Genomic DNA, 71735 nt, shown 5'->3' on the forward strand with positions numbered 1-71735 from the left:
TCGTTTTTACCGAAAATACAGGTAAATATCGTCCTACATCAGAAATAGATCCTCTTTAGTTGATTCACCAATTGATCAATTCAACTGGAGAAGAACCGGTCCCTTTATTTAGAAGGGTAGAATTGTCATTTTATAATTTTTTTGATAATTTTGCCCATCATTTAGAAAGGATCGGCTCCTCTCCAGTTAAATTCAACTAGAGAGGATCCTTCTCCATTTTGTTATTTTTGTATGTGGTATAGGGCAACTTTTGAACTGCATAATATATATACATATAGGTTTTTAATTTGTAATAACGATATAAGTTTGTATTTATATAGATGTGTTTTCAATAGCAACTATAATGTATCGTCCTCATTTAAGTGAGTTTGCGGTTTTTAAAATAAAAATAAAATTTTTATAAACTCTGTAATTTTCACTATGTGGGCTTTATAGGTAGTAGCATCATGTAAAAATTAAATATTTTCCATTTACAACTTATATTGAAAGTTGGGGTGTTACAATGGCAAGCATTATATGCCTAATATTTGTCATGCGGTAGAATTAATAATTAAATATTAGTCTAATCTTAGGAGGACACATTGGTAAGCGGGAAAACAAATATTTAAATATTTGCAAAGCACTAAAAATATGGGTTTATGTTTTTAATTGGGTTATCTAGAAATTGTAGGATAAATAGATATATGTAGGTTAAGAGATACAGATGACATAAAATCAACTAGCAAGTATGTGTTCTTATCCCTCCAGAGCCCTGTGAAACCCTAAGCCCTCCCCTCCAGAGCGCCGCCGCCTCAGGGGAGGAGGGATGCCCGTTGCCTGCATCCCTCCTCCCCTCGACCTCTCCGCTCCGGGTGCTAGTATTTTACTTGATATCCCTAGTCCCGGTGCCCCCTCTCTTCCCCCTCCCCACCTTTCCTTTCCCCCTCTGCTTTTTCTCTGTTTTTTGCCTATGGTCTTGCCATTCCCCTGGCCACTTTCTTCCCCGCCATCTCCATCTACAGAGTTCCCTGCTTGGGTTGAAACGGGTTGGGTGCTGGATCGGCTTGCCTTCGACAGATCCTCCGTCCTCCACCTTGCTTCCCCCGACGCCTGCCCACCTCCTTACTTCCCAGTTCTGCCGTGCCCGTCTCACCTTTTGCAAGGGTTCCGTCGATCCAGCTAGGTTTGTTTTCGTTTCTCCCTAATTGTGCTTCTTTGCTTTCGTTCTTTGATTTTGCTTATTTGCTTCTCGGTTTTTGTTTTTAGGCTTGTTTTTGTCTTTGGTGTTTTTTGTTCTGTTGTTCTTGTGTTCTTTCTCGGTAGGTATTGCTTTTAGGGGTTTTCACTCAAACTCTCCCCCTCCCTGTTTGTTTGTGTATGTCGCCGATCTCCTCCACGCACGCTTCGCCGCTCACCGCTCGTTGTCAGGTCTTTTCACGCACCCTTCCCGCACCAAGCTTTTTGTGCCACCTTCTGCAGCAGTTTCCGGCCAGCTCGCGATCGGCCTCCTCCTGCTGCCATGACCTGCTTGTGTGTTTTTCGCATTTATTTCCCTGTATTTTTGTTTTTCTGTAATTTCTTTTCCTACATTTGTTTTACTGCTCCCTTTATTTCCCTGTATGGTTCTTTCTTTTTGCTTGTAATAAGGCTCTCTCCTCCTGCTTTGTTGCACCCGGTTGTTGCTCGTTATTACTGGTCCAAACCCTTGGGTTGTGGATGTGAACTTTATCTTGACCTTCGGGTGGAGGAAGATGAGTATCGGTTTGGGGGTTTTGTTCTCAAGGCCGAGGAATAAGTATCGGTTTGAGGGTTTTGCTCTCAAGGCTGAGGAATAAGCGCTACCTATGCATTAGATGGTGCCTGTTTGATGCAAATCTGATTTTTAAACCTGATGATTAGTCATAGGTTAGCAGATGCTGTGTTATGGTTGATTTGGTCTGTTGTTGATGACTGTATCTTTAGCTTTGGCTATGATTTACTTCAGAGCTCTCTTTGTAAGAGCTTTAGGCTCGCGACTTTTATTAATGAATGAGTATGGTATGTTTCAAAAAAAAAAAAAGTATGTGTTCTTGTTTGGTGGACAAACTGTTTAATTCCTTACATTAAGATTAGGATTAATGACACCCTAATTATTGCCTAAGTGTGTTGATAGTGTTGTATTAGTCTTAAATCCCAAAAAGGAAAGAAAATAGGATTTTTGGACAATTAGTGTAATTTATGCGTAGACCATTCAAAGAGTAACTAAAAGTGAAATAGGAAAATAACTGTAACACTCCGCTTAAATAGTGAAAATTATTTTAAAATAAACATCGATTCACAAATTACAAGAACTTTTTAAATATATTAAAACATTTAAGTGTATTTCTTTTTTTTTTTTTTTTTTGTGACATGTTCACACAAGGGGAGGAGAGGAGGGATTCGAACTAATGACCTCCGATTCATGAGGCATGGTCCACAGCCGATTGAGCTACCCCTTAGGGAGAAGTGTATTTCTTTTTAAATATATATACTATAACACATTAACAATCATGTACAAGTGTACCACAAAAGATGTCGAAAAGATTTTTAAAATTTTAGGTTCAGCTACCATTGATTGTTCGATGTTACCATTGAACCATTGATACATCGTACACATGGCAAATCTAACAATCAACTTAAAGGTAAAATGACCGATGCCCTCACGTAAAGTTTTGAAATAAAAGTTTAGAACCATATAGCGGGGGAGAAAGAGAGGGCCAAGATTAAACCATGGGTCCTATTTTTGGCCCATTTTAGACACCCAAACCCTAGAGAGAGAAAGAGAGGGCTTTCTTGGAAGTTTTCCTCCTCAAAGCTTACAAAGCTTCTACCTTGTGGTAATATATAAGCTTAACCAAATTTCTAACCCTTAGAGTCAAATCAGATCCCTGAGATGGAATGGATATTTTTATGAAATAGTCATTATTTTGTTTGGTAATGATCTATTCTTAAAAATAGTTATTCTCGTGGGAATCATTAATTCCTTACACACAGGAATAGCTATTCATTTAAAAACAATGAGAGGATTAGCTATTTCTAACGGAAATGACAACGTTTTTCCTCAAAAAAAAAAAAACCAATTTTTTTCTTTTTTTCTCTAAAACTTTTTTTCTTTCAAAAATGTGGGTGGTGCCACCCCCAGAGGGCCATGGCGAGGTCCTTTGGGGGTGGCACTGCCACCCCTAGTGCATGCTGTGGGTGGCCGGCCATCCATTGGGGTGGTCGGCCACCACACGTTCAACCCTTTTTCTTTTTATTTTTTTAATTTGAGTTTTGGAAAAATTAAAAATCAATTGAGCGTTTTAGTAATTTTAGTTCAATTCCAATTATAAAATATGTGTTGCTACCAATCTAAAGAATTAGAATAATTATTTTATTTCAACCTCTTCTATTCCATTAATACAAATTTCTTTTCTTAATGGAATATCTATTCTGCAAACTAAACAGTGCCTTAGTTTGTATGCATATTTTTACTGTATATTCTTGTATCTAAACATGCTTAACTATGTTTTAATGTTTTAGGTTAAGTTGATATTTTATTTTAAGAAGTTTGATTATCTTGTATGAAATATATGAGCTTTAAATAGTATATTTCATTTTTAAGTCAAAAGTCAAAACAATAACTAGATATCCATATTTCAGTATTTCAAAGCACTCTTATATGATTGAACAATGAATTTTCAAATTAGCTTGATAAACCCATATATTTTTAACTTACAAAACTCATCATTACAAGGGAAAAATTTATTGAATTTTCACTCGTTTCAAATAACTCCACAAAGTTTAAAAACTCTAATTTAGAGTATCAAAATTTTCAATTTTTTGCAAATGTCCCCCATCCGTTTAGATTTTCGGTTAAATCTTTTCAAAATTTTCAAAATACCTTTTTTTTATATATATATAAAATATTACAAAGATTCCGGCTTAGGTATTCTTATAAATTTCATTAAATCATAACCAATGTCTGAATATTTGTTATTTTTTTATAATTAAAAAGCGGGAATTTTGAAAAAATTTACATGATAATCGAAAATCCTAACCAAGGGGGACATTCTAAAATATTAAAAAATTGAGAGTCTTTGAACTTTAAGGGAATATTTCAAAACCCGTGGAAGTTCATGAAGGGTTTTGTGAAGTTTCTCTTTATTACAACAATAGACACACATTTTGTTTTCTTGTTTTCTTTTTAATTTTTTTTTTTAAGTTACAATATAATTATCTTTTTTAAATATATTGGAAAGATATATTGAAAAGAGAGAGAGCGGAAGCATATAATGGACTATATTGTAAAAAGAGTATATTGAGAATATACAATATGAAGTATTACAAAGACCTTTATTTATAGAGAGGCTATGAATAATTGACAAGTGACCTAGTAGACCAAAGAAATGTAAACCTTTTTTTTTTTTTTTTTTTTTTTTTTGAGAAGAAGGAAAAAATAAACCTATTAGACTATAGAAACCCTAAAGTAGGTGAGGGAGAGTAAATAACCATAGAATAATATCTAATATATTCTTAACGATCTTAACCGAAAAAGCAGGCCATGCGCACAACGAGCAAATTGATCTTACGACGGAGATTCTTCTTCCTCCACCGGAGAACTCTGCAAGGCAACAGAGCAAGAACTATTAGAGAGGCAATATATACCTAGTGACTATATATGATTCTAAATCAGCTATACATATATTTTGATTATTATTGTGCAGTACTAAGTGGATGAGCCACTTTCTGCTTGATTAATGATATATATGGTCGATTTATATCAACAAAAAAAAAAAAAAATGTGGATTTCTCACCAGAGGAATCCCCTTGGCAGATCTTTGAGCCAAGTAGGCACAAGGCTTGAAGAAATCTCCGTACGTCTCTGACCATTCCTCCAATCTGGAACAAATGTAGTTGGCACCAAGCGAATCGGCCCAGTACATAATACCTCCTCTGATCAAATGTACAAGAAATATTAATTGCATGGAGTGGTTGAGGAGCTTTACAAACAAAAGTAATGAGATCGAGCTGCAAACCTGTAAGGTGGGAAACCCATGGCTATAACAGCAGCAATGTCAAGGTCTGCTGCTTTCACTGCAATACCTTCATCTAGCACTCGGCAAGCCTCATTCACCACAGGAAAGAATATCATTTCCACAATTTCCTTTTCTGGTAACTTCACGAGCTGCGTTCAAGTTCATTTTCAAAAAGATTAGGGGATGGACAGAGGAGAGACTTCAGAACAGAGATCAGAAATCACACAGAGAGAGACCTTAGGGTCAATGGTTACACCAGAAATGGTCCTTGACTTGTCAATATATTTTTCTACTTCGGGATCCGGGCTGGCTTCGATTTTCTCATCATACACATAGAACCCTTTCAGAGTAGTCTCACCTGAAACAGAGTAAGTGCATGGTAAACCATGAAATACTTGAAGATCCTTACTAAATTTGACTTAAAATTTTTGGGATAAATAATTATTTAACTTTGTCATTTATTTCTCGTTAATTAAATATTTTATATGTTGGGTCTCACTTATTGAGGGGGAGTGTTAGAATATAATTTAAATGATTAAGTTTACCATTTTTATTAGCTTAAATTTTTGGGATAAATAGTAATTTAACATGGTATAAGAACAAAAATCCTGAGCCCAAACATTGTCTCAATTATTTACCTTTTATTTCAATTAAATATTTCATGTATAAAGCCTCAATTATTAAGGGAGAGTTTTCTACCAGCTTAAACTTTTGAGATAAATAATGATTTAACATGATATCAGAACAAATATCATGAATTCAAACATTGTCTCGATTATTCACATTTTATTTCGATTATATATTTCGCGTGAACCCTTAATTATTAAGAAAGAATTTTTTATCGGCTTAAACTTTTGGAATAGAGTGCATCTCACTTTTACCAACAAACTTATACCTGCTCTCTTTTCCTCCTGCATTAGTTGGACAAGCACTGATTTATAACTTCTCTCAGGAAAGTTGCGAACAAATTGCGTGCCAGTTGCGATTGCAACATCAAAACCAACCATGTCAGCCAATCTGCATGGACAAATGCAAGAAGTTCGATCATATTATAAGAAGCAACAATGAGATACAGATGAGATCGATGAGCATGGGTTAATATAATTCTCCTCAACCTGAATGGGCCCATTGGCATTCCAAATTCAGTAATGGCCCTATCAATCTGATACAGATCTGCACCACGCTCCACGAGCAAAGTAGCAGCTTGTGCATACGGGAAGAACATTCTGTTGACGGCAAAGCCTGTGCAATCTCCAACCACCACTTGAGTTTTCTTTATCTTTTCCACAACATCTAGCAAGTCAACAACCACCTGGGGAGACGTCTGCCTGGTTCGAACAATTTCCAAAAGTGGCTGAGCCGGGCTGCAGGGAAGCATAATGTTAAGAGTATATTTGAATGACCCTAAAGTTAGGGATTTGATGAAGATTAGATTAGTCTAATTTAGAGATTTGATTATGATTTGATTACCATAAATTAAGAGATTTGATTAAGATTACATTTATGTGTAAGCTCTATAAATAAAGCATTCTGTATTGTAAATAATTCGTTAAATAAAAGCATAATGTAACTCTTAGAGCTTTATCTGTAGACATAGGTCATTGATCGAACCACGTAAAATCTTTTGTATCTCTTTTATTTTAATTTTACTATTATTTTATTTTTCCATTTGATTATGAATTTCTTCACATAATTGCGGACAGAAAAACAGAAGGGAAAATATTCATCTGGTACTACCTGAAGAAATGAGCTCCAACAATCCGATCCAGGGATTTTGTCCTCTCTCCAATCAGATTCAAGTCAATTGTGGAGGTGTTACTTGCAAGTATGCAATGTGGTGGGCAGTACTTTTCAAGATCAGCAAAAACTTGTTGCTTCAAAGAAACATTCTCAGTAGCATCCTGTTCCAAGCATCAACATCAACATCAACAACAACAACAAAGGTAAACTAAAATCAACATGCATTGTGAACTACCTCAATCACCATGTCCATATCTTTAAAGCTTTCGAAGTCAACGACACCCTTGAGAGGTGATATGGTCTTCTCCAAGTCCTTCTCAGACATTTTCCCTGCTTTGCAGATTAGCTGAAAAAAAAAAAAAAAAAAAAAAAAAAAAAAAAAAAAAAAAAAAAGGGATTAAAAAGAAAAACCAATTTGACTTCTGTCTCTATTAGAGTAGAAACTTTAATAGCTTAATTGTTTATCCCAAAAGCTTAAGTTGAAAGGAAGAGGTAAATTTAATTACTTAATCAATACTGTAATACTCCGCTTCACGTGTGGGTTCACACTCCCTTTTAATAGGTGAGGTCCAACACGTGGAATATTTAATTTAATGGGGGATGATTTGACGGAGTCAAAGTTCGATTCTAGGACATTTGGCTCTGATACTATGTTAAATCATCAATTGTCTCAAAAGCTTAAGCTGAAAGAAAGGGACCAGGATCCCCTCAAATTAGTTTAAAATTTGAGGGCCTCGAATTCTCGAATCTTGGCCGTTGAATCCATCTAACGGTTCAAACTAAGTTAAATCACTAATTCTCGAATCTTGGCTCTGATACTATGTTAAATCACTAATTCTTTTCCAAAACCCACTTAATTTTTCCTCGAAAAACAAATCAAACTTCTACATATATTTTGAGTAACCCCTTGGAAACTGCAAAATTCTCGCGCCAATAACGATTTTAGAAGGCATTGTTGAAGCAAAATTATTGGCATCGACTTCTTCTTCCTCTGTCTCACGTCTGGAAAAAAATATTAGCTTTCGACTTTTATTGAGATGAAAAAACTGACAAGATAGGTCTTTGTTTAATTAGGTGTGATTTATGGACATTAGAATTTAGACGAGCTCAAACTCTTACTAATTTGATCTACTTTTCTTTTTATTTTTTGTTGAAGAAATTTGAAACCACAAGATTGAGATGAAAAAACTGACCAGATAGGTCTTTGTTTAATCAGGTGTGATTTCTGGGCATTAGACGACCTCAAACTCTTACTAATTTGATCCACTTTTCTTTTTATTTTTTGTTGAAGAAATTTTATTTGCTTGGCTATGGGTTCTTCGGATGCCAATAATTTTGCTAAAATAGTTTTGGACTCCAAGATTGCAGTTTCCTAGGGGTTACTAGGAATATGTGCATACGTTTGATTTGTTTTTAGAGGGAATTTATCGGTATTCTAAAACTGATAGTGGGTTTTGGAAAAGAATTAGAGGGAAATCAATGTTTATTCACGAAACTTAGTTTGAACCGTTAGATGGATTCAACGGCCAGGATTCGAGAATTCGAGGCCCTCAAATTTTAAACTAATTTGAGGGGATCCCGGTCCAAAAGAAAGAGGTAAATTTAATCACTTAATCAATACTTTAATACTAACCTCTGACTTTACCAATCACATCCTGCAAGAACTTGTCATTTTCTTCTTTCAAGGTAACTTGATAATTACTAAGAATCAATGCCGTTGCTATTTCGGGGCTCATTATTCCTCCACCAATGATACCAACCTTATTCACCCGTCTTGGCACTAAATCAATATCAGTAACCCCAGGTACCTGTTCAAAGTTATGATCAAAAGCAACCTTCTCAAAAAGTTCAAAAGTTGAAGATATATATAAAGATGAATCAACAATTTTAATTTCAAACCTTAGAGGTTCCACGTTGAGCAAAGAGGAGGTGGACCAGACTCTTGGAAGTGACAGAATACAGAACTTCTTGAAAAGCTTCAGCCTCCTGCACCCAAATGATTTAATTTTCGTCTTCCTATTAGCTTAAATTTTTAAGAATAAATGTGATTTAGCATAATATCAGAGCAAATGATAAAAGAATAAAGAGAGAGATGGACCTTCCAGAGTCCGGCTCGGGGACCGGAAACAATACCCTCTTCGATAACATCAAGGCAAATCTGTGGGTATTTGACATTGGGAGCTTGTTTATTGGTCTGAGCTCTTGCAAACTTGAGTATTTTCTTTGCTTCCCAAAGGGGATCTATCTTGTCGGTCTTGTGAAGACTAACAACCCATGGTCTTCTACTGTGGAAGATATCCAGTGCCCATTGACGTGCAGTGTTTACCAACTCATCAGCTGAAACGATGGCATCCACAAGACCCAAATTATAAGCTGCCTCCCCTTTGACTGGCTCTGACTTCTGTTTAAGCACACCCCAAGAGGAGTTAGAGAGAGATTATTGAAATTTATGGGGCTAGAATTAAATTAGAGAAAAGAGTAATTAATTAATTAATCACAGCATATATACCAGCATCATATCAAGTGCCTTTGGGAGACCAACAAGACGAGGAAGCCGCTGTGTACCTGAGAGCCATGCCAGGAGCCATGTTATCATCATACGTGCATCAAAATCCAATTGAGAATTTCACATCATTCGTCATTAATTACCTCCAAATCCAGGAATGATTCCAATGGAGAGTTCAGGCAAGGCTATTTGTGCAGTGGCAGTAGATATTCTAGCATGGCATGCCTGATATAGCAAAACGGTCAGAAAATTAATTAAGAAGATATAACAGTATTTAAAAAGAGAGAAGAAAATCAAAATTAAAGAACTATGGGAACAAATTAATACCATTGCAATCTCTAATCCTCCCCCCATAGTAAGGCCATCAATGGCAGCAACTGAAGGCTTTTTCGCAGCTGAAATACAAAGCAAGCACTCAAATACACAACATATTTATCGAGTCATTGAAGAAATGTAGTGGACTCTATATATATGTACCTTCGAAAATGTCAGTAATAACCTCTACAGCGAGAGAGCCAGGCCTTTCTTCTTTCTCGACTGCAAATAAATTACTGAAACTTCACTTCAGGAAACAAGGGAGTGCTACTACTACTACTATACTAGTACAATTATGGCGGAGAGACCAAATGTTTTGGAGAGGATTAGGTTGTTAACTTGTTTTTATTATTAGGGAAAATTACAGTTTACCCCTAAAGTTGACAGCGTTTTTCAATTCGAACATCAAAGTTTCAATTTTTGCAATCCACCCCCACAAAGTTTCAATTTTTTTCAATTCGACCAATATGATCCCAAAATTTCCATATTGCCCCTGGTTTTTTTTCAATTTTTTTATGTTTTATGAAAAAAAAAAATCCAGCAATATGAAAAGTTTTGGATACAATTGGTTAAATTACAAAAATTGAAACTTTGGTGTTCGAATTGAAAAACGCTGTCAACTTTAGGGAGGTAAACTATAATTTTTCTTTATTATTATTATTTAGGTCAATTTCTTTAAACCTCTGAATTACCAAGTGAGCTAAAAGTGAGACAATGACATTTATACATCTGACTTTTTTTATAAAATTTCAAATTTACCCTTAATTCTAAATTAAAAAATAAAGTTAAAAAAATTAAGGATATTTTGGTCTTTTTAGGGTAAATCAAGGAAGTTAACTGCTAAATTTGACTGAAGTGTTCAAATTAACTGCAATTGAAAATTCAGGGGTCCAAATTGAGAGATTTTGAAGTTTGGGGAAGGCTTCTCAAATCGCATGGTAATTCAGAGGTCTAAAGTAATATTACCCCTTATTATTTTTATTATCTTATTGTGGTTAACTAGAGTATTATAGAAAGTCTATTTAAAATTTAACTAAAACACCCACCTTTTTTTCTTTTTTTATTTTTTATTCTAGTTACTTAATTTTCAAAAATACATATATTCTATTTGTATATATATTTTTTATTTTAACAAATTTTTCATTTTCTATCTCACTTTCACAACAAAGGGCTCTTTGAAGCTCACTGCTTGTCTCTCATAGTGCAAAGGTAGGAGAGAGACTCAACCAGAAAACCTACTCACATTAGATTTCTTATATTTAACTAATCCTCAATTGTTGTTACAGTGTTTCTCAACATATAGGAAACCAAAAGTGTGGTTCCTTATACATTATTTTAATATAAACATTTCTCTTTACTCTTTTATCTTTCATCTCTTTGTCTTTCATTGAGTATTGTGTTAGAATTTTATAAAAAATATAAGGGTAGGTAGAAGACTTATATTTTGTAAAGAAATAATATTTTAATGGTATAAAGAATGGTAATAAAAGTTATTGTAAACTATATTTTCATAAATAAGCAAAAAATAGTTTTGGTCCCTAAGCTTAAAAAAAATCAAAGAAAAGCTGCTACTAGTACTCTAAGACAGAAAAACAAATCAAAAAGGGACAAGCATACTCTTTCCGGCTTGAATTCCCTGAAGAGCAGCAACATCAAAGCCACCAGAAAAATTGCCCTTTGCACCTGCTCCTCCAATTTACATAAATAAGATATAGTTAGCTTCATATATATATATATATCAGTCAACTCCAATGCAAAAGAACACCTGTAATCACGATTGCCTTCACATCATCTCTTCGTAAGGCGTTCTCAAAGTTGTCTTTTAAGCTGCCTACCACTGAGATACACAGACAGAAGTTAATTACCTTATTTCTCCTCACACTAATTATTAAATAAGACCCGAAAGAACACATGAATTGCTCCAAATGTGACTTCCATGATCTTATTCAAAAGTCCAAAACCATAATTAATTAATGATAACACCAATATACTTATTCTTGTTGTGACTAAGTAGTATTTTAAAAGGAATCAAAATAAATTATATGTATATTTTGTTTTATAAATGTAATTGGTTCGGTAAAGTAGTTATTAAAAGACAAGCACAAACTAGACACCAACTTTGAAAAGAAGAAGAATTCACACACACAAAAACAGTAATGCTTTGAGACGTGTGTTTCACGTACAGATCTTTGCGCTGATGCAATATAGTATTTGAAACAGCATAACGTACGTGAGAATTAAATATATTTGTTATTTTATTTAATAGTAATTAATTTTAACTATCACCTTAAAAATATCAGTAGCATTCTTTAAAAAATTTCTCTACCAATGTATATATCGTGCGACCATAATTAATCACATACAAGAGGATATCAACGGCCATAGATCTATCTCATCTCATCAATTAGAGATGTGTTATACATGTTTCTCTCATTTTTTTGCACTTTTTAAAATTATTATTAGAATTTACACATAGCCCTCCAAATTTAATAATAATTTTAATAAATAAAAGAATAAGAGAAGAAACATTGTCCACTCAAGAACGATGGCAACTACCATTGTGGGTTTGAGAATGGAACAAGCTCACTCAACTATTTGGTGAGGGTGTCAGGTCATCATCGACTCATAAAGTCAGCTGCCATGTACCGCTACCTAAGATTATATTTATGATTGTGTTTGAGAAATAGAACTTTTAAATCATAAAATATTTTTTGACAAAATCATTATTTTTAAGCTTTTGCCAAAAGTACGTTTTGGTCATTTTCAAACTTTATAAACCCTTAAAAGAGGTTTAATGTTTTTTACTAAACATATATTTTGTTCTTCAAATAGACTTTTTGAATGTTAAACACACTTTTAAACCCCTCAAATGCATACCCAGACAAACTCAGATAAGGCACCATTGATCCTAGGCCACGAACCAAGTTCTAAAATAACCAACCTAGCTACAATCAATATTACTACTCCAAACACCTGGGGGCATTTTGGTAATTATGTATTTTTGCCTTTATAGCTAGGGGAAACTTCACTTTAAACTCTTAAATTATCACCCGTTTTGACATCTCCAAAACTTCAAAACCTCTCAATTTGGACCCCTAAACTTTTAATTGCAGTCAATTTGAACTCCTCCATCAATTTTTGCCATTAAAACCCTTAAAAGACAAAATTACACTTCAATTTTCTTTTTATTAAAAAAAATTGAAAAAAAAATGGTCACAAGGTAGCCTAACCGTTGGTCACCTTGTGATATATATATATATATATATATATAATTTTTAATTTGAAATTAAAGTTAAATTTGGAATTTTATAAAAAAAAAAAAAAATAAATAAAAAATCATGGGTATAAAGGTCATTTTCCAACTTTTAACGTTTAAAATCTGACAGAGTGATTCAAATTGACTGCAATTGAAAATTCAGGAGTTCAAATTGATAAGTTTTGAAGTTTTGGGAAAACATGTCAAAATGAGTAGTAATTCAGGAGTCCAAAGTGAAGTTTCTCCTCATATTTATTATTATTGTCATACCCACGCCAAACCACAAAGATTTTTACAGGAACATTCTTTTTCTTCCAAACTCCAAAAGTTCCTCCGATCAAATTTATAAAATTGAGTGAAAAGTGTTATTTACTAAAAAGGTGACAAGAAAGGGGTTAAATTAATACAATTTTAAAATTTACAATTTCTCTTCATATATTTCTCTAGATGATAATCCATAGATTGTTATGACATTGTGAAACAAAATCATGATTAATCATCCGCTGGAGATCTGCACAAAAAGTTATCATAATTAACTATCTAGTTTTAAATGTCTCCCCTTGAAGAAAACACCCTGGAAACAATCACAATCAAATAATGTTTGTGGTAAAACAAAAACAAAAGACAAAAAACATATTCACGGATAGAGAAGTGCATGGGATTAAGAAAGAGTACTATGAAAGGAGAGGGAATTAATAGGAGGGTTGATGATGGTGATGAGAGCCACCCCATCATCTCCCACCTCCATGAACGTTCTTCCTTCAGCTCCTCCGCTACCCATTCTCTCTCTCTGATCTCTCTCTGCAGCTATATATCGGAAAACTTTGCTGTGGGGGTTTCTTTATATAAGTGAGGCCACGACCAAGACTTTGGGATTTTGCACTGAGACAGAAACGGTTAAATATTTTGTATGTGCATGCATGTGTATTTTTTTTTTTGAAAAGAACAATGGAATGATTGCCGAATTTGCCGGTTCGATCCCTCTCTTTAACTGCTCTGTAACTTATAACGGCAAATTAACGTTAATATATTCAAAGTCAATTGAAGACTTGGACTGTGCCCAGCCCACTTCCACAGTCACGAGTACTCAATTTCATAATGACTTTAGTATCTTTTGAGATCGATGGACTACTACTAAGTCATGCCCATAATAGTGATGACGGTGGTATTGAAATTCTCTCAAATGGGTTTGTTGGGGTTTGTACAGAAATTTGTCTAGAGGGGTCAAGATTAAAAAAGATAAAGTTAAGAAAATTGATTAAAAATATTAAAGAACATAAATAATGAAATAAATAAACAATTCAAGAAATTTTAATTATTATTTAAAGCATATAAATGTAACTTATATTTTATTTTTTCACATCTAGCGTTAATTTATCCAAGAGAACCATTATTGTTTTCCATGATCTCCGGAACTATAATTATATAGATAGAAAATATATATTCATCAAGAATTAATTTTAAAAAGTAACCTAAATATAAAAATCTACATATACGATTTTATTATTAAATGGTACATTTGTAAATAAATCAGTGTAAAAATTTAATTACAAATCTCATAATTTTAAAGAAACACAAAATTTGTCAGAAAGATTGACAAAGTGATCATTTGTTCTAGTTTAAACACTCTTTTCACTTATTTAAAAAAAAAAGCTAGTTACTTTGATTTGTCGATTGACTGAATTTTAAAGCAAATTTAAAATATAATTACTGTTTGGCAATTTTCTAGGGTAAAATATAGCATTGCAATTGACAATAGTTTCAAAATTGACACGGACTCATAGAGTCAAAGCGATGCGATAAAAAAAACAAAAAAAAAAAAAAAAGCAACTGCACAAGCTTTTTAAAACGGTGCGTTGCAGCTTGAGAGTCTCATGCTAAGGTAAAAAGGGGAACTTAACAACCAAAATGAAACGGTGTGTTTAGTAAAGTAGTAAAATATATCTCACATCGTCTTCTACCTCTTGTCTAACCTAAAACCTGAAACCCTGTAAGAAAAAAAAAAAAAAAATCAAGATGTCGCCGCCTCACACTTGAGTCATTTGCCCTAATATCTGGTGACTGATGAGTGGCTCAGGGCAATTTATTCCCTGTTCAGAGTTGAGGGTGGGCAAAAAGGCATTCAGGAAATTTTCAACGGAAAGTGGGGGAAATTTTTGGGTGTGAGGGGGAGCATTTGACCCCTCTCGACCCGCCTTCCCTCCGCCCCTGGGTTTGTAGGAAAAATGTTGCACGCCTAATAAGACTCTCTAGAGGACGTGTAGACTTGGGAAGGGAAGCCACAGCGAGAAAGAGCCCATGGAAATGCTGTGACGATGCTATAAAGTCAGGATGGACAATTTTGATACGATCGGACAATTCAACACGAACACGACTAATAAAACTCTGTAGAGGATGTGTAGACTTGGGAAGGGAAGCCAGCGAGAAAGAGCCTATGGAAATGCCGTGACGCTGCTATAAAGTTAGGATTGACAATTTTAATACTATAAACTCTGTAGAGGATGTGTAGACTTGGAAAGGGAAGCCAACGAGAAAGAGCCTATGGAAATGCCGTGACGCTGCTATGAAGTTAGGATTGACAATTTTAATACTATAAACTCTGTAGAGGATGTGTAGACTTGGGAAGGGAAGCCAACGAGAAAGAGCCTATGGAAATGCTGTGACGCTGCTATAAAGTTAGGATCGACAATTTTAATACAATCCGACAATTCGATACGAACACGACATAAAATTATTGAATTTGAGTCGTAAACGGATCGACCCGTTTATTTTGCTCTTAATGGGTTGTGTCGCGGGTTACCTGTGAGTTACCCATCAAATACGATTAGGGGATTTTTTTTTTTTGTTGGGGTGAGTCACATTTTGTACCTCGAGTTTTGGTACAGGTGTTAAGCATTGTATTAATAATGCTTGCCACCTAATTTTACCCCAATGCAATGTGCTCCATGTGTCCAACATTATTGAATAAGTTGCTGATTTTTTTTCTTTTTCTTTTTCCTTTTTTTGAAGGGTGCAGATCTATTTTCACTTCATCATAATGCTCCTACCTTTCTCTTTTTGCAAACCAACCCTAGCCGTCTCCTTCTTCTACCTTTCTTCTCAGTTATCACCCCCTAGCCTTCTCCTTCTTCGGTTCTTCTGCCTTTCTTCTCACCCTAATTCCTTCTCTTAGGTTTAACTCCTCAGACTAAACCCACACAGCTACACGACCCACACCAACATGGCAATATCATCAAAATCCTTCTTCTACCATTGAAATCCTTTCCTGCTAGCGAAGTTGAGAGAGACGGACCAGACAGAGAGAAAGCAAAAGAATTTCAAAAAAAAAAAATAGTATATTTTATTTTAAATGGGTTAAACGGGTTGTATCGAGTGACCCGTAAAATTGCCATATCGTGTTTGGGTTTGGTGGAGCTGACCCGTTAGTTAAACGGGTCGTGTTTGGGCTACTCTAAATGGCTGGCGGGTCATTATGGATCATAAACGGGTCGACCCGCCGACCCGTTTTGCCAGCCACTATAAACACATGTTTTTACTTTTATATTTTTAATTACTTACTTTTTAGTTTGTTAGAAAAATATTATTGAATTCAAAATTTAATAATTATTTTATTGTCATTTCAAAAATTATACACTTCAAAATATGAAAATAGACCATAACATTCAAAGTCACAAAAATAGACCAATACAGTCAGTTGTAGCTAAAAATAATGTTTAAAAGGTAAGAAAAATTCATAAAATTGTAAATTTCTGCGCCTATCTTGTGGCTTATTGGGCCACGGCTAGAGTTCACTCTCGGCTGCATTCCAATTCATTTGCCCCATTTTCCTTATTTTCCCATTTGTTGTGGGAAAGATCCACCCCTTTGTTAGTTCCGTTTTCTTGTAGTTGCTTATGTGTTTGTTTTCTTCGTATCACTTAAAAAAAAAAAAAAGTTTAAAAGTCAATTAAAAACTGTCAGTTCAGCAATTTTTAATATGTAGAATATAACCCCATTGTCTAATTTTACCAAAAATATATTGGGCCTTACACCAATCTTTCATTTTCTATGATCAGTATATTAACTATTAACAGAAAAATTCCTCTTTCTATCCTCACTCACTTATATGTTGAATATTTGTTCATATATATATATATATATATATATATATATAAAATAAAAATGAGTAATGATATTTAGTAAACTTCTATATAACTATTATATAACTGAATAATGTATCAGTGAAAATCAGTCCTTGAATTATGGCTTGTTAAAAAAAATAAAAACCAAACCTTAATATACGGATTTATTTTTTGCTACCACGTTATTGAGAGTTTAAAGGCGTGTTTGTCATTGTGATTTCATAAACAAAAAGTGCAATTTTAAAACAAATAGTAAGAAATATATTGTTTGAGATTATGTTTTAAACCAAATTGCAAGTAATGATGTGTTTTTTTAAAATCGCATAATTTTAAAGACTAAATTATGATTTTAAATGTCATACTGCAATTTTTTCATACGCTTTTCAAATTCATATTTTCAATTCACATATTTTAAAATTGATATATTTAAATCACACTTTTTAAAATCACAATTCCAAACAAATCCTAATTACAGGAGCAAAAGGTTAAAAGCACCGATCCAGAAGAGAATCGCAATATATATCATGATATTCCGAAATTTTATTTCTTCAGTAAATCTGATAAAACAAGCACAACTTTCAGGTCATGGAAAAATGTTCAAAAGAAGAAGGGCAAAGCCGTCATATTCTGTCAAGAAATGTGGAAGTTCATCAAAAAGACGAACAGATTTGACTAGAAAAGTCCGAACAAGCAAGCAATTGAAATTCTAAAAGGTGTGTTGGAAAAGACACATCTTTTTCTCTTCTCAATCTACACCCTATCTTCCGGACCAGGATCCCTTGAATTAGTGATCTGAAATTCACGGTCAGAATCTCTTAAAAGAGATTCAAAGTCTACCCTGATGCCACTAAATAAATAATAATAAAATATTAATTAATTTTAAAAAAATAAAAAACAAAATAATAATTTTTTTATTTATTATTATTTGGCCTTTGGGAGTGGCCGAACTATCCCCGAGGGCCATCGTTTGGCCATGGGGTGGCTTCGCCCACCCCAAAAGGCCAAAAGTCCAAAAAAACAAAAAGCGTTTGGCCCTTGGGGGTGGCCGAACCACCTCCAAGGGCCACCATTTGGACATTGGGTGGCTTCGACCACCCTAAACAGGCCAGTCTGGGGTGGCCGAAGCCACCCCATGAGCTTTGGGGGTGGTTCGGCCACCCCCAAGGGCCAAATAATAATAATAAATAAATTATATTTTTTTATTATTTTGTTTTTTTTTTAAGTTAAATAATATATTATTATTATTTATTTAGTGGGACACGTGACATCACGGTATGCATTGGATTTCTTGTAAGAGATCCTGACAGTGAATTCTAGAATTCACTCCTAATTCCAGGGATCCTGGTCCCTATCTTCCTCGGATCCGTATCCCCTCCAATTGAGGAAAAAATTGGAGAATCTCCAATTGTGAATCATAGCCATTCATTTTTATCCAACAGCCCACATCACGCCATGTGTCCCACTAAAATTAAATAATAAAATACTAATTAATTTTTAAAAAGAAAATCAAAAACAAAAACAAAATATATTAAAATCAAAAAATAAAAAGATACCTTGGGGTGGCCGAAGCCACCACCCCCATGGCCCTTGGGGGTGGCAGAAAGGTCCAAACCCATCATTTTTTAATAATGGGTTTGGACCTTGGGGGTGGCTTGGGGGTGGCATATCCACCCCCAAGGGCCATGGGGTGGCTTCGGCCACCCCCAACCGGCCCTTGGGGGGGCCACCCTCAGGGCCGTTGGGGGTGGTTCGGCTACCCCCAAGGACCAAATGAAAAGAAAATTAAAAAAAAATTGAAATTTTTTTGGCCCTTGGGGGTGGCCGAAGCCACCCCTTGACTAGGGTGGCTGGCCACCCCAATTTTTTATTATTTGATTTTAATTTTTTTAAAAAAAAATTAATTAATATTTTATCATTTAATTTAAGTGGGACACGTGGCGTGATATAGGCTATTGGATAAAAATTGACGGCCATAATTCACAATTAGAGATTCTTCAATTTTTCCCTCAATTGGAGGGAATCCGGATCCGTCTTCCTCATCCTCAACATGATTGTTGCCTGCAAAACGTGTTACACATGTTCACAAGTTAATTGGTAAATAAATGAAATTCTATAAATGTACCAACATGTGAGTCAAAATTGTTCTTTTGCGGTTGATAAAAGTAGGGTTAATACATTTAAACCCTTTAAACTATCGTCATTTTTAAAGAGTAATGTTAGGGATCCTCTTTTTATCTTCTTAAAGTTGATGTGGCTTTTAAAATCACTATTAAATTTTAGATGAATCATACTTGAATTTTGATCAAATTGTGATTTTGAAAGTCATATCAACTTTAGGAGGATAAAAAAATTGTCCATAACATTACTCGTTTTTAAAAGCCCCACAAAGTGATAGGTGTAACATTTAAATACATTAAACTACAATTTTGTAGCAAAAATATCCATTCTTTTAGTGTTGACGTTTATAATTGACAGAAAATCAAAATGGACCAAAATCTTTCAAAAATACTTTAACTTTGAGTCTTTGACAATTACTAACCAATCTTTCAAAAAAAAAAAAAAAAAGACAGTTACTAACCAAATTTACCTTTTATAATTACTAATCAATGAGCCACCCACAATGGCTGGGGTGGCTCGGCCTCCTCCTTGATTTTGGGTGGCCAATCTACCCTCATGCGGTAGTTTGGCCACACTTTGGGTTGGGCCATTTTTATTTAATTTCTTTTCTTTTCTTTTTTTTTTTTTTTTAAATTAGGGGTATTAGAGGAAGGTTGACAAAAAAATGGTCACGTGAACCTAATGGCATTGTCTATCGAAGGGGCTTAATTGCAATAAAATGGTAGTTTTATGTATTTGAATATCGCACATGTCAGTTCATGAAATTTTTTTGAAAATGATTGGTAGTTCAAGAGGCTTAAGGGCATTTAACCTATAAAAGTAGCTTTTAGGGGAAAATATACATTAGCCCTTCAACTATTACCCATTTTGCAATTATGTCTCTAAACTTTAAGAAGTGACATTAGGGCCCCACATACTACTACCACATGTCAAATTGGACACTTTTACATTTTTCTTTCCAAAAATACCTTTGAAGTTATTAATAAATAAAATTAAAAAATATATAAAGATAACCATTTGATATATATATATATATATATATATATATATATATATATATATATATATATATTAAGGTGAGCAATGTGAAAAGGGACGCCCCTTTTTGGTGTTTTGGTTTAATTTTTTAATAATTTTAATTTTTTCAAATGGGTATTTTTTAAATAAACTTTAAGGATATTTTTTAGAGAAAAATACAAAAGTGTTTAATTTGACACGCAGTGACAAGTTGGAAGGCTCTAATATCATTTTTTAAAGTTTAAGAGTGTAAGTGCAAAAATGGTAATAATTCAGAGGGCTAAGTATATTTTCCCCTAGCTTCTATTTAATTAATCTCATAAATCTTTTCAAATTTCACATTTATGGCAGATTGAACCTCTCAAGTCTCCTTGAAATAGAATTTAAATACGTATATTGATTTACATGAAATGAATGTATATACATGATGGAAAAAGAATATTGCAAAGATTCAAAAATTGGTAAGGCTTTAACGAAAGTTACAAAAATACTCGCAATAAATCTTTGTACATTTTTATTTTTTATTTTTTTTTAAAAAAAAGTATTTTTAGAATTTTGATCGGATTTAATGAAAAAACCTAATGGATGGATGACATTGCAAAAAATTAAAAGTTTGATACACGAAATTAAGGATTTTTTTAACTTTTAGAGAGTAATTACAATAGTATTGAAAATTAAAGGGAGTTATGTGTAGTTTTTTCAATTTAATACAGCCTCAGTTTGCAAGATGAAACTAAAAGCCTGCTTGGGCTCGTTGCAGTTGGGCTCTTTGTGAAGCCCATTTTCTTAAGGTCTGCCCAGAGTGCAGCCAATTTGTGAGAGGAATTGTGTCCAATATTCCCCTTTTAAATAGTCTTGCAAACAGTAAAGGCAAATATGAAATGATAGAAATTTCCTTTAAATCAGTTTAGAGGAATTATTCTTCAATCTTCATTTTTTTTTTTTTTAACATGTCCACACAAGAGAGGGAGATGGGAATTCGAACTAGTGACCTCCGCTTCATGAGGTGTGGTCCCCAGCCGATTGAACTACCACTTAGGGACATCCTCAAACCCATTTAAAATAGTGTCAATTGTCTATAAACATTTAAAACGTTAGTCTAAGTTAGTAAACTGTTATTAATGACCTTACGAATTTAATGAGTGTTTTAAATGTTTATATACATTTGACACTATTTTAAATGGGTTGAAGGATATTTTTTCCAAATTGATTTGGTGGAAATTTCTGTCCAATATAAAATATGCTTGGCTATCAACTATGGAGAAGGCCCTATTAACTACTATAACCTAAGCTTTTAAAGGAAATCAACTTTTCAACTAACCCCAAGCACGAAATTAATTTGAATCTTAGTAGACCCTTTTACCATATGCTTGGCTATCAACTATGGAGAAGGCCCTATTAACTTCTATAACCTAAGCATTTAAAGGAAATCAACTTTTCAACTAACCCCAAGCACGAAATTAATTTGCATCTTAGTAGACCCTTTTACCATATGCTAGGCTATCGACTATGGAGAAGGCCCTATTAACTTCTATAACCTGAGCTTTTAAAGGAAATCAACTTTTCAACTAACCCCAAGCACGAAATTAATTTGCATCTTAGTAGACCCTTTTACCATATGCTTGGCTATCAACTATGGAGAAGGCCCTATTAACTTCTATAACCTAAGCTTTTAAAGGAAATCAACTTTTCAACTAACCCCAAGCACGTAATTAATTTGAATCTTAGTAGACCTTTTTACTTTTTAATTTTTTTAGGGCTTGAATCCTCTCATGGTTTTATTAGTACATTTATGAGTATTGAGTCTAATATTGAGAAAATATAAAGAAAAAGAGTAGTTTTTTGAAAAATGTTGAGAATTTATCATTAATGAGAAAATTCAGAGCTTCAAAACTCTAAATTACAAGAGCTGCACGCTCTATAGCAAGTATATCAGAAATACATGGGGGCATCTCCTCCATCCATAGTTAACCCATGGGCAGCTTTATTAGAATTTCTCTTCACATGTCTGACTTGAGCCGTTCGAAAATGTCGTAGAAGCATTCTAGTATCATCAATGAGGTGTCCGTAAGGACTCAAGTCTTCAGTCTCAGCTTGAAGCGCTTTAACCACAATCAGAGAATCCCCTTCCAACATAACATCTTGAACACCTGTGTCACGTCCAAACTCTGCTGCATAAACTGCTCTCATTGCTTCCCCTATAACCGGTTGTTGTTTAGTCTGGATTGTCATGTTCCTTGCTGCGATGACCTCTCTATATGAATCTCTCAAGCCCATCAGCTTAGGCTTTTGGACTAAAGTTGTATTCAAATATGTATATTAATATACTATTGGTAAAAACTCTCAAACCATTTATCTCCCCAACAAGTTGTATCAGGGCCATAGTTAGCTTCCTGAGACGAGTGTCTAGACGCATCTGGATTGGAGTTCCTTCCTCTTCCTCTACTCCAAACCAGACTCCAGACACTCTTGAAAATGTAAAAAGACTGACAAGCGATAGGAAGTTAGGTCAATGTAAAGAAATTCACAAGTAAGAGAGAGATTATTATAAATGCAATTGTGAGTATTAAATCTCACATTGAGAAAATATGAAGAAAAAGAGTAGTAAATATATTTAAGTGGACCCAAGCCCATCAATTTAAGCTTTTGGGTTAGAGTAATATTCAAATATGTATATTAATGTACTATTGGTAAAAACTCTCAACCTATTAAATTATCTCTGCAACAGTTTTTGCACTAGTCGCTAATATTACTTCTGTTGCAAGGGGTCCCTCGTCTTCTGCCACCATAAGTGAAGTTCATGTAGTGCTATTAGCATTTCAAGACTAGACTTGTGTTTTTGGTTTCCTTTATTATTTTGTTATTTTTGTAAAACTGGCAGGCTTGCAAAGTTTATAGGAGTGCATTTTTTTGTGCACTTTATTTAGTTAGATGTTTCACTTTCAACCTATCTAGCCCCACCCCTCCTTACATAATAAATCATATTGCAGTATATCTATTACAGACATTTTCGAAGGACATGAAACTGTGGAAATTATGGAGATAAATTGCACATCAAATTTTTCATATAATCTATTGCTAATAATCCAGATAAATAATTACTATAGTTTTATGAATCTATTTGAGATTGCGTTAAAAAATAGTGATTTGTCAATACAAAAAGCCTCATTTTAAGCTTCTTCCAAAACACAATTTTAGGATTTTTTTTTTTAGAGAGAGAGAAAATCATTTCTAAGTTTTTTACCAAACCAAACCAACCCATGTTTGTTTAGCACAATTTTTGTGTACTAAAAGTACCATTTAAGCTCTTCAATGCTTAAAGTGTTTGAAATTGCGTAGGAAAATGGAACTTTTGTCCATAAAAAAAGCTTGTTATAAAAAAATATCTCATTTTCAAACTTCCCCAAAACACAATTTGACTTTTTAGAGCAAAGAAAAGTTTTTTTTTTTTTTTTTTTCCTTTCTTTTCTTTTTTAAATGCTTTTTAAACTTTAGTGTAGAGGCTGACAATTTTTGACATGATTTGCGAACTCGACATAAAATTTAAGGGTTAGGGTTAAGGAGTCTTGGCTTGTTTCATTGAATAAGTCGGGCTAGGGTTGATACCCATGCTTCGATACGACCTGAACCTAACGTACATGCGACATAATGGCTAACAATTTTTGACATGACCCATAAAATTGACACAAACCCAATATAAAATTAGAAAGTTAAGGTTGAAAACTTGAAATATTTGACTTATTTAATTAAATTGATCGAATTGTGATTGACCTACATAATCTTATATCCATACATTTACACAATTCAAACCTAATACTTCCTTGCAGGGTGCTTTACTTAGTAAGGAAGTTGGCGGGAATCGAGTCATTTTAGAGGGGGATGCGTTGAAGGTTGTTAATGATGTTCGGAAGGATGGTCCTTGCAGGGGTGAGTATGGCATGGTGGTTAACAATATAAAAGGCTGTCTGTTACAGTTTCCAGAATGGGAGGTAAGGCATGTTCGCCGGCTGGTAAATACAGCGGCTTACATGCTCGCTCAGATGGCAGTGTCTCAGATAGATGAACAGTTCTGGCTTGACGAGTTTCCTGTACGGATGCATGATATTGTATTGGCTGATTCAGTTTCTCTCTTAATGCAATAAAGCAGCATATTTTTCTCAAAAAAAAGAAAAAAAATGAAAAACAAACGAATTGCCAACTCCAAATAGGAGCCACTCTCGACCAAGTTGAACGGTAAATAAGTTACAAGTGCAAATGTCCAATTTGGCATGACATGCCATATATCATAAAATCGTTTGACAAAACCATTATTATTATTATTATTGTTTGTAATAAATAAAACCATTATTGATCTTTAAATTTTATAATTTTTTTTTTTAGCCTATGAATTTTATAATAAACCGAAGTTCCATGGTTTGGGTCCTTTGGGATTAAATTAAGGGTTAAATATTATTTAAGTATTTGTGATTTGCACCAAAATCAAATAGTCACCTAGATTTTCAAAAATATGACAAATGGTACCTGTAGTAAGCAAATAAATCCACTTGGTGCCTTTGTCAGGATTTCGTTAAATTTTTTAACAAAAAACGCTACATCATCCTTACATATGGGCGCCACGTGGCATGGTACTTGAGGTTTTGGGTGCCACATCATTTTTTTAAAATATAAAAAATATTAAATAATAAAAAATAAAAAAAGAAGATGATGCACGCTGGGGTAGCTGAACCACCCCATAGGGGGTGGTCGGCCACCCCCATAGCCCAAAGGGGTTGAGGGTTTGGCCTAGGGGGGTGGCCGAACCACCCCCTTTGGCCCTGGGGTTGGTTCAGCTACCCCCTAGGGCCAAACCCTCTTGGGCTACCACCCCTAGATGGCTGGCCTGGGGGTGGTTCGGCCACCCCAGTGTGCACCTTTTTTTAAAATTTAAAAAAAAAAAAAAAAAAAATTACGTGGCACTCAAAAACTCAAGTACCATATATGCCATGTGACGCCTACATGTAAGAGTGACATGGCATTCTATTAAAAAACTTAACGGAATTTTAGCATAGATACTAAGTGGGCTTATTGGCTTATCATATATATCATTTATGATATTTTTAAGAATTAAAAGGACTATTTAATTTTAGTGCAAACCACAAGTTAACCCTTAAATTAAAGTTCAAGTAAGCTAGGGTATTAAAAAACCAATTGAATGTAGTTCATAGCCTTGGCAGTTGGCAGAGCCCCCTTCTTTACTAGAAGTGTATCAAAGTCAAGCTAGGGTATTAAAAAACCAGTTGAATGTAGTTCATAGCCTTGGCAGTTGGCAGAGCCCCCTTCTTTACTAGAAGTGTATCAAAGTCAAAGTGATATTCTCTATTACATTCTACAAGCCATCTCTTCTCTCTTAACCCTTTTTTTTTTTTTTTTTTTTTTTTTTTTTTTTTGAAAAAATCAAAATGTTAATGTGAAGAGACGGTGGGGAGATGGATTGTAGAATGCATTGTAGCATTCCTCTATTATTATATATAAAATAAATTACAGATAATCAAATAAAGACAACAACCAAAAAAAAAAGTACTTTATTCATTGCTGGAATTCATTTCATAGGTCTGAAAAGTCTCTTCATGATGAAAAAACTAAATAAAAATACTACCAGCAATGCTGGTTGCAGTGGCTTTAAGATAAAGGTTGCGTTTGTCATTGTAATTTTATAAATAAAAAATATAATTTTAAATGTAACCATAAAACATAAATTGTTTGAAATTATGTTTTTAAAAAATTACAATTTGAAAACGTAAATTACAGTTAAGGTGCTTTTAAAAATACACTGCTTTAGAAGTTAAACTGCAATTTTAAAAAGACAAAAAATGATTTTGCTAACTGCCCTTTTACAAATTACATTTTCAAATTCAACAATTTAAAATCATGTTTAACTTGTGTGAGGAAGAAGAGCCGTTGCGATTTGAGAGATGTTTGACATCCACCACACCCGTTGATATTCTTTAGAGACAAAGAGAGCGAGAGATTAAGCAGACTTTTCCACTTCCTCCTTAAACTGAGAAGAAAACGTTTGGTTCATACTTCATTGAATTCCTTAGATTTCACTAAAACGACGTAATTTGGTTTAAAAAAATATCCAAAATAATCCCAACCTTGTGTTATTTTCACGACAGAGGTGCGGCAGAAGCCAGATATATATATATATTGCATCAATTCATTATAGAGTTTGAAGGAAGATCCTCCAACAGTGTTAATCGCAGCGGCTGATGATGAAAGTTTTGGGTGGTGCAGCGGTAGAGTAAAACTGACATGTCTAACTTCCGAATTCCAAACAAGAAAGCTGTCCACACAAGGAAGAAAATGGAAAGAAAGGAGTACTAGGCGAGGTTTATTGGGATGAGGAAAGGAGTTGTGGTGCGACACCAATTATTGCTCAGCGGCCAACACCCCTCTCAGACGGACAAGGATCCTCTCCAGTCCACTTTGAACTGGAGAGGATCCAGTTGATGGCTAGGATCTCTCCTTAGAGATCCTAAGGCCATCAACTTGCCACATGGCATATTAAAAAAATAATACTATTTTATTATTTTATTTTTAAAAATAAATAAAAAACAAAATAATAAAAAATAAAAAACAAATATATATATAAAAAAAAAAAAAAAAAAAAAAAAAAAAAAAGGTGGCTGGCCACCCCATGTTGGCCACAGGGGGTGGCCGGCCACCACATTTTGGGGCCTGGGGGGTGGCGACGCCACCCCCATGGGCCGGTTGGGGGTGGCTTCGGCCACCCCCATGGTTCTTGGGGGTGGTTTGAGCACCCCCAAGGCCAAATCAAAAAAATAAAAAAAATTGATTTGGCCCTTGGAGGTGGCCAAACCACCCCCAAGGGCCATGGGGGTGGCCGAAGCCACCCCCAACCAGCCCATGGGGTTGGCCAACGCCACCCCCAAAGGCTAAGCGGTGGCCCTTGGGGTGGATCGGCCACCCCCAAGGGCCAAACCCATATCAAGATAAAATGGGTTTGGCCCTTGGGGGTGGCCGATCCACCCCCAAGGGCCTTTGGGGGTGGCATGGGCCGGTTGGGGGTGGCTTCAGCCACCCCCATGGCCCTTGGGGGTGGTTCGGCCACCTCCAAGGGCCAAATCAAATTTTTTTATTTTTTTGATTTGGCCTTGGGGGTGGCTTCGGCCACCCCCAACCTGCCCATGGGGGTGGCGTCGCCAACCCCCATGCCCCAAAATGTGGTGGCCGGCCACCCCCTGTGGCCAACATGGGGTGGCCAGCCACCCTTTTTTTTTTTTTTTTTTATATATATTTGTTTTTTATTTTTTATTATTTATTTTTAAAAATAAAATAATAAAATAGTATTATTTTTTTAATATGCCATATGACAAGTTGATGGCCTCAGAATCTCTAAAGAGAGATACTAGCCATCAATTAGATCCTCTCCAGTTCAAAGTAGACGGAGACGATCCTTGTCCCTCTCAGACGAATCTTTTGATCGCCTCCTTCCTTTTGCTCGTTTATTATTTTATTGGGATTCAACAAAGACGGCGTCTTTGAACCCTGCTAATTTCATTACGCAATACTACTTCCACAAGATACCGTCGCCGTCTGGAAAGGGAAGGCTATTCCAATTGCCTTTTGGCCCTTTACAAATTTTCTAACTTTAAATTGTCGCCCAGGTGAAAGATCCCGCCACTGTCTCACACGGGCAATATCTCAGTCATGGCAGCTGCATCACAAGAATATCGCCTCAATTCTGCTTATATTTAAGCTCTTCTACACGCAGAGCCCTCAGGCTCAGGTCACAGATCATAAGCTTTTCAGTCATGGCTGCTCCATCGCCTTCCCATGTAGTTGTTTTCCCTTATATGGCTCAGGGCCACACCATCCCATTACTAGACATAGCAAAAGCCTTCGCAAACCGTGGCCTGAAGGTCACCATAATCACCACCCCCTCAAATGCTCCATTCATCTCTTCCAAAACCTCTAACCACCCAAATATCTCTTCCTCAATAATCCCTTTTCCCAGAGCTCAAGATTTACCCGAAGGATGCGAGAACACCGCCGACCTTCCTTCAATGGCTCTGCTCGCTCCCTTCGTCGAAGCCACCAAACAAATGAAACAACCGTTCGAGGGAGTCCTCAGAGACATGATTAGCGATGGGTGTCGCCTCATTTGCGTAATCTCTGACTTCTTCCTAGGCTGGACACTCGATTCGTGCCGTTCTTTTGGAATTCCGCGCATCGTCTCTCATGGGATGGGGGTGTTATCGATGGCTATTTGTAAATCCGTTGGTTTGCTTGCCCCGAGCGTAAAGGATTCATCGGATTGGGATCCGATAGAGTTCCCAAATCTGAAAGCTCCGTTCACTTTGCTCAAATCTGACATCCCTGAAGGGCTCCTGCACGCCAATCCCGATGATGATTTTGTGCGCCTCTCTCTGGAGGCAGGGGAAGCGGATATAAATAGCTGGGGCGTTGTGGTTAACAGCTTTGAGGAGATTGAAGGTGATCACGCGGGTGAATTTGAATCCCTCTATGCGAACCAGGCCAAGGCGTATTGCGTGGGGCCGTTTCTATTGTATGATCGTCTTGGACACGATCATGTGGGGGCTGAGGAGCAATCCTATTCGTACATCAAGTGGCTCGACGATCAAGCTGAATCCGGTGGTGTGATCTATGTTTCTTTCGGTACGCAGTCACACTTCTCGGAGCATCAATGGACGAGATTGCTTCCGGGCTGGAGATGGCGGGCCATCCGTTCATTTGGGTTGTGAGATCGAAAGAGTGGGTCCCGCCAGATGGATGGAATGCGAGGGTGGGGAGGAGAGGGTTGGTTGTACAGGATTGGGTGGACCAGCGAAGTATCCTAGCTCACCCTGCGACGGGTGGGTTTTTGAGTCACTGCGGATGGAACTCAGTGTTGGAGAGCTTATCAATGGGGGTCCCACTTTTGACGTGGCCCGCTCTTAGTTTTTCGGACCAACCATTGAATGCCAAATTTGTAGCAGTGGGATTGAGAGTTGGGCTAATGATCCCACAAAGAGGTGTTGGAGGAGAGAAAATCGTGACCGTTGATCGTGATGTGATTTGTGATGGAGTGAAGGAGTTGATGGGAGGTGAGGAAGGGAGAAAGGCTAGAGAGAGAGCACAAGCATTGGGGAGATTGGCAAGGCATGCGGTGGAGAAAGGTGGGTCGTCCGATTTGAAGTTGGACGAACTGATTGAGCAACTCACCATAAAAAAATGTGAGACCAAACTCTTCGCTATACTTATTGTGGAGCAATACTATATACATTATTTTCATTTAATATTATTAAATCTCAACATTATGAGGTGACAATCTTAAGTAACATTATTTTTTATTTTTTATTTTTTATTTTTATCTCTTATCTATTTTCATTTATATTATTTTCAAATTCACCATTAAATTTGCAGGAGGACTGATGGTGAATTTAAAAAATAAATAATCAAATAAATGAGAGATTGATGAATAGCATGTCTTTTTTTTTTCTTTCTCCTTTTTTTAACAAAGATGAATCCAATGATTGGTTAAGATTATCACCTTTGTAAGATAAATATTGAATAAAAACTTAATATTGTGACTTGTTTTCTCAATAAGCATTTTCATCTTATTTTGTTGGAGTAGCCAGTAGGCTACGTTATTATATTCTCCTGATAAGAAACCCTTGTTTTGTAAGCATTAGATAAGTGTTTCAATTTATACGAGATTTTATTTTACAAAAATGAATATGAATATTAAATAATGAATATGTTATCACGTTATTGAAAAATTTTAAATGATATGATATCATGTAGGCTAGTAGATACAACAATATCTCTATAATGTACATGTGTTATATCGGTGTACTTGATGTCACCTTATTATAAATAAGGAACTCTTTCTCATAAATTTTAATAGAGTATTATAATTTTTTTACCATATATTTTGCTCTAAATTTGTTTGAGCTCGTATGCTAAACTCAGAAGTAGAATCCATAGCAAAGCTTTAAAAAGCTCTGATTTCATGTCAAATGTATGATTTACAGGTATGGAAAACAAAGAAGGAAGAAAGGAATGGAAAATAGAGGCAAAGGGAGTTGGAAGAAGATGATCTTCTGTATGACATTACGTACAGCTTTGTACATATGCATGGAGAAATCAAAATAACAGTCAACAGAAAATCTGAATCTTGCACGCCAGCTTGTTCTATAACTAAATCCACGTGTATAACTAACTTAACTAACAGCTCAACTTCATTTACATTTCATTAGTTAACAAAATGCATTCTTAAGTTTATTTGGAATTGCGTTGAAAAATAATGCTTTGTTTATACAAAAAAATCTCATTTTTAATCTTCCTCCAAAACACAATTCTATGCTTTTTTAGAGAGACGAAAAATCAAACAAATCATTTTTTAAGTTTTTACCTGTCGTACATAATTTTTTATATACTAAAATTACTTTTTAAACTCTTTAACGTTTAGACTATGTTTGAAATTACGTTGGGAAATAAACTTGTCTATTAAAATATATATATATATATATATATATATATATATAGAAAAAGCTTTTTAGAAAAAAAAAAAAAAAAATCTCATTTTCAAGCTTTCCCCAAAACATAATTTTTTTTTTAAAGCAATTTTTTTTTTTTGTAAAGAAAAAGATTTTTAAACTTTTGTGTTCAAATGCAACCCACAAATCTAACATGAAATTTAAGGTTTAGAGTTAAGGAGTCTGACCTGTTTAATTGAATGAATTGAGTTAGGGTTTATCTATATAGTCTTATACCCATGTCTAGACACGACTAGAACCTAACACAAGACATAATGGTTAGCAATTTTTGACATAATCCGTGAACCAGACAATTACCAAATATAAAATTAGAAGATTAGAGTTGAAAGATTTAACTCATTTAATTAAATAAGTAAAGTTAGGATTACCTATATATCTTTATATTCATACATTGACACAACTCCAACTTAAGATGCAAATACAATTTGCCAACCCCAAATAGGAGTCACTCTCAATCAAGTTCAACAAGTGAATTGATAAAACAATGATTAAGTGATTAAATTTATCTCTTCCTATAAGTTAGGAGTACAAATGCCCAATCTGGCATGATATGTCATATGTCAGTAAATCGTTGACAAAGCCATTATTGATCTTTAACTTTTATAATTTATTTTTTATTTTTTCTAAGCCTATAAATTTTATAATAAACCGAATGTTCCCTGTTTTGGGATTAAATTAAGGGTTAAATACTCCATACCCCCCTAGGGTTTCTCAACTTTATTTTTTCCCCCCTGTGGTTTCATTTTTATCACAGGAGGTCCCTATAGTTTTGATAAGTGACTAAGTTAGTCCATCCGTTAACTGACCGTTATGACTGACACGTGAACCAATTAGATGTCGACACGTGGCACATATTTAATTTTTAAAAAAAAAAATAAAAAAAAATGTATTTTTTTTAAAAAAAAAAATTTTAAAATGTATTAAAAAAAAAAAGGAAAAAAAATTGGGGGTGGCTCGGGCCATTTGGGGATGGCTCGGCCACCCCCTTTGACCATGGGGGTGGTCTGGCCACCCCCATCTGGCCGGATGGAGCCACCCCCTTTATAGCACCTCAGATTTTGAAAGTCTTATTTTAGAGATATTAATTTGATGCTATGATTATATTAATATTCATATTAGGCAATGATGTTAATTCTTGAGGGATTTATGATATTGTATGAATGGTAATTGGAGATTGGTAGGTAGAATAGTATAGGGTAGGTAGAATAGTAAATGGTAGGTAAAATAGTAAATGGTAGGTGAAATAGTAAATGAATGGTAGAATTGTAAATGAAAGGCAGAATAGTATTTGGTTTTTTCCCTATAAATAGAGCTCTTCCCCTTCACAATTTTCATCACTCATATCCTCTCTTCCCCATATTCTTCCTTCTTCCGTTTTCTACTCGGTCTTTCTTCTTTCTGAAAGTGTTTACACGAAACAGAGAGAGAAAGGGCGAGACAAAGCGTTGCAAGAAAGAAAGAACACGAGAGAGAACAGACTTGAGAAATTAGTTTGAAAGATATACTAGTGGTGTTAGTCAGATTTGAGCAACTAGATCATTCAGACCACTTTTTAGCTTCAGTTTAGAAGTAAGTAAATTCACTACCCCTTCTAAAATTACTTCATGCCATGCTATTTATTTATTTTTGCATCAAACTGTAAATGATTATTTACCTGTCATGGAGATATGTTGCATGCATGAAGGATTTCTAAAAAGAATTATTTAGAAAGTTTCTATTTCTTTAAATGCTTTCCAAGTACAACAAGTTTATATTTGGAAAAGTTTCCATTTTGAGAAAAGAAAGTTGAGAAATGATGATGATTATAAGAAAGAAGAATGATGATAAACCCTCATACATGTTGCCCTAAGATGCATCAAAAGAAGTACAAAGAAAAGTACAAGAAATGAGTTAAATGTTTATAAAATGAGGGCACATATATGGAGGAGAGTATTTTTGGCCCCAAGATAAGTAAGGATGAGAGGAGTTCGGCACCGATACTCGGATGGAGGCGAAACCACTGACGGAGGCTATGCTAGAAAGTGGTATTCCATCAACATGACCGTTGAGTGCACCAAGAAAAGAGTTAATTAACGGTCGGGCATGACTGAGGCCACAGTTCAGTGCCATGGTCACAAGGACCCGCAACCCTCATACACAGGGGTAATAGTGTGCATGGGCCTTAATATGAGAAAATGATAATATAATTTCAACGATGATTTACTATGATGATTTTCAATGATGATATACTATGATGATTTACAACAATGATATACTATAATGATTTTCAACGATGATATACTATGATGATTTATAGCAATGCATTATGATCATGATTTATGATGATGATCTAATAATAGATGTAATAGTACGTATATGCTACGGAAGATGCAACCGTACATATATGTATTATTATTATGGCTGGATGTATATTTATTTGTTAAAACAATTATCAAAACTGAGAACAATGAGCAAAACTATTTATGGTTGTGGATTTTACTTGCTGGACCCCCTTTGGGCTCATTCAGTTTTATTTATTGTTTTCAGGTAGAAAGGACGCTGGAATAGAAGACCGGAATGGGGGCGGGAATAATTATTAACTATTCAAAGTCTTTTCATATCAATTATTGTAATGATATGATATTCTGCAACTAAAGTTTAATGTTTTCTAAAAAAATATTGTAATAAAATCTCTTGAATAATGTTTTATACATTTATCGTATCCTTTAAAATCAAGTACTCTGATAGACCTTATAGATCTTTGCAAGAACTTTTGTTGTAAAAGGAGAAAAGTGGCAAACTCAGCTTTAACGGGTTGGGGATGTTACACCCTTGGGCTCCAAGGGGGTGGCCGAAACCACCCCCAGTACCCACTGGGGGTGGCTCGGCCACCCTCATGGAGCCTTGGGGGTGGCCGAAACCACCCCCAATGGTGATTTGGGGGTGGTTTCGGCCACCCCCTTGGAGCCTTATCAAAACCACATGAACCTCCTGTGATAAAAATAAAACCACAGGGAAGACAATGAAGTTAAAAAACCTTAAGGGGTATGGAATATTTAACCCTTAAATTAAACTTAAAGTAAGCTACTGTACGTCTTAAAAAAACCAGTTGAATGTAGTTCATAGACTTGGCAGAGCCCCTGCTTTACGAGAATTGTATCAAAATTCAAAGTCAAACCTGCATATTTATAGCTAACGTTAGCCACTAGGGTCCAATTTTTTTTTGTTGTCGGTTTGACTCGTATATATATCTATATCTATTATTGAAGAGTCGAACAAAAAATTATAATAGCAATTTAAAATAAAATAAAAAATTACAGATAATCAAATAAAGACAAAAAAAAAAAAAAATTACATTATTCATTGCAATAATTCATTTCATAGGATCGTTTTTTTCTTTTATATTCAGATCTACTGGTTAACATCAAATCTTCGTATCTTTATTTAAGTTGGATTGTTGGATTAGTGTCATGAAGGTAAAATGCACTATTTATGTTTAAAATACAAAAAAGTACAATAAAATAAACTGTCATGGTTCAACTTAATAAGCCTATATTCACTGACATAGATAATCCAAAATAAATTCACTAACAAAAGAGTAAATGAAGTGGAGGTCACTAGTTCGAATCCTCCTCCCCTCTCTTTGTGCGGACATGTAAAAAAAAAAAAAAAAAAAAAAAAAAAAGTAAATTACAAACAAAATTACACAAGCTCAAAAATTTTAATACACCCAGATTTTATTTTCACACAAAAATAATTATATATATATATATTTGCTGCATTTTTGTTTAGGGTTCTAGAAGAAGCTCAAAGAATGGAGAGACAAATGGACGTGTGGGAGAGAAACTAAGTCAAAAAGTGTGGGATGTAAAAGAGATCATTATGTCTGGGGCCCACGATAAGGTTGTTGCAGAGAGCAAGTCAACAAATCTGACAAATATTTCATATTTTTAAATATTTAGATAGTTAAAAACAATACTACAAAAATAATAAAAATAAACTATACAAGCTTATAAGTTTAGCTAAATCTATATGAGTTTTGGTCGTTTAATAAACAAGTACACATTTTTGTTTAATTAAACAGCGTGAACCCAGCACACGACATAATAGTTAATCATTTTTGACATGATTCGCGAATTTGATATATATCCAATATAAAATTAAAATGTTAGAATTGAAAGATTAGATTCGTTTAATTAAATGATTAAAGTTAAGATTATTTATATAGTTTTATATTTATATTTTAACACAATTCAAACATAAGACGCAAATAAGAATTATCACCTTCTTAAGTGGTTCAGATTCTACCGGTTAACATCAAATCTTCATATTTTTATTGAAGTTGGATCATAGTGTCATGGAGGTAAAATACACCATTTATTTTTAAAATACAAAAAAATATGAAGAAAAAAAAAGCTGTCCTGGTTTCTCCAACTGATGGATTCTCATTTCAAGTTATGTTATTATATCTTCTCTATGGATTTTCTTAGAGCTACAGGGGCAATTAAGGAATGGAAATTTTAGAAATATCAAAAGCGTATAATAATAAAATCCCGTTACCAGATTATCTAGTTATTAACCAGATTTCTAAATGTTTATAATCGCTAACCGCAATCGGCTTAGACAGTTATCTAGTTATTTGGTTTCGATTATTGTCAATTAGTTATTATCTAATTGAGAAGTGCTATTTAGTAGAGACTCTCGTACTACTGTCATTCAACTAAGATAATGTAAAAATAAAAAAATTAATCATTAATTTTTTTCTTATTATAAGTCGTTATTGATTCATTGGCTAATTTTTACCGAGAATCTACTAAATACTATTTTTCTATCCGGTTATTTCAACTTATTTGGTTAGGGTGTTAATTAATGCTCTGCTTGTACAGAGGTAGTGTAAAACCGACTTATCTTAACTTCCAAATTCCAAACAGGAAAGCGGTCCACACAACACAAGGAAGAAAATGGAAAGAATAAAAAACAAAGGAACGTTGGGCAAGGTTTATAGGATGAGAGTAGGGAGTTACCATGGTAAATTTTTTCATATTTCATGATTATGCCCGCACTCAGTCAAGATTATGCCTCTCTTTTTCTCGGGCTTCAGCCATATTGTGCCCCCTAGAGCATTCCTAATGATATAAATTATAATATTATAAAATTGACACAATATGTGGTCCACGGGACCAAGTGACCAACCGTGCAAGACAACATGGAAAAAAAAAAAAAAAATTATATAATTCACACGATACGAGGTGCACGACCGGCCATGAAAGACAGGGCCGAAGGGCAAAGATGAATTGTCCAAATTTCAATCTCTTTATTTTTCACTTCAACGAAAAATTGTCTAACTTTTAAACTTTTTAAGCCACAATTTTCTTTCACTTCCCAAATTCAAAAAAAAAAAAAAAATAAATAAATAAATAAATTGAGGTATGTAATTAAATTTTTAAATTCACCATTAAATTTGCAGGAGGACCGATCAATGGTGAATTTAAAAAATAGATAATCAAATGAATGAGAGATCGATGAATAGCATTTTTTTTTTTTTAACAAAGATGAATCCAATTATTGGTTAAGATTATCACCTTTGTAAGATAAATATTGAGTATTACTCTTTAATATTGTGACTTGTTTTCTCAATAAGCATTTCATCTTATTTTGTTGGAGTAGCCGGCCAGTAGGCTCTTCGTTATTATATTCTCCTGATAAGAAACCCTTGTTTTGTAAGCATTAGATAAGTGTTTCAATTTATACGAGATTTTATTTTACAATAATGAATATGAATATTAAAAAATGAATATGTTATCACGTTATTGAAAAATTTTAAATGATATGATATCATGTAGGTTAGTAGATACAACAATATAATATTTTTTTTGTTATAAAATAGTTATTCTCTATAATGTACATGTGTTATATCGGTATACTTGATGTCACCTCATTATAAATATATAAGGAACTCTTTCTCATAAATTTTAACAGAGTATTATAATTTTTTTACTATATATTTTGCTCTAAATTTGTTTGAGCTCGTATGCTAAACTCAAAAGTAGAATCAATAGCAAAGCTTTAAAAAGCTCTGATTTCATGTCAAATTCATGATTTACAGGTATGGAAAACAAAGAAAGAATAAAGGAATGGAAAATAGAGGCAAAAGGAGTTGGAAGAAGATGATCTTCTGTATGACATTACGTACAGCTTTGTGCATATGCATAGAGATCGAAAACAAAATAACAGTAACAGAAAATCTGAATCTTGCACACCAGCTTGTCCTATAACTAAATCCACGTGTATAACTATTTTAACTAACAGCTCAACTTCATTTACATTTCATTAGTTAACAAAATGGATTCTTAAATCTATTTAGAATTGCGTTGAAAAATAATGCTTTGTTTATACAAAAAATCCCATTTTTAATCTTCCTCCAAAACACAATTTTATGTTTTTTTTAGAGAGACGAAAAATCAAACAAATGATTTTTTAAGTTTTTACCTGTAGTACACAATTTTTTATGTATTAAAAGTATTTTTTAAGCTCTTTAATGTTTAGACTATGTTTAAAATTGCGTTGGGAAATACACTTTTGTCTGGGAAATACACTTTTGTCTATTAATATATATATATATATATAGAAAAGGCTTTTTAGAAAAAGAAAAAAAAAAAATCTCATTTTCAAGCTTTCCCCAAAACATAATTTTTTTACTTTTTTTTAAAGCAATTTTTTTTTTGGTAAAGTAAAAGATTTTTAAACTTTTGTGTTCAAAAACAACCCACAAATCTAACATGAAATTTAAGGTTTAGAGTTAAGGAGTCTGCCCGTTTAATTGAATGAATTGAGTTAGGGTTTATCTATATAGTCTTATACTCATGTCTCGACAGGACTAGAACCTAACACAAGACATAATGGTTAGCAATTTTTGACATGATTCGCGAACCCGACAATTATCAAATATAAAATTAGAATGTTAGAGTTGAAAGATTTAATCTATTTAATTAAATAAGTAAAGATAGGATTACCTATATATATATATATATATGTATACTCATACATTGACACAACTCGAACTTAAGATGTAAATACAATTTGCCAGCCCCCAATAGGAGTCACTCTCAATCAACTTCAACAAGTGAATTGATAAAACAATGATTAAATGATTAAATTTATCTCTTCATATAAATTAAGAGTGCAAATGCCCAATCCGGCATGATATGCCATATCTCATTACATCGTGGACAAAGCCATTATTGATCTTTAACTTTTATAATTTATTTTTTATTTTTTTTAAGCCTATGAATTTTATAATAAACTGAATGTTCCCTGTTTTGGGATTAAATTAAACTTAAAGTAAGCTATGTACGTCTTAAAAAAACCAGTTGGATGTGGTTCATAGACTTGGCAGAGCCCCCTGCTTTACGAGAATTGTATCAAAATTCAAAGTCAAAACTACATATTTATAGCTAACGTTAGCCACTAGGCTCCAATTTTTTTTTTGTTGTCGGTTTGACTGGTATATATATTTATATCTATTATTGAAGAGTCGAACAAAAAATTATAATAGCAATTTAAAAAAAAAAAAAAATTACAGATAATCAAATAAAGACAAAAAAAAAAAAATTACATTATTCATTGCAATAATTCATTTCATATGATCGATTTTTCTTTTATATTTAGATCTACTGGTTACCATCAAATCTTCGTATCTTTATTTAATTTGGATTGTTGGATTAGTGTCATGAAGGTAGAATGCATCATTTATGTTTAAAATATAAAAAAATATGAAAAAGTAAATTGTCAAGGTTTAGCTTAACAAGTCTACATCTATTAACAGCGATAATCCAAAATAAATTCATTAACAAAAGAGTAAAGTAGAAACAAAGTTACTCAAACTCAACAATTCTAATGTATCGAAATCTCACTCGATATATATATATATATATATATATATATATATATTTTTGCTGCATTTGTGTCAAAGTTTCTAGAAGAAGCTCAAAGAATGGAGAGACAAAATGACAAATGGACGTGTGGGAGAGAAGCTAAGTCAAAAAGTGTGGGATGTAAAAGAGATCATTATGGTCTGGGGCCCACGATAAGGTTGATGCAGAAAGCAAGTCAACAAATCTGACAAATATTTCATATTTTTAAATATTTAGATAGTTAAAAACAATACTATAAAAATAATAAAAATAAACTATACAAGTTTATAAGTTTCGCTAAATCTATATGAGTTTTGGTCGTTTAATAAACAATTACACATTTTTGTTTAAATTTAGTTTGTTTAATTAAACAGCGTGAACCCAACACACGACATAATAGTTAATCAACAAGTACACATTTTTGTTTAAATTTAGCTTGTTTAATTAAACAGCGTGAACCCAACACACAACATAATAGTTAATCATTTTTTACATGATTCGCGAATCTGACACATATCTAATATAAAATTAGAAAGTTAAAATTGAAAATTTAAATTTGTTTAATTAAATGAGTAAAGTTAAGATTACTTATATAATTTTATACTCATATCTTAACACAATTCAAACCTAACACGCAAATAAGAATTATCACCTTCTTAAGTAGTTTAGATTCTACCGGTTAACATCAAATCTTCATATTTTTACTGAAGTTGGATCATAGTGTCATCGAGGTAAAATGCACCATTTATTTTTAAAATAATACAAAAAAAAAAAAAAAACTGTCCTGGTTTCTCCAACTGATGGATTCTCATTTCAAGTTATGTTATTATATCTTCTCTATGGATTTTCTTAGAGCTACAGGGGCAATTAAGGAATGGAAATTTTAGAAATATCAAAAGCGTATAATAATAAAATCCCGTTACGAGATTATCTAGTTATTAACCAGATTTCTAAATGTTTATAACCGCTAACTGCAATCGACTTAAGTAGTTATTTGATTATTCAGTTTCGATTATTGTCAATTAGTCATTATCTAATTGAGAAGTGCTATTTAATAGAGACTCTCATACTATGTCATACAACTATAATGATGCGAAAATAAAAATGAATCATTAATTTTTTTCTTATTATAAATCCTCATTGATTCATTGGCTAATTTTTACCGAGAATCTACTAAACTTTTTAAGCCACAATTTTCTTTCACTTCCCAAATTCAACAAAAAAAAAAAAATTGAGGTATGTAATTAAATTTTTAAATTTAGATTTAAATTGTTCTTTAACTTCTTTTAAACTAATTGTTTTAATATTTATATTGCTATTTAGGATTAAGCCTATTCTTGATAATAATTTTAACAAAAAATTGAAGTATGTAAATATGTAACTAAATTTTTAAATTTAATTTAAATTGTTCTTGTAAATTAATTGTTTTAATATTCATAACACTAACATGCATGCAAAGAGAAAAAAAATAATAATAAAGAAATAAATAGCGTGCAACTTGCAAAGTATAAAAAGGAGACGAAAAAATATTTTTTTAACATTTTAAATTAATTTTATTATTTTATTCATTAAAAAAAAAAAATGCGAACATCCTGAATCCGACACTGTGCAGAGGGGGAGAGTCTTATGGGGGAGGGCCATACTAATGCTCAGCAGTCAGCGCACCTCCCGGGGAGACGGTGTTCGTCAAAGACGGTGGCGTTGACCGGGCTAATTCAAATTATTCAATTGCTACTACAAGACAGCATAATCGCTGTCTGTGACGGGGAAAGACTATTCGATTGCCTTACAAATTTAATTTTCAATTTTGAATTAATTATTTTATTCTCTTCAGATCGTGAAAGCAATGATAATTAAGGATATAAATCGTTGATAAATTTAGATGATTTGATTACCCTAAATCATCTGAAAGATGCTGTCACTGTCTCACGTAGTCAATATCTCAGTCATGGCGGCTACATCTCTAGAACATCGCCTCTATTCTGCATATATTTAAGCTCTTCTACACAGAGTGAGGCCCTCAGGTCACAGATAAGCTTTTCAGTCATGGCCACTCCATCGCCTTCCCATGTAGTCGTTTTCCCTTATATGGCTCAGGGCCACACCATCCCATTACTGGACATAGCAAAAGCCTTCGCAAACCGTGGCCTCAAGGTCACCATAATCACCACCCCCTCAAATGCTCCATTCATCTCTTCCAAAACCTCTAACCACCCAAATATCTCTTCCTCAGTAATCCCTTTTCCCAGAGTTCAAGACTTGCCCGAAGGATGCGAGAACACCGCCGACCTTCCTTCCATGGCTCTGCTCGCTCCTTTCATCGTAGCCACCAAACAAATGAAACAACCGTTCGAGGGAGTCCTCAGAGACATGATTGAAAATGGGTGTCGCCCCATTTGCGTAATCTCTGACTTCTTCCTAGGCTGGACACTCGATTCGTGCCGTTCTTTTGGAATTCCGCGCATCGTCTCTCATGGAATGGCTGTGTTATCGATGGCTATTTGTAAATCCGTTGGTTTGCTTGCCCCGAGCGTAAAGGATTCATCGGATTTGGATCCGGTAGAGTTCCCAAATTTGAAAATTCCATTCACTTTGCTCAAATCTGACATGCCTGAAGGCCTCCTCGACGCCGATCCGGATAACGATTTTGTGCGCCTCTCGCTGGAGGCTGGGGAAGCGGATGGGAATAGCTGGGGCGTCGTGGTTAACAGCTTTGAGGAGATTGAAGGTGATTTCGCGGGTGTATTTGAAACCTTCTATGCGAACCAGGCCAAGGCGTATTGCGTGGGGCCGTTTCTATTGTATGATCGGCTTGGACAAGATCATGTGGGGGCTGAGGAGCAATCCTATCCGTACATCGAATGGCTCGACGAGCAAGCTGAATCTGGTGGTGTGATCTATGTTTCATTCGGTACGCAATCACACTTCTCGGAGCATCAAATGGACGAGATTGCTTTCGGGCTGGAGATGGCGGGCCATCCGTTCATTTGGGTTGTGAGATCGAAAGAGTGGGTCCCGCCAGATGGATGGAATGCGAGGGTGGGGTGGAGAGGGTTGGTTGTACAGGATTGGGTGGACCAGCGAAGTATCCTAGCTCACCCTGCGACGAGTGGGTTTCTGAGTCACTGTGGATGGAACTCGGTGTTGGAGAGCTTATCAATGGGGGTCCCACTTTTGACGTGGCCCGCTCTTAGTTTTTCGGACCAACCAGTGAATGCCAAATTTGTAGCACTGGGATTGGGAGCAGGGCTAATGATCCCACAAAGAGGTGATGGAGGAGAGAAAATCGTGACCGTTGGTCGCGATGTGATTTGTGATGGAGTGAAGGAGTTGATGGGAGGCGAGGAAGGGAGAAAGGCTAGGGAGAGAGCACAAGCATTGGGGAGATCGGCAAGGCATGCCGTGGAGGAAGGTGGGTCGTCCGATTTGAAGTTTGACGAATTGATTGAGCAACTCACCATAAAAAACGTGTGACCAAACTCTTTGCTATATTTATTGTGGAGCAATACTATATATATTATTAAATCCCACCATGACGACCATAAGTTTTTTTTTTTTTTTTTTTTAAATAATAAAAAATGCTATTTTTCTATTCTTATCTATTTTCAAATTCACTATTAAATTTGTAAGATGAGTTCAATGGTGAATTTAAAAAAAGAGATGATCAAGAGATTGATAAATAACATGTTTTTTTTTTTTTTTTTCTTTTTCTTTTTCAAATAAGGAGGTTAAGGAGGTTGCCACCTCATCATTGTAAGATAAATATTAAATAAAAATTTAATATATTACCTTTTATTGTGACTTGTTTTTTCGTCTTATTTTGTTGGACTATCCAAGCGGACTACGTTATTATATTATGTTGATCAGACACCCTTGTTTTGTAAGCATTAGATAATTGTTTCAATTTACATGAGATTTTATTTTACAATATTGTTGGTTTACGTGATGTTCAATAATAAATTTTATTTAAAAAATTTAGAGGACATGATATATGTGGGCTATTAGATACAACAATATAAATTTTTCAGAAATTACAACAATATAAAGTTTTTGTTATAAAATAGTTATTTTCTATAATGTTACATCCGTATATTTAGTGTCACCTCATTATAAAAACATTCATAATGGAAGAGTCAAATGTTATTTTTATCTAAAATGTCTTTCTAAATGTTTAAGAGCATTTTCAATGGAGGACCCATATTTTTATGTAAAATGGCTTCTCAAAACTCACTTTTATCTAGTTTAGTTAAGCCATTTTTAAATGTTTCTAAATCAAATTAGCTATATTGCTATCTATTCTATTAAAATATTATTAAAAGTAAGAAAAGTTTTGAGAAAAAGAGAATATGTGAGAGGAAAAATGATAATTTTTTTGAGAAAAATAGAATATGCAGAGAAAAAGTATGAAAATATTTGGAAAAAGATAAAACAGGTGAGAGAGACAATGAAAAATAAAATGACTCCCTTAAAAAGTGCTGCTACATTTAACTTTTTTTTTAGCTTTTCCAATCAAATATTTATTTTACATTTTTTTTTTGCTAATCCAATATAGGCGCTTTTTTAAACATTTGAAGAACTATTTTATATAAAAGTAACATTTGGCTCTTCCATTGGGAATGCTCCTACTACATTGGATTACCAAAAAAAAAATGTAAAATAGATATTTGATTGGAAGTGCTAAAAAAAAAAAAAAGCTAAATGTAGCAGCACTTTTCAAGGGAGCCATTTTATTTTTTATTGTTTCTCTCACATGTTTTCTATTTTTCCCAAATCTTTTCCTACTTTATCTTTAGCATGTTCTCTTTCTCCCAATTTTTTTTTTTTTCCATTTTTTCCAAAACTTTTCTCACTTTTAATGATATAGATAAAAATATAGCTAATCTGATGAAGGAAACCTTTCAAATTTCATTAGCTAAACTAGATAAAGTGTGTTTTGAGAAGCTATTTTGCATAAAAATTTGTCTCATCCATTGGAAATGCTTTAAATAGTGAATTCTTTATGATAAATTTTAATATTATAATTTTCATTGTTGGATTTCAATTTTATCACCATAGATTTTGCTCTAAATTTTTTTAGCTCATTGGCTACCACCTTCTTTCTTTTCTTTTTCCTTTCTACCAAAAAAGTAAAACCATTATCAGCATTTTCAATGGAGGAGCTAAATTGTACTTTTATCTAAAATGGCTAATCAGATTTTTAAAAAACCCTTACATTGGATTAGCCCAAAAAAATGCAAAATGGATATTTTATTAGATTAGTAAAAAAAAAAAAAAATGCTACATGTAGCGGCACTTTTCTCATAAGCCATTTCATTTTTTTATTGTTTCTCTCACTTGTTTTATCTTTTCCCAAAATTTTCTCCTGTTATTTCTTTTCCACATCTCACTTTTTCCAAAATTTTCTCATACTATTTCTCTTTCCAGATATCTTTTTTCTCAAAAGTTGAAAAAAATAGGATATTTAGAAAAAAATACAATCATTATAAAAAAATAAAAAATAATAATATTTAAATGAAATCAAATTTAATAAATAAGTACACATTTTTGTTTAATTTTGTTTCAAGTACAGATAGATTGAAATCAAATTTGACTAAGCTAGATTATTTGTTCAAACTGAATGATTTCAAACTTATTATTCAATGAGGTTTATACGGACACAACACAAACCCAACTCATGGCCAACTTCTCTCCTACGTGTAAAAAAAATTTGAATTTTAAACCAAACAAATTTTTTTTTTTTTCAAAATTTTCAGAATCCCAAAATTCTCTCTATCAATTTTTTTTTTTTTTAAAATGACACGTAGGAGAGAAGTTGGGCATAAGTTGAATTTATGTTGTGACCTTAACATTTTCCTTATTCAATAGCTACTCAATTAACTTATTCATTTTTCTATAAAGTAAATATTTCCATTTTTTGAGTTGTTCATAAATTTATGCTTATGATTGGTTAATTGTTATCATTCAAGTTATATATATATAAGAAGGTAACTTCGCCAACCTTGAATAATAATATTTAATTTTTTTAATCATGAAATTGACTAGTTATATTTTATTTGATAACATTATCTATAATTTTAGGCAATCCAATCTCAAGTTTGTATAAACATGTTTTACAGTACACACACATCTATATTAATACCAACAATCACAAGGATTCAAGTTTTTTTTATAATTTTTTTTTAAAGCAAATTGGGAAATGATTCAACTTATATATTACATTAGGAAGATGATCATGTTTCATGTTTTAAACTACTTAAGATGTTCTCATTGGATAGTTAAAAACAATACTATAAAAATAATAAAAATAAAACAATACAAGCTTATACAAGTTTAACTATCTATACGAGTTTTGCACATTTAATAAATAAGTACACATTTTTGTTCGAATTTAGTTCGTTTAATAAACAAACTAAACTTGAGTAAAGTTTATATGAATCAAGCTCAACGCTTTCATACTTTATTTACAATCATAGGTGAAAGAAATCATAATGGTCTTTCTGCACCCATAACCATTTACAATGAGGTTTGTGTGTCCCGTAGGACATATAGTACAACTTCGGTGTCCTGGTGATGTACAATAGTGAGCTATCAACTAGTTGTCATATCGGGTTTGATTTCAGGTGATCCATCCAACTAATAATAACCATACTATAGTAACCCCGCCAGTAAATAATTGCAACAGTCACTACTAGTATTGATAGTTTAGGGATCATTCATTTTCATTGTAATACTCTAACAGTCCCTAGGGGAAGGTTGCTAAAAAGTGTTATCCAAAGACTATTGGCATATATAGTACAAGAAATATGGATCATCCTCCTAGTAAGTAGTAGCAAAAGAAGAAACAAAAAAGGCATGCATTTTATCCTAATGCATATTTCATCGAAAATAAAAAGATTTTAAAAAACTCATAAACCTGCAAGACTAAAAAATCTTTAAATATAAAATCCTACCCAAAAACTGAAAAGTAAATCCCCTACTTTTTATAAATAAATACAATTCAAAGTTTATTTTTTTCCTCTTTTTTTTTTGTGATTCTCTATTAAAATTTAATCAAAGCTTTTGTATAAGCATGGTGTGCATAAGTTGCTATGTTAATTGCCTAATCCAATCACATTTTTAAGTAAAATCAAGGGAAAAGGTCTATGTATTATTTTCACACTATCACCTAATTAATAATATTTTCATAACGATGAAAATATCCTTAATAATAATAATAAAAAAGGTAAAAAACAAAACCAAGGTGTGGAAATTTAAAATTTTATATTTATTTATTAGAATATTTGTGTCTTATTAAAAAAAATTAATGGTAAATTTTTTTTTTTGTCTTTTTGCTGACATTAATGGAGATATTGTCAATTTTTTGATAGTTTAAAAAGGACGTTATTCCAATTGAAAGTTTTGGAAAAATATTGTCAATCGAGGGAGATATGTAGACTTTTTCCTTAAAAATTAAAATCAACTATAGTTATTATTTTTGTCTTGATGGAAAATTAAGAAATCTTGTTTTGTAGTGATTTTTTTAATTTGAATAATAATAAAAAATAATTAATGTGATATAAAAAAAAAAAATGCTGGAAAGTTAAATTTTTTAAGGAATAGTTTAAAGCAGGTGATTTCTTTTGCCAAACAAGGCCCATATAAGAGTTAGACGTTGAAACAAAAACTTAAAAACTTCCGCGCCAAATAAAAACCCCAAAATTCCCGCCCAATTCACTAAACCTTCATTACACACAAACAACGCCAGCGTCGGACAAACCACCACCCCCACCATGTCGACCACCACCACCGCCACCACCACCACTTCTGCAATAAGCGACGCCGATATCGTGCGTTTAGCCCAGCACCACGCCCAAAGCAGCTCACCCCTCCCCTCCTACCTGCTATCCCCTGAGTCGCACCCCACCCTCCTCTCCTTCCTCCGCTCTCGCGCCTCTTCCTCCTCTCCTTCGCTCGCCGTCTCCGAGTACACTCTCTCACTCCTCTCCCTCATCTCGCTCTCCCCCAATATTCCATCACTCTCCTCCCTCCTCTCCTCTCTCCTCTCCTCCTACACCCACCTCTTCACCTCCCTTCTCATCCCCCACGATCCTAATTCGCTCAGGACCCTCCAATTCTTCTCCTCACTCCTCCACCACGTCGATCCCACCTCTTGCGCCCACGTAATTGACTCGATTCTGTCATATTTGCCTCAAATCATTGATTCTGATGATACCCAGATCCTCGATCTCCTTCCGAGGTGTCTAGATTTAGTTCGTGGCTCAGAGGAGGAGACAGTGCGAGGTGGGGATTACGTTCACCAGATGTTTGATCGAATGCTTGACTGTAATTGGTCGAAGGGGTTGTTGATGAAGATGGTCTCGCTCGTGAGGGAGTTTTCGTTTATTGATAAGGTGAGGAGGAGAGAGTTCTTGGACAAAGCGTTTGTGGGAATGAAGCGCATGGACTTGCAGGACCTGCCTTCGCTTGTGTACCAGTTGTTGGTGTTGGCGTCCAAGGGGTTTAGCAAGAGGGAGGTGATAAAAGGGATTGTGGAGTTTTTTGGGTCGACAGTGGGGTCAAAGGTGAGCTCGATAATTAGGCAAGTGGAAGGGACCGTGTTGCTCCATCTGAATTTTGCGGTGAAGCAGGACCCGTCTTTGGGGCAGGAGGTAATGGGGCTTTTGAAGTCAGATTTCCGTGCCTTTAATCATTTCACGGTTGCTGTATTGTTGTCGGTTGCGAGGGTTCGGAGGTTTGGTGAGAGTTCAATGGGGATTTTGAAGACTGTTGTGCTTACAGCCTATCGAGATTACAAGTTTGCCAAGTAAGGTTTGAAGGTCCTTTAACAACTTGCAGTAGGTTTAGTTTCATTTTCAATGTGTTTTCTATGGGATTTGAATTGAGTTGAACGTGTTTTGGATAGTCACTCATAACAAGTTCAATTGTTGTTCCCAAGTCATAAGTGCACTTTATGATTTCGATTATAGAGAATGAGTTTATTTTGGTCATAATCGTTACATTTTGCAGTGTTAGCTTTAAATGAAAATGAATTGCTGTTAGCTGCGGTATGTGTTCGTGTGGCAAAACTACCATTTGGGACTTTCATCTTGGACTTAAGAGCTAGTGCTTTGGTGGTTGTGTATTTCACTGATGTAGAGGACTAATGGCCTCAACATCTTATGATAGACATTTCTGTATGGTACAGTAGAAAATTCACATTCAGTTAATTGGGCTAGTGTCCAAACACCACCAATATTTTGTTGTGAAGCAGAATTAAGCAATTACATTTCACAGCATGTAATCTTTTGTTTCTTATTATTACTTAATAACTTTCTATGTCTTGCAGAGACTGTAAATGGCTGTCAGATGCTTTGAAGGAAGAATATCTGGAGAATGTCAAATTAGTAGAGAAGGCTGTGTTAAGAGCTGTAATTTCCTTTTCCCTCATATTGATTATTTGGGCGAAATTGTGCCTTCGCATTTATGTACACCTAAAGCAAGATGATTGAGCTATAAAATGTTTACTCTTTCGCTGAACTTTAGGTCAATGAAAGCAGCTATGGAAGAGAGCATATTGTGCCTAGCATTCTGAAGTTTGGTTTTGTGTTGCTTGAGTCAGTGGAAGAGGAAAGCAGTAAACAGCTGTGGAGTTCTAATGGTCTGCTGGGCATTGAGGACCTTGGTGTTCAGATGCTGAAAACTTTATTTGAGGTCCATGATATGGCAAGAAATGAGGTTGGTTTGACTAGTGTTGGGTAGCAATAATGCCGCTCTGCTTACTTGGGCGGTTCTTAGAACATGTTTTGTGGTGCGATTTTGAAAGCCATAAAATGCTTTACCTTCCCATATTAGACATTAATTAGTTTTCAGATGAGATGATCAAACGTCTGATCCATCAAATGGTATCAGAACCAGGGTCATGGGTTCAAGTTGTGGGAGTGTCATGTTGAGGGAGGGATTGTTGGGGTGCAACAATGACGCTCTGCTCACTTGGGTGACTCTTAGAACATGCTTTGCTGGATGCGATTTTCAATGTCATAGAAGGCTTTGGCTCTCCTCACTGGACACCAATTAGTTTTTAGATGAGATGTTTGAAGGTCCGATCCAATAGACTAGCGTAGTATTACTTTAATCTAGGATAATGTTGGTTGATTTAGTGAATGTGTTGCAGGTTATTGAGCAATGCAAATTTCACATACTCTCTTTGAAGCCTGAGCAGAGCATGCCACTCATAAGGTAACTGCATTTACGTTAAATGTTAACTCTTAGTTTGATTTGTGTTAATCAGTCACATAATTGTAATTTCATGTGCAGACTGCTTGGTGATCTGATTCGGACTTATCTTTACCCCATGTTGGAACATGTTTCCCACCTGAAGGAATTGTTGGATTATTTCACTTTCATGCATGGCAAAGTTGCTGCTTCTCTTGTTAATACTCTATTGCCTCTCGTCAAATTCAGCCGCGATCTTCAGGTATTGTCTTCCATGTTTGATAAGTAAAAAAAACATAGTTATACTTGTCATAGGAAGTCATTTTTGTCAAGATTCTCTCAAATAGAATAGAGAACGGAGTAACTAGAAGATTCCTATAATCCACCTCTTCTATAGGGTACATCGGTTCTTTGCGCATGCGTGTTTTAAGTATACCAACATATATAAATTTTCTTTCAGAAATTCAACCAAAATTTAGAGTCAAGAATATGTATTGGGCTTCCTATCCAATGACATATGGTCCCTTTCAATCAATTTTTATTTGAGAAATTATGTTTAATCCTCTTAAAGTATAAAGTATTTTTGTATACTTGTATTCAATGATGCAGGATTACACTATTTTGGTCATGCGTAAGGCCATGTTTAGGAGAGAAGAAACAGTTCGTATTGCGGCAACTACGGGTGTTATTGATCTTATTTTGGCAGAAAAGCAGTCTAAGAGAGATGGCTCATTTTCTTTTCAAGAGTCATCTAGCCAAGCCAGCTGTAGCCAGCAAGCTGAGATACCCTGTGGCTTGGTGCAAGGTCTCTTTGAAGAGCTGAGTGGTTTGCTGCAGAGATGTCTTTATCAGCAGGTTTTATGCTTTTTCATCTTTTCCCTTCTTAAATAGTGATTTGTTCTTTTCGTTTTCCTTTAAACTATATTTCTTATTACAGTTGGATTGCTGTATACAGGCAAAGGTCAAAGAAGTAATGTATCATGGCCTTGTAAAGCTTGTTTTGATGGAACCATCGAGTGCAGGTGCTGTCTTTGATTTTCTGCTGCCTCACTTCCTTTGTTTTTTCAGGGGGGTATGTACCAGTTGGATCTTGTTATCTTTCTTTTGAAGGTCAATACCTGTACTTTAATTGAATACTTGACAGTTTATCAAAACGTGAATGTTAAGTTACTGTATTCCACACCACATTAAAGCACTGTGTTAGCAGGATGCAGAAGTTCAACTTGAAATTACAAGTTGCGTTAAAGCAGAGAGTGGCAAAGTCTTAATTGAAGAGCCTTTAGATTGTCTCCTTTCTTGTGTCTCTTGGATTCTACTTCTTCAGCCACATGGCAAAACTGATCGAGTTTCTGATTCTTCATGGGCATGTTTGGGTTTCTCCCTTTCACAAGAGAATGAGGTATTGTTATCAGTAGCAAAAGAATAATACAACCATGAAACCAGTGATTACATTTGACTGTCTCTTAATTTCACAAAACTACTGCAGGTAGGAAGGAATTTGTCTGGTGAGTCATTCTCCAGTGCTTTCTTGAAGATCCGGAAGTTTCTTAGAAATCAAAACTTAGAAGGTTTGTAGGTTTTCCACACAACTGTCTTTTTCCCAGAACATATCTTGCAAGAGTGTCAATTTCTTTTTTCCTTTTGTCTTTATTTAAGAAAACTCCAGGGTTTTTTTATTTGTTTCCATTCTTTGTCAGATCAGGCATTGTTGGTCAAGCTCTGGATGCTGGCTCTGAACCTCTTGGAGAAGAGAAAAGGAAATGCTTTTCTTCAATATTATCAGGAATAATCGAAGTGGTGTTGAATACCATTGGTACTGAGTTGGAAAAAGGAACAGAAATAAAGAAGGCGGATCTTGAAAAGGAGATCATCGAGTTGGCTGACCTTCATGATTCATTGGATAAGGATACATGTATATCAAGACAGAGTACTGGCGTCAGAAGAGGGAATTTACGAACCACTCCTCATGATACACCCAATGTTATGGATTCAGGCCACCCAAAATTGACTCATGGACAAATTCCATATTTGGCATCTTCAAGTATGTACTATCTATTGCAAACAACACTAAAACTATGCAGTATTGACTGTTCTAAGAGTGTTGGGGCTTCTCAGAATCATAGCCAGTCATCCTTGGGCAACTCATCAAAATACTGCCCTAAGGTTATATCTTTGGTCTTGAATGCCTGCCTTCGTCATTTAAAGTCTTTTCCCGTTATGAGAAAAGATGATCCGTTGAAGACTTTGATCTATGGGAACATCAAAATGCTTGGGCCCCAGTTGCTGAAATTGATTTTTTTGCTTAAGTCTGTGCCGAAGTTTGTGACAGATCAAAAGAAAAAAGAAGCCAAGGGGAAAAAAGATGTTGAGGATCGGAGGGAGCATCTCCATCTAGCCTTAATCTGCCTGAAGGAACTGATAGTGGTTAGCTCATGGAGCGCAAACCTGACTGGTTTGCTTGAAGACATGGCGTCTGTTTACACTCTGGAGTGTCCTGTTTCAGATGATGAATGTGAAGCAGCTGCTAGGATTGATGATCAACATATAAGAAGCAAAGAATTGTTTATAACGAAAACCTTGAAACCATTGTTCTCTGAGCTTCTTGCCCTCTCATTTTTTGCTGAAGTTGAGGTAAATGCTCTTTTACCTTCCTCTTTTCAACTATATGCACAGTTTTAACAAACTTTTGCTGGTTTGCTGTCGTGCTGGTATATATCTATTTATAAGCACAAAATCATTTAAAGCATTACATTGTTCTCAGATTATCTGTGAAATGATATTGATGGTTGGGGACAAACTGCCGTGCAAGTGGAGGAACATTCATGGAGCTTGGGCTGTTCGTGTCTGCAAAAGCAATGGCATAACGAACTCCAAAGTTGTGAAAAGCATTGTTATGCTTGCTATCTCTTTAAGCTCGCCTCCGAACAATTTGATATTAGCTCAAGAAATGGCTGTGGAGCTGTTAAAAGTCACTGGATCGGAGATGGTTGACCCCATAGAGAAGTCTGAATCATACCCCCTCATAAACCATTCAACAAGTGCTGCAATAAGTTCTTGTATACTGCAGTTGATTGAAGCAATGCTTGTTGATATGGATTGGGCGACAAAAAAACTGAAGAATTTGTCTTGGGTCAATCAAACAAGCGCTCATCTTAATGAAAATGGGGAAAATTCTCCTGGATTAGCATTTGAGGAAAATCTATACTCAATGGCTGAAGAGGTGATGAAAGTATTATCATTCTTTGTTCTGATGACCATCAAGGGTATGTATGCAGTTTCCTCTAATAAATGAATAAAATCTCGTTTTTTGTTTGTTTTTCTTATTTGGGTAATTGAATCAAATCTCTGTTACTCCGAATTTATGCGTTTTGCTATCATATGCAGACACTCAAGCAGAGCACTTGCTCAAATTGGCTGCAAGGTTTTACAAGCATTTGGCTCAGATGTCAAAGCTGAGAATTGCTCCTAAAGGTTGGAAGCAGCTTTTCCCTAGCCTCAAATTTCAGAAGCTTGTGGAACTAACTTGCAAGCAGCTCACGGTTCCTGTGTATAACTTTGTGATGCTGGTGCAAAAGGTACTGTCTGGATCGTTTGAAAAGTTTTCATTGCACTCTCCCTCCAGCATCAACTGCAGTAGTATTTCTGTGGGTGTCGTTTAAATTTTTTGCTTGTTAATGGGTTGCCGTTATACTTGCAGAGACAACAAGAAAATGCTAATAGTAGTAAAGTGGTCATCAAAAAAATTAAGAGGGAGAACAGATGCATCCCTGATCTGATCTTTCAGATAGAAGATTGCGAGAAGTATCTCATCCAGCTTAGCAAGGCGAGCAAAGTGAATCTATTGAGGCATGCAAAACGCAGCACTTCTCGGGATTTCAAAATTTTAGACCCCAAGAACATGGCCGGGGAAGAAGAAGAAGATGCTCCAAACCATGGTGATCCCACTGCAGTTGAAAATGAGGATTCTGAAGACAATGAAGGAAATGGGTCGGAGAAGATATTATCACCTGAACTCGGTAGTCGTTTGGCTGCAGAGGATTCAGGGTCTGATGATGGTGAAGATGGAGATGCTCTTCCCAGTGCCAAAAGGGTGAAGAGGGGTAGAGTAGTGCAGGAATCTGACAATGAAGAAGCATAGGAAAAACTGAGGGGGGTTAATAATATACGTCTTATTCTTATACAAGGAATTCGAAATAGTTGTATACAATGTACGTCGTGTTTGTAATGAAGTGGAGATATGAAAGAAGTAGAAAGAAAAAAATTGGTATCCAAATCCACAAAATGTTAGCACCGGCCCGTGGATAAGCTCGAACTGTCTAAATTGGCGGTTGGAAAGCTTAAAATTTATTTGGATAAACAAGTTTTAGGTGAATTCTCTGACGTTATTTATTTAAATTACTAGCAATTTGAGCGGATAATAACTTGGAGTATGAGAAACCCAGTGGTGGTGCATGTTGATTGGTTTGAAGAGTAGACAACTTAACGTAACGTGAGGAATGAGCAAGGCGTGTGCTGTTTCCTCGAAAAAGAATCTGCCTCACCAATTTGATATATTTTTATAACGGAAGAATGGTTTGAAGTTAGGAGACAGATCCCTCTCAAACACCGAAAGTTAATGATGTTTCTATTTCTATTTCTATAAATGAATAGATAAAGTTGATGTTTCAACCGAAGTCGTTGTCTAACCTCCTTGTCCTCTCATATCCCAAAAAAAAAAAAGAAAAAGAGAATAAATTCATGTGCCCTCCATTATTTAAAAAAGCAACAGGGAATTGTTACTAAACCCATCAAATGCTGGATTAGGTAGAGGTAAAGGTCCATCTTTTTTTTTTTTTAATATATTATTATTATTATTTTTTTGGGTTTTTGACCAGGGGTGAAAAGCGGAACAGAACAGAAACGACGGCGTTCTGTGTCATTTGCGAAAAGTACCGACAAGTCATTTCAAACTTTAGAACCAAACAGAAAAGAAAAGAAAAGAAAAGAAAAAAGGACTATTATATGATATGAATAACAATGTTGGGACGTGGCAATATGAAACATTTACCACCGTAAATTTTTGAAATTGTGGATTTATATATGAGAGTACAGTGGTATGTGGTAAAAGCGCTGGTGATAAGAGTCGGTTGACTCGGTTCCCTGTTGAAAGTTGAAACACACAGTACAGTAAAAAAAAACTCACTCTCCCTTAAATATCGAAAACAAGGAGACAAGGACCGAGAAAGCCAAGCACCGGAGAGGAAGTGAAAATGAGCGACGACGCCAAGAGGAGCATCGCGGGAGGTCTCACGGTGAAGCCGCCGATCTCCGACGACCGGAAGCCTTCGTCGGCGGCCGCCACCACCACCCCTCCATCCGCAAAGCGCATCATCATCAAGAGCGCCGACATGCTTCCGGAGATACAGAAGGAGGCCGTCGACACCGCCATCGCCGTCAGCCCCTCTTCTCTCTCTCTCTCTCTCTCTCTCTCTCTCTTACACACACATACACACACACGCACGCACACATTCTCCTGGTGCTTTTTCGTCTGTGGATTTTGGTTATTTTGGAAATTGAGTGTGTGTGAATGGGTTGTATTAGGCGTTTGAGAAGCACAGTGTGGAGAAGGACGTCGCGGAGAACATAAAGAAGGAGTTCGACAGGCGGCATGGTGCCACCTGGCACTGCATCGTCGGTCGTAACTTTGGTAAGCCCCGTCTCTCTCTCTCTCTCTCTCTCTCTCTCTCTCCATATTGGACACTTTCCGCTTCTGGGTTTCGGTTCAGATTTGCTTTTATATCTGATTGTTTTTTGTTGTATATGGAATGGTGTTTGTGGGTTTAAGTTTGTATGGGATTTTTGGGTTCTTTGGTGTTGCCAGCGATGGGATAGATCTAGGCTTAAGTTATGGATTGCTGGGAATGTGGTGATGTGTTTATGTATATAGTGGTCGATCTTGAAGCGAAGCAAGAGTTTATTTTGTTGACTTATATGTGGGGTTTTCCCTCTTTTAGTTTAAATCTAGGCAGATTGGTCTTATTATGTACTTTCGTTTTGTGCTTCCAGTAATAAGGTAAGAGGGTATTGCAGATTGTCTTTCTCTGTGAAAGGCAGCACCTGAGTTCATGCTTAGTTCTGAGCTGACATTTGATGGACTTGGTTTCACCCAAAAAAACAATTAATGGTTAATAAATCATCTGCAACGAACAATAGTAGAGGCTCTAAACCCATTTGATCTAAGCTTTACCTGACTCTTAGGCCTTTACCCAATCAATTGGCTGGACCCTGCAGTGGTTGTTGTTAGTGTTCTAGTATAACAGAAAGTGAGTTTGGATCTTGATACAGTTTCTGTGGTGATATGGAAACCTTTAAAATTTGATAAAACATGTAAAGCAAATCAAATGTATTCATAATGCTTGAAACGTACAGACGTGGAGGGGCTTGCATCATATTTTTTTGCTCAAACTTGATCACAATCATATTCCATAAAGGAAGGGAAAAATGAGATTATGCATGCATGTCATTGGTTGATGCATGGGGTTGGATTTAAGTTAGTTCACCAAGAATAGCTTAAGTATTGATACTTGCAGTCCAAGCCTATACACAGGTTGGTTTTGTGATACACTACCAGGCAATGGGTAACTCATCATGCTGTAATTCTTTTGTGGTATGTCTGCTTATGTGTCACTGTATATTATTTTTCCAGTTCTACGCACGGCGCAGATTATAATGTTATGCATATGCATTGCAATGTGTTTAGGCATGACAAAGAGGGATATGCCAAGTCCTGTGAGTGAGTAGCTCTAAGTTAATAAAAAATTTGGGCCATTCCATAATACTCTGTAGTTTATATATGCTTGTTCTAAAACTTGCATTGGCATGGATGGTGATTTGAAATCTGTGTGAGTTAAATCTCAAGTTTTGTTTCTTTAACAGATAGCAAAGGAATTAGGTCTCACCAGTCGCAATTTTATGAGTGTAAAATTTGGATTATCCTTTGGAAAGATCTGATTGATGGGATACTTTCCGAATGTTGAATATGGATTTACCAGAATCTTTTTAACATCCAAAGCCCTTCTATGTAAAAAACAAATAATATTTTAATGTGTTGGTTTAAAGTGATACTTAGCTATCAAATATGAATTGATATTTTGGCTATTTGGATTACTTTGTCTTCTAATAACGCGGAAGAAGTTTAATGTTAATCATTACTCATTATTTGCCATGACATTTAGAAACCAAGCAATATGGAAATTTAATATCAATCATTGCTCATATTTGCCATTGCATTTAGAAACCAAGCAATATGTTTGCTTTTGCCTGGGGAGATTTTAAAGGCTATGGTGGTATTATGAGCAATCTTGGGAACATCAAACATGATGTAAAATACAGTGGCTTCAGGCCAGGGTTGGCCGTTATATGCTATTTATGTAACCTGCATTTTGTTTGAATCATATAATTTTAGAACGAGGTTTCATCAGGATTTCCTCTCAAACGGGTCATATCTGCTCAAATTTGTTCATCTGAGATCCTGATTTTTACTTTGAAGTACTGTTATGTATGCTTGCTTATTGCAAATTTGACTTGAAATCAATAAGATTGGTCTAACTGGGGAATTAACCAGAAACTTTGTATTTTTCTGTTCTTTGTTTTTAAAAAATAATTTTTTACTCAATTTGGGGCAGACTGGCCACCACAGGACATGGATGCTGACCCTCATGCTTTTCACATATATAAATAAATATTCTCTGCCACCTTTTCAATTGAAACAATGCTTCCTTTAGTCTCGGTTACATTGTCAGCTCGTCAAGTTTACTTATAGAGCATGAGGCATCTTGCTTGTTCAAAATTGCCTTGTAAGTTTCCGGCAGTCTCAATGAGCAATTCTGTCAGTCATAATACTAACCTCTAGGTACAAGCGATGACATAGTTGCTTCAGAAATGTTCCCAGGCTAAGTTTTGGTTGACAGTTACTAAGAGAGCCATGACCCTTAATTTTCAATGCAGTTGATGTGTGGGATACTATATGTGACAGACAAATGCTTTGATTTGCTTCCTTGAGTGACAATGGCTTTCCAGCTCCTGACATTTATAGACTTCCAAAAGCAAATGTGCCTGTGTGTATTCATTCTTCATGCTTCAAGACAATATTGTTTTCCTTAAACTTAATGTAGATGGTTAAATCAAATAAATAGAAAATTTGCCTTTACTTGTTACCAGTGTGATATTCTGTTGGATATTTATTAAACCTGAGCTACAGATTCTTATTCTTAAATGAAGTCATGTTAACAAATTTACTTGTTTTCTTTGCAGGTTCATATGTTACTCATGAAACAAATCACTTCATTTATTTCTATTTGGACCAGAAAGCTGTTTTGCTATTCAAATCTGGCTGAGTATCATTGTGTCGTTTGACAAAGATGGTGAGGACGAAAATGACGAGTCTCCGATTAAGACTCTAGAAGCTGTATGTATTAATTGAAAACCCGCTGGCATGCAAACCTTTCCAGGACATTATTGTGCGTAAATTGTATATCTAGTTTCACTTGAGTTTGCGTCAAACTTTAGGTATCAGATGTGGTCTTTTAATACATAGTTTCGCCTTTTAATTCCCATGTGTTATGATGTTTTATTGAACTTAGACTAGTGACAATTTGATATCCCTGGGAAGCTAAAATGAAATGGGGTCCCAAATGCTTTATATAAAGCTTGGAAGTATTATCTGTTCTAGTCCTGCTTGGATGAATAGCCTGACTTCTTTCCACCTTTGCTGGTTATAGTTGTTGTAAAGATCAATTACTCCAGGAACACTGATAATAGTTGAAGCTACTGCAGCTGGATTTGTGGTTTATTGTCATGGAAAGTATACATGGGGTCATATGCGTTGCAACTTAGTTGGCTTGTGGCTATGGCTTTTCAATCTTTTGCTGAGAAGGATGCTTTGGGAACTTAACACTAGAACTGGTTATGTTTTTGGTTGCCTGAGCTAATTGGAATGTCATTTTTGTCTTCCAAGTCTTCAAACAATAGTTGAAAAACCATAGAGCTGGCTTTGGAGTTTGGACCCCTAGGTATCATGTGGCAAAAATTTAGCTAGAAAACTGTTTAGTTTATAGCTAGCCACTTTTCTAAACCACCTCACAACAAGCTCTCTAAATTTCTCTCTTACTCCATTTAATTAATTTTTGTAGTCTTTATTTTTTTATTCTCATGGTAGTTGGAAGGTTTATTCTTGTGGTAATCTATTCCTTTCACTCCTAGTAATGATTTTTCCTTTTAGTGGAAGTTAAGTTTTGCGTTATAATTCATTAGTTATAGATAGGAGAATATTACTCACGATGTACATAAATCACATAATTTATTTTCATCTCCACAAAACAAATTTGCTTAAAAGGAAGCAAAAGCTTTAACTAGTAAAAGGGTAAGCCTCCGCAGGCCAAAAGCATTAGCCTCCTTCAAGCTGACATTAGTTTCCAATTGGTTGAATTCAGGGTAAAATATAGAAAAGCTAAAATAAAAGACTCAGAAACCCAAGCTCTACAGAAGGAAAGCCATGAATTAAACTTAGACGTCACAAAAGCAAAAGGTAACAAAGAGGACTAAGATAAACACGTTACAGTTCAACTCCGTCAAACTCCGTAGGGTTGGGTTGACGAGAAATCAGAGAAAGTAATAATAAAAGTAAAAGCACTTATGACTCAACGAAGAAAGAAAGAATCAACTCAGTTGACTGTAGTCTGTAGTACATATTTGGCTGTAGTGTACAAAGTGTTGAGCTTCAAAATTATTTTCCTTTCTAATCAATAGAGATTTCTGAGAAACCAAACACAACCCAATAGCAGTAACAACTCAAAAAACAAATTCTACAATCTATGGAACAACCGCATCAGCGAAATTAACAAGTTCAAGGACAGAATGAAATAATAATAATAAAATAAAATAAAATTTGTATCAAATATGGCTATTACGAACCTTCCAAGGTTGAGAAATCACGAAGGGAATGTTGGTCATTAAAGTCACAGCGGAACAAAAATGACATTACCTTGCCTTACCACCGTAACGGTTGATGACCTCCGCTGTCGACTATAAGAGCAGGGGCTGTCGTGGAACAAAATGCAGTGACATCGGCTGTTCGAAATGGACGTGGGAGAGAGAGGGAGTTCGCGAAGAAGGAATATAAAATGGTAAACAAAGAATTGGCGAAGCAAACTCAGCTCGCTAGAGGTAGCGAGTAGGACCGACAAACGCTAAATTCTTTGTAGCACAAGCGATCAAGTTTATTAGAGATGGATATTTTAAGGGGGCTACCTAGATTTTGGCGAAAAAATTATTTTAGTTAGTCCACTAAGGACTTGTTTGAGATTGCGTTTGAGGGGCCTAAAAATGTTTTTAACACTCAAGAAGTTTATTTGAAAAAAGGTATATTTGTTTGGTAAAAAAATTAAAAACACTTTTAAGGGTTTAAAAAGCTTAAAAATAGCAAAAACGTACTTTTGACAAAAGCTTAAAAATAAAGCTTTTGCTCAAAAGCTCTATTTTTCAAACGCAATCTCAGCTGCTTTTTGGACCTTTAAAAGTTCTTTTAATTTTTTTACCAAACAAATATATATTTTTCAGATAGACTTTTTGAGTGTTAAAATACTTTTAAATTTTTTAAATTCAATCCCAAACAAGCCTTAAGATTGCTCTAAAAAGAAAGGTATTCTTTGGTGCAAAGTGACAAAAATGCATTTTGACATTATGAATACATTCTCCACCTCTCAAATTGAATGAAAATGTATTTTTATCTTACAAGTCAAACAAGTGCCTCTCTGTCTCTTTCCAATAATGTAATATGGAGTATAAAAGACAAGTAAGTGGCATAATGATAAACCTACCTATTCCGATTACTATGCCCTAGGGTTCCATCTCTCTCTACCTTGTACTGCTCTTTCTAGGGTTCCATCAGCTTTCATAGCTGCATGGCAAAGTGTAAATTCTCTGGTCCTAATTCCTGATCCCCAGTATTATATGCTTTGAACCAATATTTCATGCCATGTGGGTGATTTTTACATAAGAGAATTCACATCAATTAGTTGCCCAAATTGCTAGCGATTTGAACGGTTATTAAAAGAGAGTCTATATGAGACTTATCTATCAGTATAGGTGGCCGAATAACTCAAAATTTATTTAGGCATGTAGATTCTATAGAAACTATCTTACACAGTTTGAGTAGCTAATTGTTGTGGATCTCAATCAAATTTTCACTTGAAAGATGTTGTGCTTGTTAAATCCTCATTTTGCCTTTATTGGCGTCAGATGTTGGATCGCCATACTTCTTTGTTTGCACTCTCCAATTTGTTCCTTTAATTTCCAAGTTCTACTCGATGCATAGCATAAATTAAGCAAATGAGTAACTGTAAAAATTGTTCAAACAATACTTTTCCCTTTTACTTAAATGATAATCGATCTAACTCAAACTTACAATCATATGAGTGAGTGATAGAGAAATATCACCATCAATAAGGAATATGTTCCTACCAAAGCACCATCTCTTGATTCCAAGATCACAAGAATAGCATAAAAGCATAGGATGAGGTGATTCAAAGGGTAATATGGTATCATTTTCGATAATCAAATGAGGTGGCCGAACAACCTATTTGACCATGGAATGATTCGGCCACCCTTAATGACCGATTTGAGAGCGGCCGGCCACCCCAACACCGGCTTAACCCACCATCACCATGTCTTATTTGTTGTACGAACTGTCATGATTTGGGTGCTCATTTTAAATGAATGGTCAAAAAAATAAATGTATCATTGCATTGCTGTCGCACGGATGGTGGTAGCCTAGGACGATGAGAATGACTCTTTTGTTGTGAAAAATACACACACGCCACCATTCTTTTGCAAATAATGCAGTAGAAAAGCTTAGTGAATTGGTGTTCTCCAAAAATAACGAAAAGTGGTGAGGGGAAAGGATCACTCATTTCACCATCCTCTCTCCTCACCCCCCCTATAATACCTACTTATTACTTCTCCCCTTTTCTGTGTCACCTTTTTGCTAGAAAAACGATGGATTTCATTGAAGAAGTAAACGTTGGCAGTCAAAATCATTTCCTAGCATTATTGCAACGGACAAACATGGATGAAGCCATGCAGGACCAAGAAGAAGACAAAGCAAAATACAAAGGGAAGAACAAAAAACAAAAGGGGTGGTGGGGGGAAAAAAAATAAATAGTCAAAATCTTTTTTATCCGATATACCAATAATTTTCCTTATTGGGACCATGGCATTATTCCAAAGTATTAATTCTCTCTTCCTCAGTTCCATCAAAGCACTGTTCTTTCTCGATTGCCCACTGTTTTCACCAAACTGAGCATCCGAAGAGACGACATTTAAAGTTTTGCATTGCCATAATGCCGTGCCATCACCACCACCATCCTGATCATCATCATGATGATCATGATGCTCTCCAAACCATTTGCTCATTCCGAAAACAACGAGAACTTTGATGACCTCAAAAAACTCATCCCAGATTTTAAAATTCAAAACCATAATCAATGAAGTAATTAATAATTAATAAGAGTGATATATATATATATATATATATATATATATCTATATATATATATATATATATATATATGAGCAAAATATCATAAATGCCCTTTTTAACTGCCACAAAAATGCTTCACCCTTTTCTACCGTTGTTGTTCATGGGCAAATGGGAAACCACAGGCCAAACTATGGGCACTGACAGATGTATGTATCCTACTCCACCATTGTTTATGGGCAAATAGGAAAAGTTAAAACAACTTTCTATGGCTTCATACTAGGAAGCAAGCAAAAAGACGTACAGGGATATCAAAGTCATTACAAAATGGAGCAAGGTTAAAAACTGGAATACAGTTTCGGAAAAAACCCCATACTCAGTTGCAGAATTTTTCTCTCAGTACGCAAACCCACCCGCTTGGTTTCTTGCCCCTTTTCGGTGGTGACGAGCCGCAGAGGAAGAAGATGAAGAAGAAGACGACGAAGAAGAGGTGGGTTTCATGGCAGCCAATGAACAGTGGTCTTTGCGAAGACTCTCTTCCTCGTCCAGGAAAATCTGCCTGCACCTGCACTCCACGCTACAAAAAGCCCTGTCCCCTCTGTACAAGACATAAATATACCCCAAAGATCAAAATCTTTAACCTAGAAAAACACAAACCCATAATAATAAATAATAATAATAAAATAAAACACGAAAACACAAAGAAAAGCAAGAAAGAAAAAGAGAGAGAAAAAAAGGATCTGGGCTTGAGGGGCTTACTTGTACATGTAGATGTCTTTCCCGGGCAAGAGTTTCTGGTCGCAGAGAAAGCATTGGTCAAGGAAACTGGGTCCCGGAGAAGGAGAATGGAGGTTTTTACGGGAGGAAGGAGGCAGAGAAGGAGAGGGTTTGCTGAGAAACACGTTGGTTTTGTTGATAACCTGCGGGATCTTCTTGCTAACGCCACCCTTTTGGGCTTCCAATACTACACTCAGTCCTGCCATATCTCTCATCCTCTACTCTGCTCTCTGCTCTCTCTATCTCTCTCTCTCTCTCTCTCTCTCTCTCTCTGTTTCACATAGAGGCGATGCCGGAGACTGGAGAGGGTTTTTGGTTGATGAAAATCTGAGAGAATTAAATAGAAGTGAGAGCCAGAGTCCAGAGGGAGGGAGGGAGAGTCATGAAAGAAGAGAGAAGGCTTTGGAGTGGTACGGAAGAGAAGTGGGGGTGGTGGGTCCCCTACAGCTATGGAGCAGTAATAAGGACGATAAGCGTAGCCAACGATTTGACTGCTTTTGGCGATTAGCTGCCACGTATCCCTTTAGTTTCCATTTCATTTCCATTTTTTTTTATATATATATATATACATATACTTTTTATTTTTTATTTTGTGGGTTATTTTGTCTGCTTGTGTTTACGTAGTTTCTTTGCTATTATTATGACTGAGAGAGGTACCCCTGGCCCACGCCCCAGTCGCACAACGGTTGTATGATTTTTTTTTATTTTTTTTATTTTTTGTTTGATTTTTGAACGAGACAGAGAGGCTTTTTTGTATGTTTCTTCCCAAACCAAAATACATTGCATAAAACCTTATTTTTTTTTTTTTTTTTAATTTTTTAATTTTTTGTATTTCTTGCTTTGGTTTTGTTAACAATTCTGTTGGCTAGCTCACTCATAACTCCTATAAATTAAGAAAAAAAAGTAATTATTATAACTAGATTCTAAACCGGCTAATGGCTATACTTTATATTTACTTATACAACTTAATAATATAACGGGAACAAGACAAAGAAGCAGTTTGAATTTGTCTTTGCCAAGATTTTATAGAGTAAAGTTTTCGGTTTTCTTAAAATCCTGTTGGCTCATGATCAATCACGTAGACTAACATATATACAACACAAAACGACAGCGTTTTGAAGCCTCGTGGGTGGGGGACTGAAAATAGGAGAGAAGAAAAGAAGCCCATGTGAATGCCACCCCACCCCCACACTGCCTAGGGATGCTCCCCAAAGAATGTAAAACAATTGGTTCAATTGATGTGATTTGGATCATAATATATATACCCTTTGGACAAGTGCATTACATCAATTTATTTTTGGGGTTTTTAAATTTTGAAATTTCAATATATATATATAACTGGGAGGTGACGTGCCATTCATGCCTCGTCAACCGTTTTACACTATTTGAAATGATATATTTATTTACTCATGAATTTATTTATATTTTAACTTCTACCCATATCAATTAGTGTAGCCGTATACGGTGTATGTAGTTTCATTAATTGGTGTAATTTGACAAATTTGTATGAATCTTAGGACGCCCAAATGTTTGTAGAATATTGGAGAGACATGTTGATGTGTGTTTGATACAACATCTACGTCAAATACATATATAAATGATAAGATTGTTTGACTCGGTGGGGTGGGGGGGTCGGGTAAGCTGATTAGTCACAAAAACTTGTTCACAAAGTTTTGTGAAACATATCTTTTAATATAATTACTTTAGGAACTTGGCAGGGCAACTTAGAAAGAGACTTGAAAACAACAATACATGATTCACTAGCCATACAATATTAGTTTTTTAGGGCGCTAATATGTATGAAATACACATGTAATTCATGCGTAAGAGCACTAACATTGGACTAGCCAAATATTGTTTTTGGCTAAATTTTGGTTCTACCCATTGCTACGAGCAATTGTAGTAAAGCCAAATCATTTATGAATATTTTTCTATTCCCCTCAAACTCTAAAGAAACGAACAATCAAAAGTACTCGCAATTGGCCATTGGCCGCGCGGTGATTGCGGTGCACTTTGTGGCCAAGCATGAGCGACAACAACATGGCCGGTGTTCTCATTGTGCTTGGCCACAATCGTGGCGTGGTTCTATTGGCTCACCTTAGTGTTCATGTTTGCAGCGAAGAACTCAATCTTCTACTGCAATTTGCTCTAGCTATCTCCTAGTGACACTAGGCTCTCTTGAGTAATGTTATAAGTTACTCTTATGTTATTTTTGTATTCCTCTAAGAATGACGTAACTCTTAAAATTACCATTGAACTTGTAATTGATCATTATTAGATTTTGATCAAAATGTTTTAAAAGTCGATCACCTCATTTTTAGAGGAACATAAAATTGATACAAGCGAGACTTCTAGAATTACTCGACTTCCTTTCCATTGCCAACCTCTTGAATTGCAATCTTCCAGCCTAAGGACGACGAGATCTCCATTGTTACTGTTTTAAAAAAGAATAAATTAAGAAGAGTATTTAAATTTTAAATGGAATAGATAAAGATTTAGAAAGTAAGATGTATGATGTTTTTTTTAAAAAAATTGATAATTAAAGTTTTTTTTTTTTTTTTTAATTGAGTTTTTTAACTAAAAGTTAGCTTAAACTTTAATTAGTTAGTCCGATGCTAATCCTCCAACAATGGAATTTACCTGGTACGTTCGGCGCCAAAACACAATAGTAAAACAGTTTACAGTACTACTACTACACGCACATGGATTCCACGCAAACGTCTGATATCGAATATGAGCAGAGACGACACAAAGCACCATATATATATATATATATATATATATATATATATTTTTTTTTTTTCTAATATCAAAGCACCATATATACATCAAAGTATATATTAATATATCAAAAAAAAAAAAAAAAGTACACGTTAATATTTTATAGTTTTGAACTACTCAAATTTTTATTATTGAAAAATTAAAAGCTTAAGAGGGAAGGAATCCCATCCCCCCAAAAATGCAAAATATACTTAGATTTTAACGCTTTTATTTTTTTCACTGAAGTTTCGTTTTATATCATAGATGATAATTATCTTATGGGTAAATACAGAGATAATACATATATTTATATTTTATCCATAAAACTAACGGATCGTGACGTCAGCCCAATCAAAACATGCCATGTGTCCTATATTCTAATAAAAAAATAAAAAAATAAATTAAGGGTATAGGTAAAGGCGAAGAAGCCTACCTAGCTCTCTTTAGTTGCATGACATTTTAAAGGTGCTTTTGCCAAAGCAAATCATTAAGACCGAGTTTGAGAACCAACCTTATCCTTATCAACTTAACTTACGTATATATCTCTCACTAGTCACTACCACTCATCTTTACGTTACATGGTAAATAAACCAAAGGCAAAGTAACACATGCATGCAGGCATTCTTTGTTGAAGGGTCAAATGTTCTTATCTTCGCAATTCATTATTGCTGCTGGCCTAACCTATATGTATGTGCATATATATAGCTTACATATTTATTATTAATTTATAGTTTGTTTGACCATCAGAAAGCAGCACAGACAAGAAACTTTAATAGATCACATATTGACATATATACAATCATGCTTTCACTTTCATTATTACCAATAATTGGCTTACCCCTTCTTATCTTAATCTTCCCGACCAAGTCCCTACCACTCCATTAAAAGGCCTATACATCCCGGCCCATACCATTCACTTCATGGTGCTTCTAGTATTTTCTTTTGTCTTTTTGTGTTTTTCTACACAACACCACGTTAAATACAAATTTAAGAATTAGTTAGAACTGTCGTATTAGTATCGAGTGACGATAATTATAAAATAAAAATATGTTACATCTTTAAGAAAACGAAGATGGCTTGGCCACCGATAACGAACGAAACTTAAGAGTAAATTACGAATTAATTAATGATTTTTGACTTTGATTAACTATTTCTAGTATATATTAACCTATATACATTAACTTAAAATGAAAAGTAAAAAAAGGGGGGAAAAAGAGCATGAAAAAGAGATAATAAGGACAAAACTCTGAGATCAATGAATTAATGTTGGCCGCTGGTTGAATTGTTCGCCATAGGATCCCTCATTGTGATGGAACATGGGAACCCATCTCAAAAAAAAAAAAAAAAAAGGTTTAGAGTTGAATGCTCTTTTTCAGCCTTAGTCCACCGCAACCTTGAGGAAGCCACGGCCCCCAAGGTGAGTGGATCTGATAACAGGTGTTTGATAAAGGTAGCAAGTATATTTCTTTGATGTAGACGAGGCAAGTCCCAAGCAGCAGCTAAATGATCAATGAATGTCCCATAAACACCAAAGGAAATAAAGATAGACATCATATTGGTGCTTTCCAGGTGCTACAATGGGGGCCAAGGTGAGGTGTCACAGGCAAGGGTCCGCCTTCCTTTCTCTCTGCAAATCCCAAACAAGACAACAAAATACGGCACCACTACAAAGATTCTTTGTATAAAGCCGGCGCCACAGGAGAGCTAGCTAGGTGGCACCCTTGCAACGTGTCACCCCATGAATAGCCATTATATTAATTATGCGGCTTTTGTCTTTTGCATGCATAGGCTGAGAATTAGGGTTTTGGTTGTCAATCTAAATCCTAATCGATTTTTGGGATGGAAATATTAGATTTAGGTCATGCCTAAACTAATTTGGTTCTTTGAAGATTTTCTCCATCGTACGAAAAAAGAAAAGAAAAGAAAAAAAAGCTAAAGTTGTTTTGTCATTAAGCAGGAAAAATAATTGTGACAACAGGAACAACCATAGAGACCAAAAGCCAGGAAAATAATTTTCATATTTCCGTTATTAATGTTGTTTGTACAAGACAAAATTATATTGAAAGTTGGATTTTTAGCAGGTTTGAAATAGCTAGCTAGCTAGGGGGTTGTTTTTTGAATCACTTTATGGATTTTGTTTTCTTCTAATAATATTCGTGTAATTTCTAATGATTTGGACGAGTTGACGTTGTTCCTTGTAGTGTTGAAAGGAAGAAGACAATCTTTTTACTTCCTTTTTTTTTTTTTTTTAGAGAAGGAAAGAGATGAAGAAACAGTCTTAATCTTTTTTGGTGAACCATTTCTGTCATATTGGACTCTGCATTGTGATTTATAAGGTCATCTTAAAAAGTGTAGCATATATCTAGCCTCAAAAGCTTGCTTCCCACAACGTACACAACTCCTATCTCCTTTCCAATCAACATTCATTTTAGGGACGGATGAAATTAGGATTCTAGTTAATTAATTTTGAGAGTGTTACAGTAAGCCATTTAAATGGAATTTTAGTCCAAAATTATCTTAATCCAGCTAGAACATAGATAGAAAGCAAAGAGAAATTAGCCCTTAACAAGATGTTCACGCACTCATACACTAGCACCAACTTGCTTGCTTATTGAGTCGTGAACTCATCCTTCATGAGGAATAAGGTGATTGACGACACTCCCCCACACTCCCCCCCGGCGGCCCCCAAGATGTTCACACACTTACACACTAGCACCAATTTGCTTGCTTATTGAGTCGCGAATTGAACTCATGTGACCATTGTGAAGCTACCACAGCTCTTTTGCCTGCCTAATCTATATGTAATGGTGGCTTGGATAATGTAGTGACACATTTAACCATAAAGTTAATATGTATAGTAAGCCCATGGCTGTTATCCTGTACGTACTGTTGTACCATATCATATGATGCAATTAATCTTGTCTGTTTTTTTTTACATATATGCATGTTTTTATAAGTCTCAATGTCATTATCTTTGTTAGCACATTTTTCACAAAAATGTAAAGTTCATGTGCAGCAAGGAATATACTGTGAGAGTTGTAAATATGCATATTTTGGTACACAAAAATAGGGTCGGCAATTTTGACACGACCGACGAACACGATACGAACACGACACGAAAAAACAGGTATTGGGTTTGGCCTTATCGGGTTCGGGTCTTAATTGGGTCACCCAATTAAGACCTAGTTACTGTTCGTGTCTGGTGGGTTGACCCGGCGTGTCCGTTTAAAAAAAAAAAAACCCCTAAACTAAACTAACCCTAACGCATCAGCCATTGATTCAGCCGACTGCCAACACAGCCCCCTCGACGTCCAACTCCTTGAAGCTGTGCATCTCTCTCTCTCTCTCTGAAACTTTCTTCACACTATCACGGTATCATGCCTGGCTTGGCCTCCTCAGTCCTCACTGGCGGACTCTCTTTCTTGGATCGAAGATCGAACAGCCGCGCCTCTCTCTCTTTGCACTCTCTATCGCGGATTCACGCTTGGCCTCCTTAGTCCTCACCTGCGGTCTCTCTCTCACCTCCGTTCTGATTAACCTCTCTCTTTGGATTCTGGGTTTTGTTTACTTCTCTGATATGATTGGGTTTGGATCCAAGTTCCAACTGGGTCTTTGTGTTGTTGATTTTATTGGGTTTTTTTGTAAGATATGTACATGTAGATCAGTAGATCGGGGTGAGATGTGTTTGTTGGAGTTCTTTTTGGGCTTTGGCCTTAGATATTTAGGGTTAGATATACGGATTGGAAATTTTTGTGTCTTTGTGATTTGAATGTGTATTTAGAGTTGAATTTTGTGGTGGATATGTGTTTTGGTTGCAATATTTCAAACACGTCGTGTAGGGTTACCTTCTAAGAACACGGGTCGTGTCAGATCGTGTCTATCCGATATGACCCGGTTATTTTAAATAGGTTAAACGGGTCGTGTCGGGTTACCCGGCTATTTTTCATGTTTTAATCGTGTCAGACTCGCTAACTCATTTAGCTAAACGGGTTGTATTCGTGTATAGGTTAATCGTGCAATGAGTTCTCGCGGATCGTAATCAGGTCGTGTCAGGTATCTGTTTTGCCAGCCCTACATAAAAATAGTTGTGCAATGCAAAAAAATAAATGCCGAGCATTATGTGAGTTAAAACTTATTTGGGTCATATAAGCTCTCCGAGTATTCCTCCAAAAGTCCTAGGCTTTACAAATTTGTGGAGAATCTTCTATTAGTTCTAAGTCTAATTATCACGAACCTAAGATACGAAAACCTGAATTCTCTTACGGGAGGTTATGATCCTCGAGTTTTGTCCCGTGAGAAATAAGGTAAAAGACGAACCATGAGATTAATTATCAGTTAATTAATCTTTTCATCGGGTTATTACAGAAAATCTTATCATGGAATGTTATTATGGTTGACCAGCATCATGACCTTACTTCTAATCAGAGGAATTCCTCTATTATTTTGATGTGCTTGTTTTGCTTTCTTATTTTTAATTAGAATTAGACGGCTGACAAGATGGATACGAGTGCACGTTTTCGCTCTCACAATTTAGCCAAATGAGCCGCTTCTTTCTCTTTCTTTATGAGCATTAACAGTTCTTTGTTCCCTTTCCTTGACCTTCCCCTCGATAGAGCGAAATTATTCCTCTTTCATGATGATAATCAAATTATTTGTCAATGACATTGACTTTTGAACTAAACCAGGGTTTTATCTTTTCTTTTTCTTCTTTCTTTTTTTAAGAAAAGGTGAAGTGTAATTTCACAATTTTAAATTATTGTAAGCGTACCAATTACAATTACTCATGAAAGTGATCCTCTTATTAAAATATTTCTAAGGGAAAAATTATATTTAATCCCTATATTTTTATCTAATTTAGATTTAATCTTCAAAATTTTCCTATATTTCAAATAAGTCATCATGTTACCTTTTTTTTTTTCTTTTTTTTTTTTTAATTAAAAAGGTGGGAAGGGGCGATTAGTGTAGTTTCCCCCTTTTGGCGTTACCATCGGGGTTCCCACCCTGGAATGTCCGGTTTGAACCATAGCTACTGTCTGGGAAGGTGAGCCCGTCACCATAATCCCACAAAGGTGTGAGCCCGTCATCATGTTACCTTACCACGGGATATTAGCAGTCCAATATCAATGTCTAGTCATTCAAAATAAAAAACAAAAAAAACAAAAAACCACGAACTACTGGAGTCCTTGAATATCACACACAACAAATTAAGGAAAAATTACAGTTTACCCCCTTAAAGTTGATAGTGTTTTTTAATTCAAACATCAAAGTTTCAATTTTTGCAATCCACGTAACCTCACAAAGTTTCAATTTTTTTCAATTCGACCAATATTATTCCAAAATTCCCATATTGCCCCTAATTTTTATTTTTATTTTTTTTATAAAAAAAAAAAACCAAATTTGAAGGTGCAAAAATGGCTAGATGGCCAAAGCCACCCATATATATATATATATATATATATATATATATATATATATATATATATATAAATAAAAAATTAGGGGTAATATGAGAAGTTTTGGATATAATTGGTTAAATTGTAAAAAATTAGAATTTTGGGGGAGTGAATTGCAAAAATTAAAACTTTGGTGTTCAAATTGAAAAACACTATCAACTTTGAGGAGGTAAACTGTAATTTTCTCACAAATTAAATAAGTCATTGGATTAAATCTGAACAAAAATCCTGAGTAACTTAGATTAAGAGTTTTCAAAGAGTATCTCAATTTGCTACGCTTCATAAAGTGGAGATTATTACTTCAATTTTTTTTTTTTAATAAAAAAAAAATTATGCCTGATATATACCAACCGGGTTACAGCCTCGAAATAATCAAGAAAAAGGGTTTTTCTTCAAATTGAATTTGAGGAATTTTCAATAACCTCATCTATAAAAGTAATAGTACTGTCAACACGTGTGATGAGATCTTTATCTACGAAAACTTTGATGGGGCCCACTTTTTTGTCCCAACTCCTCACGAATCGATTGGTCCCAAAGGAGAATTAATTGGCATAGTTCAGGCTGCAAAATTTTGGAAGAGAAGGCTTTCTGAGACACGCGGACGATTAGAATGATAGGCATGGGCCAGCATTGAGAACGATGGTGGATGGGAAGTGAGGTGGCATCGGCTAAGGAGAGTGTTCGGCAACAACTTCCACCTTGCACCGCCTAACCCCGGCCATCTTGTTATTTTCGCAAGTCAACAATCTTGTAAACACCAAACAAACTAAATTAATAACAATAATTATAATTATAATAATTATAAGAAAAAAAAAACTTTTATATATTATTATTATTTTTTTTTTTTTAAGAATGATTAAACTACCGTCATTTAGTGATTCAGCCAACTAAATTATGAGGGTCACCCATGAGGATTTCACAGGGCAGTCAGATTATCAGGGAATCCCTCCTTTAAAACTAAATCATACCTATATACATATATAGATATATATATAGGCCGGCCGGCCTAAAAGCTTGGCTATTAGGCCTAAAGAAAAAGGAGTAATGCTTGGCTGAACTTGGGCATGCCGGTTGGTCCTGCCTATATAAGCCCACCTCCACACACTTTTTTAGACCAACGTTGAATAAATGGGCTTAAAACTAAGGCCACTAAGGAGCTTGTCCCTATGCTCGATCGATCTATATCCCATGATTCCCATGGCCGATTGCAACATTGGTTTTCTTTTTTTTTTTTGTTTGAGCAGTATATGGGATGGGGTGGCACTTCAAAACTTGGGTTGGTAGAATGAGTAATGTTAAGTATCATCTTTTTATCTTCTTGAATTTTTCCTAAAGCTGATGTGATTTTTAAAATCAATATTAAATTTTAGATGAATTATAATTGAATTTTGATCAAATGATGATTCTGAAAGCCACATCAACTGTATGAGGATTTTAGGAGAATAAAAAGATGGTACCTATCAATACTTTGATAAAATTGTGTTTTTTTTTTTTTTTT

At 35.0% G+C, this 71735-nt stretch overlaps 5 protein-coding genes and 1 pseudogene across 6 annotated transcripts; 4 read left to right on the forward strand and 2 right to left on the reverse strand.

Annotated features, from left to right (window-relative positions):
- Positions 1–4481: 4481 nt before the first annotated feature.
- LOC132167069 (glyoxysomal fatty acid beta-oxidation multifunctional protein MFP-a) lies at positions 4482–13613 on the reverse strand. The gene is made up of 19 exons (XM_088513183.1): positions 13508–13613; positions 11342–11413; positions 11194–11259; positions 9739–9798; positions 9589–9656; positions 9405–9486; positions 9265–9320; positions 8854–9156; positions 8655–8741; positions 8389–8563; positions 7281–7307; positions 6991–7085; positions 6753–6916; positions 6131–6379; positions 5911–6032; positions 5252–5373; positions 5016–5164; positions 4794–4932; positions 4482–4600 (listed from the first exon to the last, which is right to left on the reverse strand). Exons 1-19 carry the CDS (start codon positions 13611–13613, stop codon positions 4565–4567), a joined length of 2178 nt encoding a protein of 725 aa, XP_088369309.1. The 3' UTR covers positions 4482–4564.
- A 14285-nt stretch (positions 13614–27898) lies between these two features.
- On the forward strand, positions 27899–30190 carry LOC132186710 (putative UDP-glucosyl transferase 73B6 pseudogene; annotated as a pseudogene). Its single transcript, XR_015911325.1, has 2 exons — positions 27899–29324; positions 30126–30190. The product of XR_015911325.1 is annotated as a putative UDP-glucosyl transferase 73B6 pseudogene (transcript).
- A 10380-nt stretch (positions 30191–40570) lies between these two features.
- LOC132167558 (putative UDP-glucosyl transferase 73B6) lies at positions 40571–42050 on the forward strand. Its single transcript, XM_059578569.2, has one exon. The coding sequence runs from the start codon at positions 40589–40591 to the stop codon at positions 42014–42016; it is 1428 nt and encodes a 475-aa protein (XP_059434552.2). The 5' UTR covers positions 40571–40588; the 3' UTR covers positions 42017–42050.
- Positions 42051–46311: 4261 nt separating this feature from the next.
- On the forward strand, positions 46312–53094 carry LOC132189055 (fanconi anemia group I-like protein). Its single transcript, XM_059603542.2, has 13 exons — positions 46312–47345; positions 47868–47949; positions 48065–48256; positions 48693–48757; positions 48836–48995; positions 49343–49588; positions 49689–49805; positions 49941–50132; positions 50220–50301; positions 50436–51364; positions 51495–51996; positions 52118–52308; positions 52431–53094. Exons 1-13 carry the CDS (start codon positions 46312–46314, stop codon positions 52869–52871), a joined length of 4233 nt encoding a protein of 1410 aa, XP_059459525.2. The 3' UTR covers positions 52872–53094.
- Positions 53095–53909: 815 nt separating this feature from the next.
- Positions 53910–57442, forward strand: LOC132186646 (Dynein light chain type 1 family protein). The gene is made up of 3 exons (XM_059600634.2): positions 53910–54165; positions 54314–54419; positions 57026–57442. The coding sequence occupies exons 1-3, from the start codon at positions 53983–53985 to the stop codon at positions 57106–57108; spliced, it is 372 nt and encodes a 123-aa protein (XP_059456617.1). The 5' UTR covers positions 53910–53982; the 3' UTR covers positions 57109–57442.
- A 3979-nt stretch (positions 57443–61421) lies between these two features.
- LOC132190229 (DUF581 family protein, putative (DUF581)) lies at positions 61422–62451 on the reverse strand. The gene is made up of 2 exons (XM_059605154.2): positions 62007–62451; positions 61422–61845 (listed from the first exon to the last, which is right to left on the reverse strand). Exons 1-2 carry the CDS (start codon positions 62237–62239, stop codon positions 61644–61646), a joined length of 435 nt encoding a protein of 144 aa, XP_059461137.1. The 5' UTR covers positions 62240–62451; the 3' UTR covers positions 61422–61643.
- Between the last annotated feature and the right edge of the window lie 9284 nt (positions 62452–71735).

Source organism: Corylus avellana, chromosome 2 (genome assembly GCF_965113065.1).
Source record: "Corylus avellana chromosome 2, dhCorAvel1.hap1.2, whole genome shotgun sequence".
Lineage (NCBI taxonomy): Eukaryota > Viridiplantae > Streptophyta > Magnoliopsida > Fagales > Betulaceae > Corylus > Corylus avellana.

What these genes read in the sequence shown, in the direction of transcription:
- LOC132189055 (XM_059603542.2), top strand. Translation starts at nt 46,312, where the DNA reads ATGTCGACCACCACCACCGCCACCACCACCACTTCTGCAATAAGCGAC. An exon ending in ATGATATGGCAAGAAATGAG is followed by an intron (nt 48,257 to 48,692) that starts GTTGGTTTGACT and finishes AATGTGTTGCAG; the next exon opens with GTTATTGAGCAATGCAAATT. An exon ending in TTGTGATGCTGGTGCAAAAG is followed by an intron (nt 52,309 to 52,430) that starts GTACTGTCTGGA and finishes TTATACTTGCAG; the next exon opens with AGACAACAAGAAAATGCTAA.
- LOC132190229 (XM_059605154.2), bottom strand. Translation starts at nt 62,239, where the DNA reads ATGAGAGATATGGCAGGACTGAGTGTAGTATTGGAAGCCCAAAAGGGT. An exon ending in AAAGACATCTACATGTACAA is followed by an intron (nt 61,846 to 62,006) that starts GTAAGCCCCTCA and finishes TGTCTTGTACAG; the next exon opens with AGGGGACAGGGCTTTTTGTA.
- LOC132167069 (XM_088513183.1), bottom strand. Translation starts at nt 13,613, where the DNA reads ATGGGTAGCGGAGGAGCTGAAGGAAGAACGTTCATGGAGGTGGGAGAT. An exon ending in GAGGATTAGAGATTGCAATG is followed by an intron (nt 9,487 to 9,588) that starts GTATTAATTTGT and finishes TTGCTATATCAG; the next exon opens with GCATGCCATGCTAGAATATC. An exon ending in AATCATTCCTGGATTTGGAG is followed by an intron (nt 9,321 to 9,404) that starts GTAATTAATGAC and finishes CATGGCTCTCAG; the next exon opens with GTACACAGCGGCTTCCTCGT.
- LOC132186646 (XM_059600634.2), top strand. Translation starts at nt 53,983, where the DNA reads ATGAGCGACGACGCCAAGAGGAGCATCGCGGGAGGTCTCACGGTGAAG. An exon ending in CCGTCGACACCGCCATCGCC is followed by an intron (nt 54,166 to 54,313) that starts GTCAGCCCCTCT and finishes GGGTTGTATTAG; the next exon opens with GCGTTTGAGAAGCACAGTGT. An exon ending in CATCGTCGGTCGTAACTTTG is followed by an intron (nt 54,420 to 57,025) that starts GTAAGCCCCGTC and finishes TTTTCTTTGCAG; the next exon opens with GTTCATATGTTACTCATGAA.
- LOC132167558 (XM_059578569.2), top strand. Translation starts at nt 40,589, where the DNA reads ATGGCCACTCCATCGCCTTCCCATGTAGTCGTTTTCCCTTATATGGCT.